A 72,089-nucleotide genomic window follows, 5' to 3' on the forward strand; every position below is an offset into this window, starting at 1 on the left:
ACCACAGTCTTCTGGCCCTCTTAGGCGGCGCCTTGTGCCTTGGTGGACAGAAGAGTGCCGTTCAGCCATCCGGGACAGGCGTGCGGCTCTTCGCCGATTTAGATGCCGCCCAACAGCGGTCAGTCTTACCGCCTTCCGAATCGCGAGAGCCAGGGCACGCCGTGTCATTCAAGAGAGCAAGAAAAGATCATGGCAGGAGTTCATGGACTCCATCAACCGTTCCACTTGTTTCACAAAAGTATGGGAAGACATCCAGAGGATTTCCGGTAAACGCAGCCGTTTACCAATAGCTGCAATCCTGAACAAGGGATGCCTCCAAACAACACCCAGAGCCATTGCTCAGACGCTGGCAGAGCATTTTGCACAAAGTACTGCCACTGCAACCCAGGATCCAGCGTTTCGTCGCTACCGTGCGACTTTCGAAAGAGCGAACTTGGACTTTCGTTCGAACAGTTCTGATGCCTACAACTCCCCTTTCTCCATGTGGGAACTTGAATCGGCACTTACTGCGACTTCTGACACTGCACCAGCTTCCGACCGCATCCGGTACTCCATGCTTCGACATCTTCCAGCGGCGTCAAAGGAAATCCTCCTCGAATGTTTTAATCTCATATGGCAGACAGGAGTGTTCCCCACCTCGTGGAGGGAGGCAATCCTCATACCTCTCCTCAAACCAGGAAAGGACCGCACATGTCCCAGTAGTTATCGTAGTATCGCCTTGACAAGCTGTGTCGGAAAGACCCTGGAACGGATGGTTAACCGTCGTCTGGTCTGGCTGTTAGAGACTAGACAGCTCCTTAGCCGCTTTCAGTGTGGATTCCGAAAATTTCGGTCCACGGTCGACAACCTGACCCTCCTAGAGGCGGCTATTCAGCAGGCTTTCCTCCGTCAGCATCACTGTATTGGTATCTTCTTTGATATCAGTAAGGCGTATGATACTACTTGGAGACACTGTATTCTTGGACAACTGCACCAATGGGGCTTTCGTGGCCGCCTCCCCATTTTCATTCGGCCTTTCCTGTCTCAGCGGTTTTTTCGGACCCGCGTTGGTAACACACTGATCGCTTTGAGCAAGAGAACGGTGTCCCCCAGGGCAGTGTTTTAAGCGTTACCCTCTTTGCCATAGCCATCAACAGTATAACGTCTACAGTGAGGAGCCCAGTACAGTGCTCCTTGTTTGTGGACGACTTCGTTGTTTTCTGTTCCTCCTCCAGTGTTGCAACCGTGAGCCGTCAGTTGCAGCTAACAGTGCGGCGATTAGAGGAGTGGGCTGCAAAGACGGGTTTTCGGTTTTCTGCCGATAAGTGTGTTTGTGTTCATTTTAATCGTTCTCGTCGTCTTTTTACTTTGCCTGCCTTGCATATGGGGGATACTGTCCTACATTTTAGAGACACAGTGCGGTTTCTGGGCCTAATTTTTGACTCCAGGTTGTCATGGCTGCCACACGATAACCCTGAAGGCACTGAACATCCTCAAGTGCCTCAGCCACAGGTCTTGGGGAGCGGACAGGGCGCCTCTCCTTCAGTTTTATCGGGCTTTTGTGCGTTCACGGCTGGACTATGGGTGCACAGTATATGGGTCAGCAAGGCCGTCTTATTTGCGGATCCTTGACGCTGTTCACCATTCTGGGATTCGACTGGCCACGGGTGCTTATCGGACCAGTCCCGTACCCAGCCTCTGTGCTGAGGCTGGCGAACCGCCACTTACCATCCGGCGGCAGCTCCTGCTGGTGCGCCAGGCTTGTCACTTTCTTGCAGCTCCCAGCTCGCCTACTCACCATCTTGTTGCCCACCCACCTCTGGACGGCCTTTTTTCCCGCCGCCCCCGGGCTACGTTGCTATTTGGGATGCGTGTGCAACGTGTGCTAGAGTCGCTTGGTGTGGAGTCTGTACAACCCCAAATCCAGGGTTTTAACCGCCAGCCACCCTGGTTACTGAAGAGGCCCGGAGTGGTTTTAGATTTATTGCAGTACAAGAGAGATTGCACTCCTGCCACCGTTTTTAATGCAGCATTTTCTGCCATTTTATCTGAGCACCACGACTATGTAGCTGTTTTTACGGATGGATCGAAACAAGGGGATACCGTTGGTTGCTCAGTTGTTTTTCCGGATCGTGTCCTCAAGGTCTGACTGCCTCAGACTTTTACTTTGATGCAGAATTGTCTGCGATCTTGCGGGCGCTCTGGAGCAGATGAGACATTCTTCCTCTCCTAAATTTCTTGTCTGTTCCGATTCACTCAGTGTCCTTCACTCATTGCACCATTTGTATCCGGCAGATAAAATAGTCCAGACCATCCAGGATGCCCTCCTCCGACTACAGCGACTGGGGAAGGTTGTAGCTTTCTGCTGGGTTCCGGGGCATGTCGGCATTGCTGGGAATGAAAGGGCAGATCTCGCAGCCAAGGAGGCGTGTCTCGCCCCACAAGTATCTCAGTGTACTATCCCCTTGCACGCACTCACCTCGCTGTTGAGCTCACGAGTCATGCGTCGGTGGGAGGATGAGTGGCTGGAAGTGACTGACAATAAGCTCCGTATAGTCGAGACCACAACGCGTGTGTGGTGTACTTCCTTGCAGCCCTATCGACGGGACGAGGTTCTCCTCACTCGGCTTCGAATAGGCCACAGCCCTATTACGCATGGCTTCCTGTTCTGGCGGGAGGACCCTCCAATGTGTGGTGCTTGTGGCGTTCAGGTCACTGTGCGCCACGTTTTATTGGATTGTGGTTTATTTTCTGACCAGTGGGCCGCGGCTGACTTACCAGCGGACCTGCCATCTCTTTTAGGCAACACTCGGACGAATGTGGTTAAAGTTTTAAAGTTCTGTGCCATGTCAAATGTTTTTACAAAGATCTTAGGGAGAGGATTTTAATTTGCTCACTGTGTGAGAAGCTCGCCCATATTTTATGTAAGTGGCCAGCCAATGACGATTTCCTGTGGCATTCTTGTTGCTATGTTTTCCCTTTCCCTAGGTTTTACTTTCTTGTGTAGCGTTATCCTTCTTTTCCTGCTTTCTTTGAGTGTGTGCTTCAGTTTTATTAGGTCTGTCCACATTCGTTCCTTTTAATGTGTGTCAGGGCGCTGATGACCTCGATGTTGAGCGCCCATAAGCCCCAACACACGCACACACACACACACACGCACACACACACACACACACACCAGAGCCTTCTTTCGATTTGTGTCTTTCAGTACTCCATCAAATCCTGCACGCAATATCACATCTCCAATTTCATCTTTATCTACGTCTTCTTCCATTTCCATATCATTGCCCTCAAGTACATCGCCCTTGTATAGACCCTCAATATACTCCTTCCACCTTTCTGCTTTCCCTCTTTTGCTTAGGACAGGTTTTCCATCTGAGCTCTTGATATTCATATAGGTGGTTCTCTTTTCTCCAAAGGTCTCTTTAATTTTCCTGTAAGCAATATCTATCTTACTCCTAGTGATACATATTTCTACATCCTTACATTTGTCCTCTAGCCATATCTGCTTAGCCATTTTGGACTTCTTGTCGATCTCATTTTTGAGACTTTGTATTCCTTTTCTCCTGGATCATTTACTACATTTTTATATTTTCTCCTTTCATCAGTTAAACCAATATCTGTTCTGTTGCCCAAGGATTTTTGCTAGCCCCCGTCTTTTTACCTACTTGATCCTCTGCTGCCTTCACTATTTCATCTCTCAAAGCTACCCATTCTTCTTCTACTGTATTTCTTTCTCCTGTTCTGGTCAATCGTTCCCTAATACTCTCTCTAAAAGTCTCTACAACTCTTGTTCTTTCAGTTCATCCAGGTCCCATCTCCTTAAATTCCCGCTTTGTTGCAGTTTGTTCAGTTTCAATCTACAGTTCATAACTAATAAAATGTGGTCAGAGTCCACATCTACCCCTGGAAATGTCTTAGAATTTAAAACCTGGTTCCTAAATCTCTGTCTAACAGTTATGTAATCTATCTGAAACCTTCCAGTGTCTCTAGGCCTTTCTCATGTATACAACCTTCTTTCATGATTCTTAAACCAAGTGTTGGGTATGATAAATTTTTTGCTTTGTGCAAAATTTACCACGCGGCTTCCTCTTTCATTCCTTAGTCTTTGTCCAATTCACTTACTACTTTTCCTTCTCTTCCTTTCCGTAATATCAAATTCCAGTCCCCCATGACTATTAAATTTTCGTCTCCCTTAACTATCTGAATAATTTCCTGAATCTCTTCATCATCTGCGGAGCTAGTTGGCATATAAGTTTGTAACACTGTGGTAGGCGTAGATTTCGTGTCTATCTTCGCTGCAATAATGCGTTCACTGTGCTGTCCGTAGTAGCTTATCTTAGTTCCTATTCTCTTATTCATTATTAAACCTACTCCTGAATTACCCCTATTTTATTTTGTATTTATAACCCTGTATTCACCTGATCAGAAGTCTTGTCCCTTCTGCCGCTGGACTTCACTAATTCCCATTATGTCTAACTTTAACCTACCCATTTCTGTTTCCAAATTTTCTAACCTACCTACCCGATTAAGGAATCTGACATACCACGCTCTGATCCATGGTACGCCAGTTTTCTTTCTTCGGATAACGACGTCCTCCTGAGTAGTCCCTGCCTGGAGATCCGAAGGGGGGACTATTTTACCTTCAGAATATTTTGCGCAAGAGGGCGCCTCATTATCTTCATCATAATGATGCGAGCCCTCGGGAAATGTACAGCTGCAGGTTCCCTTTGCTTTCAGCTGTTCGCAGTACCAGAACAGCAAAGCCGCTTTGGCTGATATTACGAGGCCAGTTCAGTCAATCATTCAAATGGTTGCCCTTGGAACTACTGAACAGGCTGCTGTCCGTCATCAGGAACCACATGTTTGTCTAGCCTCTCAACAGATAGCCCTCCGTTCTGGTTGCACCTACGTTACGACTATCTGTATCGCTAAGGCACGCTAGGCGAGGTCGATGGGGCGGGGGAGGGGGGGGGGGGCGAGGGGTGCGGAGGAGGAGCGGGAGAGGATGGGGATCAAAATTGTAATGGAGTTCAGTAATTCGGCCTTTCTTACTCTTCACTTGACTAACAGACGAATATTTTTGTGGCTCATATCTAGCAGCAATTGTGGAATTGCTTTCTCCTGTGCTGGGAATAGTTTTATTACTGTTGACGTTTTTTGTCAAGTCTTTGTGGTTTTCCCTTAAGCAGCAGCTGTGATGGCTTATTTGATAAGTAAAATAATGTAGCTCTTACATTCCATATGGGTTTCCTGCCGTCCACATTCACTGATTTGGCTGAAACCGTAGCGAACAAAACTGGATCGATATACGACGTCTTTTTGTAAAAGACCAGGTCCTCTGGTTTATACTCGCCAGAGTTTTACTGGAGGTAAACGACATTACTCAGGAAATGTCTGTATGTTGCAAGAGAATCGTAAATAAACTGCCCTGTGATGCACCGTTTCGTATCTCCCAGGGCTCTTAGGAAACTAAATAATCATAAATGTGCTGTAATTTTTTAGTTATTGTCGGTTTTTATGATACTAAGTTCACTCTCTATTGCAAAAACTGTGTTAAAAATCAGTATAAATGTTTGCATTCGTACTCATCCCACATCGTATTCAGAAGTATTGCTTGCTGGCCGCTCGAGGCGCTGCTATCGCTGGGGACAACGAAAATGAGACGGAGAGTCGCGACTGTTATGTTAGACTATCGTGACAACCAACAAAGAGCGGTCTTGTTCAGTTTGCAGCACGCGTCCATAGCTGCATTCTTCGTAGAAGACCTTGGTGTTTCCCGCGTAGACGTTTGCAGCCGCACAAAGGAAAGGAAAAAGACAACAGAATCTTTATCATGAGGTATTGTGACACCACACAACCTCTTTCCTTACAAGGTCTGTTGTATCAGCCACGCGTAGCTGGTAACGCCGAAACTTGTTTTCGCTGAGTTAGCGGGAAGTCTGTGCATCAGGTGATTCCCCCACATTCCTCTAACGTGTTCTGGGGGTTGGCGGGTGGGGAGGTGGGACGGTGATATTGCTCCCCTCTCCTCCTCCAGTTAAACGCGTCGGTTGCCAAGAGCCCCATAAAAAGACAGCACGCACTGCCAGTCAGTCAGCGGCTTCCAAACGCGGAGCTGTGTTCCTGTTGGTGTGTGTCTGTGTAAGTACTGACGTTGGGAGATAGTTGTGGTGACACAAATTTGGTGATAAATGTACGGTGTATGCGTGCGCTCTGGCATTGACTGTGTCGTTCCCTCGAAGAATGTGTGTTGTTTGTAGGTCTTCTCGTCAGAATTCTTGTCTGATTTAGTGGGCAAAGAATTGCATGTACATCAAATGGCTATAGTGTAAACCTGAAACTGATTCAACATTTGACTGACACCAACACAAACAAAGAGTTTCAAGTTTCTGTCAAGTACGACTAAATCAGCGCAAGAATCAATGTTTTATAAACCTACTACTAGCAGAAATGACATAGTATGTGAGTTACGAAAGTGAATTAATAACAGTTTGAAGTGTTTCTCCCTCTTTGCAATCAGCAGCGTTTAATTGAAGTCCACAATTCACTGGTTGTGATGGACAAATTGGCAAGAAACCGAATGTGGAATGTATCCATTCCAGGACAATGACTGTAAAAGGTCAATCCAAAGATGAATGGTTTGAGATGTGCTGGGATACAGACACCAATACCCTTAATGTGATTTACCAAATCGTAATACAACGTTGGTAGTTGTTAAAATATTGAACAAATGACGTAACCGCGGCGTTTTTTTTACTTTTCTTGGTCAATGGTTACTGTTGAGTATCCTCAGTTCCTAGGAATCGGAGAGATATAAACCATGGCATAGAACAAATAATGCTGCTTCCAATCCAATACAAGTGTCTGCAGAATGTGACCGAAGTTATAATGGAATTATAAGTACAGTCGCCAGTATCACTTGGCAGCAAATACTAATATAGAAAAAATCTGACTTTCCTTGGATTCAGGTAGATTATATGAAGGCTATCTTAAGCTTGGCGTTACAAATATGCTTCCACATCGTAGGGTGACTGTTTTGTTTCTTTTTTTTAAATTTATGCCGTTTTGAAGCCTTCATCAATCGGCTGCATTGTGATGCTGAACGTCTGCAGTGGTGGAATCCCATTGCTGTAATGAGTTTGTTGTTATGATCAAAGCACGTACTGTTCAACCAGCTTGTGATAGTCTTCCATGACTATACCATAATATATTGAGAAACAATTCTCAGTCACAACTATAATTGCTAAGACATACGGTTTCCGCAGTGACTGTTTTGTTTATCATGTAGAGAAAATTAATTTTTCGTTACGCAGTTGTGTATTAAATCATGTCCCTTCACTCTCTGTTCATGAACCTTGGCTCTCGCCGTTTTAGTATCATACACGGTGGCAAGGCCAAAAACTTTTTCTAAGCACTGAAACGTGTTGGTGTGACTGAAATTTTGTTTCTGTTATATTCGCAGGTCTACGTGTATCAACTTGACCTGCAGAATAGCTTTAATACAGCGCGACCGCTACGGTCGCAGGTTCGAATCCTGCCTCGGGCATGGATGTGTGTAATGTCCTTAAGTTAGTTAGGTTTAAGTAGTTCTAAGTTCTAGGGGACTGATGACCTCAGATGTTAAGTCCCATAGTGCTCAGAGCCATTTGAACCATTTGAATAGCTTTATTTGTGTAACTTTCGGAGTTGAGTGGTGCTGTGTGTATATTTGTACCTAGTTTATATAAGGTGAATCGAAACACTGTATAATGCGAAATATTTGCATCGTCGGCAGAGGCTTATAAATAAGTCAGCTACTTCATTTTCAAGTTGCGCCATAATCTGTCGCCGCGCGGGATTAGCCGAGCGGTCTGAGGCGCTACAGTCATGGACTGTGCGGCTGGTCCCGGCGGAGGTTCGAGTCCTCCCTCGGACATGGGTGTGTGTGTTTGTCCTTAGGATAATTTAGGTTAAGTAGTGTGTAGGATTAGGGACTGATGACCTTAGCAGTTAAGTCCCATAAGATTTCACACACACACACACACACACACACACACACACACACACAATCTGTCTGGCGTCGAATCTACCAGTAATGTTGGTAGAGCGAACGAATAATCTACTAGTAGGAGCCTGGTAGAGTGGCTTAGGGTGGGACTTATTCCATGGGCCACATAAATTGTTGGGCGAGTTTTGACGGCAGTTATCTTTATTGTTGAAAAGTGTGCTCGTTTCTGCTGTCTAACTTGGCAAACATGAACAAAAGGTCTTATTTATTACCCTGCAGATGGGAAATAAAAAAATAGCGAATACAGCACTTTTTTTGGATTCGCTGGACGAAAGGATGCGTGAGAGAAGGCTTGGACTGCAAAGTAAGAGTACAGGGAATGTCATGTAAGGCGTTGCACAGGAAGGATTGCCAGGCAGGCCGGTTCGCTCCAATACGCACTTATTCTCCAGTCATTTTGTCGGACTGTGACAAGTGGAGTACCCTTTTCAACGGAACTGGAGGAGTTAGAAGTGGTCTTGGAAATAATTAGCTCCGTTTAGCACTACAGACTAGTGTGTCAGTAACTTTTGTACATAGAGCTCTGCACAAACTCGAACTGACGTCCTACGAAGTAATGGCAGTGCATCGACAGGCAGTTCAGATTATTTTGCTCGACTTACTGTACTGTAACTGGCTGCTACAGTCTTTGCGTGATATGTTGATTCTAAAATTCTCTTTTTCCTGGTGACTCGCGGCTGCACTCATTGGTATACAAATTTGAAGCTGACTGCAGAACGTTTCTACTGCCACCAACGTACATTTCGCGTGAAGACCACGAAGATAAGACAAGAGAAATCAGGGATAATATGGAGCCAGATAGACAGTGTTTTCTCCCTTACTCTGTCTGCAATTGGAACAGGAAGGGAAATGACTAGTAGTGGCACAAGGTATTCTCCGCCATACACCACATGGTGGCTTGCGAAGTATTTACGTAGGTGTAGATACATGAACTTGCGCAGTAATTGGCACTGGACTTCTGGAAATCTTCACCAGTTATATCAAGGGCGTCTGCATGACGCAAAAACAGGAGTGTATTGAGCAATTTCTGCAACACGAATTACTGGGTCGATCTTTTTGCACCAAGCCTAAACTTCTGATAGGTGTGTCGTAAACATGGCAGTCTTTTCGGAACTATTCCGTAGTGTTCACACAGGTTGGCGAACGCAGTTCATGCCTTCAAATATGCCCACAGACATTGAACTAAATCATTAATAACCCCACTGGCTTCGACGACTTGGTTCACTGATGGCAAAAAGTTGTGGATAGAATTAGACATGCACTGTCAACCACAATCTACACTGGCTCAAAGTGCACTATAGGCTCCATTTGTGGAGGAACAAAGGTGGTTCTCACCCATTGCCTACATTACCTAATAACGTGCCTCTGCAATTGCACAGCTCCAAGATCAGCTTCAGCGTCGCCATACCTGGACTGCTAAAAATTTCTAACTAAAGATAAATGGAAGCATGGCAACCATTTGCAACGTAGCCCCTGAGAAAGATACAATGAAAGTAAATGGCGCATGTTTCGCATGAAACATAGATTAAGTACTTTAACATGCAGCAAGGTACACTTCGAATTTGTGTAAGCTAATGAATTCGTGACGTTCAAATGTATGAAAAGCCAAGTATAATACATGATCAGATATGATATACAAGATAGTCGTTATGGCTATCAACAGATATCAATTCAGAGTATTTTATATCCCTTCTGAACATCCTCTCAGAATATTTGCTAAAAAATAACTTTACAATCTGCTAGAAATAGTGAGAGAAAGAGAGGAAGAAGCTATTTGTAAGAAACACACACACACGTACACACACACACACACACACACACACAGACGGTATGTGCATTATATGTATATGTCTGAGATCTTCTCCCAAACGCGTAAATCTATTTCAACTGAATTTGACACAAAAACAACAGGTCTCATAAGTACCAGCACAGTGGGGTTTATGACCTCCTAACACCAATAGGAGTAGAGGTGTGTGTTTTTTCCAGCTTCTGATGTACTGGCTTTTCTGCATGACAGGCATATTCTGTGGGAACAGTATCAACCTGCCAAATCAACCTACTTTGCAGGGAAGCCTACATGCCAGGTGTAAGAAACGATTTTACAGGTCCCAGCATGTAGGCTGCACTGCATGACAAGCTTCTTGCGCTGCAATAATATGAGCCAGCTTAATCAAACTACTTTACGTGGTGGCCTGTGCATTATGGCCAAATAAATGATCTTCAAAACACTTATGTCCTGCCCACCCTCCATGAAGGCTTGTTGTGGGAGTAGGAGAGGGAGTAGAAGTTATGGGAAGAGTAGTGGGAGTGGCTGAAGTTGAGATGGATAGATGGTGGGGATGGACAGAGCCAGTGCAAGGAGGGAATGGGCAGAGACAGAGGAGGAGAGGTAAGTGCTTGAGGCAAGTGCAAGGTTTAGAGAGGTAGGGACAGGTGAAAAAAGAAGAGAGGGAGGTGGAGATGGAAAGTGAGAGATGGAGGAGAAAATGGTCATAGGCAGTAGGGAGGAAGAAATTATTGGAGAGAGAGGGTGGAGGAAATGGACAAAGAGAGGGAGAGGGGGAGACGAAGATGCAGAGAGACTGGGGAGGAACAGATAGATAAACATGGGAAGGTGAGGTGGACAGACAATGGAAGAGGTAGACACAGAGAGGGGAGGAGCAGGTGTGTTGAATACGCATGTCAAACGCAAACATGGACAAAACTGAAGGGAAAACACTAGTATATATATATATATATACATATATATATATATATATATATATATATATATATATATATATATATATATATATATATATATATATAAGTGATGTAGAAGTGTATCTGTGTATGTTCACCATCTCCTTATAAACCACTGGATCCGTTGCAACAAATTTGGTGCACTTTTTCTTTTTTAACATCAGTCTTCTGACAGGTTTGATGCAGCCAACCACAAATTCGTCTACTGTGTCAAAGTCTCCATCTCAGAGTAGGATTTACAACCTATGTCCTGAATTATTTTCTGGGTATATTCCAATCTCTGTTTTCCTCTACAGTTTTTACCCTCTACAGTTCCTTCAGTACCATGGAACAGATTTTCAGATGTCTTAGCAGATACTATCATCCTGTCCCTTCCTCTTGTCAGTGTCCTCCATATTTTCCTTTCCTCACCAATTCTGTGAAGAACCTCTTCTTTTCTTGCCTGATCAATCCACCTAATTTTCAACATTCTTCTGTAGCGCCCCATCCCAAATACTTTGATTCTATCTGTTCCAGTTTTCCCACAGTCCACGTTTCACTCCCATATAATGCTACGCTCCAAACGCACTTTCTGAGGAATTTCTTCCTTATGTTCAGACATATGTTTTACACTAGCAGACTTCTGTTGGCCAGGAATGCCCTTTATGCCAGTGTTAGTCTGTTTTGTATGCCCTCCTGGCTCAGTCCATGTTGATTTACTTTGCTGCCTAGGTAGCAGAATTCTTCTGCCTCGTCTACTTCGAGAAACGCCATTCTGATGCCAAATTTCTCGCTGTTTTCATTTTCGCTTCTTCTCCGTACTTTCCTCTTTCTTCGATTTACTCTCAACCTATATTCTGTACTCATTGGACTGTGCATTCCGTTCAGCACATCAGGTAATTCTCCCCCTCTTTAAATGAAGGTAGCGATGTCATCAGCGAATCTTATCGGCGATATCTTTTCACTTTGAATTTTAATCCCACTCTTGAATCCTTCTTTTATTTCTGACATTGCTTCTTCAATGCATTAACAGTAGGGGTGAAAGACCACATCCTTGTCTTACTCCCTTTTTAATCTGAGCACTTCATTCTTGGTCTTCTAGTCATATTTTCCCCTCCTGATTCTTGTACATATTGTACATTATTCTTCTTTCCCTTAGCTTACCCTTATTTTTCTTAGAATTTCGAACGTCTTGGGCCATTTGACTTTGACGAAAGCTTTTCCATGTCGACAGATTCTAAGAATGTGTCTTCATTTTACTTCAGTCCAGCTTCCATTATCAACTGGAACGTGAGAATTGCTTGTCTGGTGTGTTTGCCTTTCCGAAAGCCAAACTGCTCGTCATCTAACAGATCCTCAATTTTCTTTTCCATTCTTCTGTATATTACTCTTGTCAGAAACTTGAATGCATGAGCTATTAAGCTAATTGTACGATAATGTCGGCTCTTGCTATCTTTGGAATCATGTGGATGATGTTTTTCCGAAAGTATGATGGTACGTCGTTTGTCTCATACTTTCTACGTACCAGCATGAATAGTCGTTTGGTTTCCACTTCCCTCAATGATTTAAAGTTCTGATGGAAAGTTATCCATCCCTTCTGCCTTATTCTGTCTTAAATCACCCAAAGCTCTTTTAAATTCTGAATAATACAATATCTCCCATCTCGTCCCGGTCGACTCCTACTTTTTCTTCTATCACATCATGATCAGACAATTCCTTCCCCTCACAGACGTCTACAGTTTACTCTTTCGTCCTGTCCGCTCAACCCTCTGCATTTAACAGTAGAAATCCCATTGCAGTCCTAACGTTATCACCCTTCCTTTTAATTTCAACGAAGGTTATATTGAATTTTCAGTATGATGAGTCAGTCGGTCCGACAATCATTGCTGTTTCGATTTCTTCACATTTTTCATTTATCGAATTCTCAGTCTCCTCTGCACTTCCTATTTATTTCTTACCTAAGTGACTTGTATTTCTGTATTCCTGAATTTCCGTGAACTTTTTTGTACCTCCTGCTTTTGTCAGTCTTCTGAAGTATTTCTTCTGTTGCCCATGATTTCTTTGCAGTTGCCTTCCTTGTACCAATTTTTCTTTCTTCCGACTTCTGTGATTGCCCTTTACACAAATGTCCATTCTTTGTCAGCTGGATTGCCTACTGGGCTTTTTGTTAGCGCAGTATCTACAGCCTCAGAGAACTTCAGGTGTATCTCTGCATTCCTTAGTATTTCCATTTCCCACTTCTTTTGCGCATTGATTCTTCATGACTAGCCTCTTAAACTTCAGCCTACTGTTTATCGTCACTAAATTGTAATCTGAGACAATATCTGCTCCTGGGTACACCTTACAATCCAATGTGTGTTTTCGGAATCTCTGCCTGACCTTGATATAATCTAAGTGAAATCTTCCAGTATCTCCCACCCTTTTCCAAGCATACGTCTTTCTCTTGTGATTCTTGAACAGAGTATTCGCTATTACTAGGTGAAATTTGTTACAGAACTGAATTTGTGTTCCTCCTCTCTCATTCCTATGTTCTCTGCTACCCTTTCTTCTACTCCTTCCGTAAAACTACGTTCCAATCTCCCATGTTTATTAGAGTTTCAACTCCCTTTACATTCTGAATTATCATTTCAATATCTTCTTGTACTTTCTCTAGCTCTTCATCATGTGCTTGCGATGTCAGCATGTATACCTGAACTATTTTTTCTGGTGTTTCTTTGCTGCCGATTCTACACATACTATTTACTTTCTGGGAATCAACATTGTGAGGCTGAAACCTCCTAGCTCCTATAGGAGAAGAGATACAGGTGAATAGGGTTTTCAGATTCTCCCATCTAGCCCACACTGGCACGACAGTTGTCAGTATAGGTAGTACCAGAAAGTGTTGCTGGGGCTACATGTTGAGGTAGGCATGGCTGAGCAGAAAGAGGGGTAAGGAGGAAACAGATAGTGAAAGGGGAAGAAGGAGGAGGAGATGGGTGGATGGATGTAGACAGAGGGGGAAAAGGAAATGGAGAAGCAGAGAGAGTATGGTGGAGGACATGGACAGATAGAGGTGGGAGGTTGCTGTAGTCAGAAGGATAGGGGAGGATAAGATGGACAGACAAAGAGTTGTCAGGACTAGTTGGACAGAGAGAGAGGGTGAGGAGGAGGTGGACAGATAGAAAGGGCGTTGAAGAAAATGGACAATGAGAGGGGAAAGGAGGAGTAGGACAGAGAGAGCTGGGACAAAGACAGAGAAATGGAGAAAGAGGAGGAGTTTGACAGGCAGAGACAGGTGGAGGATGAGACAGAAAGTGAAAGGGAGGATGAGGAGGTGGACAGACAGCGATGTGGGAAGATGAGGTGGACAGATAGAGAGGTGGGAGGAGGAGATGGAGAGACAGAAACTGGGAGGAGGAGTAGATGGACACACAGAGAGGTGGGAGGATGAGGAGGACAAAAAGAGAGGGGAAAGAGGAGATGTACTTAAAGAGCAGAGCAGGAAGAGATGGACAGAGACAACGAGGAGGAGAAGGAGAAGGGAAATGAGGAGGAGGAAGAGGAGGATGTTTAGAGATTGAGATGGGAGTATGAAAAGATGAACAGAGAAAGGCGGGAGAAGAAGATGGACAGAGAGGATGATGGAAGGGGAACTGACCTGAGGGACTGTGGAGGAAGATATTGGCACTTACAGTGGCGAGGAGGATATGGAAAGTGAGAGGCGTAAGGTCTGGATGGTCAGAAAGATCCTCCTAGTGTGGGATAACAGTATAATGACTATGGACTCCCGAACATGATATCGAAATCGTCGTTGATGCACTCCCGAACATGATATCGAAATCGTCGTTGTACTACCGAAATTGCTACAATCATTAGAATGCCACGTCACTAACTTTCGAAGATTTTGTCTCGACTCAGGAGGCAGCTTATCGCTTTCTTGCGGTTTAATTGTGGCCACAACATCCCTTTTATTTTTCGGTAGTAAATACCAAAAAAGTTCCACCAAAATGGCGATTATTAGTGGCGCAGGTAATTGCGTTTCCATGTCATCCTAAAACTGATGTCGCAGTATGCAATGATCTTCGACAAGCGAAATAATTAATTTGAATCAACCGTTAATTCAAATTTTAAAGATTGTGTTCAATATGTACATTTTTGGGACTGTTAATCACTATAATTTTCACTGATAGACAATGTCCTGCTCCTATCCTTCAAGAATATGGGAAATATTCAGCGTAAAATCCAAGTAGACTTAACGTTTAAGGACTGCAGATAACCACAGAGTATCACTTTAGAGTTGTAAAGGCCATTTTGTTTTATATCAGTATTATCAGTTCTTCGAAGTATCTTCTGATTAGATAATTTTCAAAAACATCTTGGTTAGGGTAATATCAAACAAATCATTCCAGCAACATATTTATGTTATCTTCAATATATGAAACATATTTATTGCACAGAGCAATTTACATGCTACAGCCATATAATTAATGTAAGTTTATGAGAATGTACAAAAGCAGTCATGGGTAGGTCAGAACTGAACATATTTTGACATATACAGTATTTTATTTTATTTGTTATACTGGCGTAACAGTTGACACAGCAGTTAAATGTAGCTGCAGGCTGCACGGCCGTCGACTCCGGGCAGATTACATTCGGCCATGCGAACAACCCGTGCAGCAGTGAAAACTGCCGTCCTCTCCCACGTACTTGCTTCGTCGCTGATGTAACAAAGAAACAAACACAAATGTTTTATATTTATTTCAGTTTACATTTCTATCAACATTCATTCACAGCAGTATGCTCCATACATCTTATTTTGACACTCGCAAATAATGCGACGCTTAGAATCATCCGAAGAAAGGAATTGGGTGTCTTAAACCGGTAAAGAAATAAGATTTCTTTTGTCTAAGAACTACAGTTGCTAATGATCGATAAAAAAACTAAATACCTATATGTTTATTTCAATACATTAAAGTGTAAAATAACTCAGACAAAATCTTTGTTCCAGGGACGCTTCTCCAGAAATTATGAGTATCTTACTGAAGCTGTGCTTTGTACTGCTGGCGTTGTCAACTGTTGCTAGAGCTGCTGATGAAGAGGTGAGAAAGAAACTTTGTTTCATGCCTAAATTGTTTTCCTTCTGAACAGTATAATTATTTCTTTAACATTGAAATACTGGGGGCCATTAGGCTGTCTCGTACATCTAACCAGTCGTTGTCCGTTACATTTTTTTGTGACAAGCATGTTATAACTAACATCGAACATAGAATCCAACATTTGGAAACTAGTATGTTATGGATAGTGCAGAAAAAAAACAGAGTTGATATCTGTTTACTGCAAGTACAACAATTAAGACAACTTACACGCAAGTAGATTGAAACTATGAATACTAGCAGGAATGGACGAGAGAGAAACTGTAGAAGAAGGACAGAAAGAGAACATGGTAAAGAACGAATCATGTAGGCAGGGGAAAAGAAAGTAGCGTGACTAGTGGAGAACTGGAAAGAGTAACAAACAAACTGGAAGAATATGGGAGTATTTGCCTTAATGTTTGACAAAAGGGAAACCGGTCATGTACGTTAACCGTTGGGGGAGCGTATGAGGCCAACGGAAATAAGTGCTTCACCTGCTTCATAAAAACAACAAGGCACACAACTGTCTGTAGGGTAGCTTTTTCCAGAGCCAGACAGCAGCAACAGAGAAGGAGTTTGCAGAAGTTTTTGTTTTATGGATGTACAAAGGCTCCTTATTAGCTAAGTGAGACCTCGTCTTTCGTTTATGACGAGATGACAGGTAACTGATCCCCGAGGTGAGGTGCTGCAGAGTAAGCACATTGTGCAGCTGACGAAGTGAAGTGTACATGACTGTGGTAGTAGGGAAGTTGACTGGCCACAATTATCCGAACTGGACTTATGAAGCACTGACGTGCGCAATCGGATGTTGCAGTAGTTGTAGTGTCACCGCCAGACACCACACTTGCTAGGTGGTAGCCTTTAAATCGGCCGCGGTCCGTTAGTATACGTCGGACCCGCGTGTCGCCACTGTCAGTGATCGCAGACCGAGCGCCGCCACACGGCAGGTCTAGAGAGACTTCCTAGCGCTCGCCCCAGTTGTACAGCCGACTTTGCTAGCGATACTACACTGACAAATTACACTCTCATTTGCCGAGACGATAGTTAGCATAGCCTTCAGCTACGTCATTTGAACAAGGCGCCATTATCATTTGCTATTTATCTTGTGATGCATGTACCGTCAGACCGATGATCACCAATTATGGATTCAAGTTAAGTATTCCCGAAGCTACGTACTTTTTTTGCTACTATTAATTCCCTTAACTGTTCCATACCTCGCGCCAGCCTGCGTGAGCTTAAGCGCGTGCCTTTCAGCTTCACCTCATAGTGACTTGGCTGTCTTGCCAAGTCAGAACAGTAGTAACGAAGACACGCATTCGTGGGTAGTTCTGACCGACTAGAGGAGAACCAGCCACGGTGTGCCGCATTTCATGCGAGCTGAATAACCTGTCTTGTGTGCTGAACAGATACTATTGGAATAATCGCAGATGGTATGGTTGTGTGTAAGTTGCCATTCCTTCCTTAATTTATTCGTAAAGGGAAACGAAAACATAGTACAATATTTATGTTGCAACGATTTGCGCGCTGTGAGTCCTTTAAATAACGTTAAAGTATTTTTTTTATGTGTTTCATCGTCAGATAGGTGACATTTTATTATGAAACATATTTAATTAGGAATCAGTAGTAAATATCTCTTGTAAGTTGTAATACAGAAAATAATATTTTAATAGCTTATTCCCTCTGCCGATGAATGATTGCTGTAATGTTTTGAAAAGCATTGTTCTCGAAAGAACAGATACCATTGATGACCGTGCAGCTTCTCTAGAATAAATGATAATGTCTAGTAGGAACATTACGTATGTAGATTGTGGACAGTTGGGAATGTGGGTCTCACGGGAAGCGTGCAAGGGATAAGTCCCTGCAGTCGCGCTATTCATCTGTGTCCTTGGTGGCTCAGATGGACAGAGCGTCTGCCATGTAAGCAGGAGATCCCGGGTTTGAGTCCCGGTCGGGGCACACATCTTCGGCTGTCCCCATCGTGTATATCACCATCACCTGTCGGCGGCTGAGGGTTTCAATTAATTATCATTTATTGTGAGGTTGCTATTTGCAAGACTTGAATTTTAGTGAACCTTTAGAGCAAAGAAAATCTGATTTTTTTTTCTCACATCTTGAGTTAAAATGTAACTCATGATTCATAAATTAAATAGTACATTTATTCAGATCTCACGACATATGCACGTCGGTTGGCGGGAATTTTCCATTCATCGTATATGAATACAATTGCATATAGGTTTGTGAATTTAGAACTCCAAAAACGGCGGCGCCCTTGTACCTGACGGTAAATTAGGACATAATATAAAGTTCCAGTCGGTATAATGGTGATTAACAGAGCAGTACAGGCATCTAGGAGGACATGTTGATCTACACTGTGTGTGATCATGTTCACTAACACACCTGGCGCAACATGGTTTACTCCGATCCTGCGTCCATACGTGATAAAACCGGAGGCAGTTATAAAACTAACTGTGGTGTAGAACCCCGCAGCTCAATTAAAATGAGACGTTATATGGATGTCGTCGAGACCTGAATGTCACCTGAAGTCCTACAGTAAATCGATAGATGGATTCACCACTGACCTCTTGTTTTTAAGAGTATGCTTTTAATTTTAACCATATAGGTGATGGCATATTGTGGGGGGTCAACTGAACTTTTAACATGCCCCGGTGGATGCCAGAATGATCGCATTGGTTGGATTGCCCGATAGATGGCATCCCGTAGGCTCATATACTTCAGCAGGTCTGTAGCGCAATAGGTAACTAACAGATAACAATTGGTCCTAGCAAACATCAGACATGATAAATAGGGGGTCATCTACCACCTGGAACACTGATCCACATTAACCCCTATTAATTATAATGTCCCACACTAAAGTACACGCGAACAAGAAATAATCATAGGAGCTACTCGATCTTAAAAAATGCAGAGATCACGAAAACTGACAACTGTTAACATGGAATAGTCATAATCTAGCACTGAAATGAACTGGCAGAGACTAGATTGTTAGGCAAATGGGACAAAACTGGGATCTTACAATTGAGTTATAGAAAAACAAATCCACTATGCACGCAAGGTGATAGCCTGACTGTCTCAAAAGAATGGAAAACTACATCATGCATGTAACACCGATAATAGAGACGTGAGTAAATCTTCAGTTGCTTGGGAACAAGAGATTCGCGGACTCTCCTTTATCCTAACAATGCATCTAAAGACATTCAGTAAGTCTCATACCCTGCTGACCAACGCTACAGTTTTTCACCATATTCTGCATTCAGTAATGTGGAGAGTTGTGAGTGCAATGGTCTGGTGCCGTCTGCTTTACATCAGCTGTCAATTGTGGCAACATCTGTTCTCTTCAGACTCGACAGACAAGGCGCTCTCTTCAGAATCGGCAGCCAAAAGTGTTACCTTCAGAATCCGTCGACCAAGTGCTCTCTTCTGAAACATTCTTCTCTCTACTACTCCCGACAAATCCTGTGTCTCAGTGAGAAAGGCTCTGCAAAATGGTGGCCAATGATATTGTTGTTAGCCAAATAACTAGCTCCCCAGCAATAAAATGTTGCTCAATATTAACCAACTGACTAATTCCAATGTACGCAGTTCTTAAACAATTCTGTGTTGCACCTCAACTATTGAGTTACGTTTTTCTCACTTCAGCCAATACGCTAGTCTCCACGACTGAATTTCTTGAAAAATGGTTCCTGACTTTCTCTTCTCCACAATTCTTTAAGATTAACCAGTGAGGAAACCTCTTACAACTTTTAGAACAATTGGGTGTTCACCCTGGTATAGGAGTCCCAGAAAGTAGGTCCAATGCTTTACAAACATAAAAAAGAATTATTGAACACAAGGAAGTTATGTCACTTCTCACGAAATACAGAGATCAGTGTGTATGGTGAGCTTCCACCAACATAGCATCCCGGGAGGGCGACTCTTTGGTGAAAAACAGTACTTTTAAAGTGTTTTTAGACCAGAAGGCACTGCTGGTAAAAACCAAGATCCTGCATTAGTGCAGATGCTCGTCACAGCACGTTACATAAATTCTTTGAATGGAAACCTGGACCCCATATTACACAGGGCACATTATGAAAAAAACTGCTAGAGTGCGGCTCCCAGGAGCCCGGAACAAACAGATCTTCAGTTGTGACATTGTACCTGGTGCTAATGGACACTTCACTTCAGCCCCGTCGCTTTCTCCTTTGAAAACCGAATCAGAACTGCCAGGGTGTCGAACCAGTCAGCGAGTCACTGCCCTGGCTCTCTCTGCTACCCTGACTCTTCATGGGCCCAACGAAACTACAGAAAATACCACATAGAAAGCTCCCAGCAGGAAAGAGAAATAATCAGTATAAAAGTAGATGGATTAATCTCGGCAGTTATTGCAGTAAATTATTACAAGCGCTGAATATCTGTTAACTGACAAGGGCAGAACTCAGACTGCGACGAATTTAAATCGTTTATGAATTAAACTCGAGATGTACCAATTAAGCAATGAATTGATGCTTATGAATATCAATTACTATGTCGTCATCATTTAAATCCGTATCGATATTGTGGGTAATTCCTTATGTATCATGTGTGTCGATACAGAACATTCTCCTTCAGTGATAATGACATAAGTGAACTAGATTGCTAGATATGAGTTCAACTCTTACCTTATTCCTCTTTGATATCAGCAGTTTGATTATTACATCGTTACTTGCTTTAAACGAGAGTATACCTACATCCATAGGACGAAATGTTCCCACATTTTGCGATTACTCTCAAGGTATATTATACAGGGTGGTCCATTGATCGTGACCGGGCCAAATATGTCACGAAATAAGCGTCAAACGATAAAACTACAAAGAACGAAACTTGGCTAGCTTGAAGAAGGGAACCAGATGGCGCTATGGTTGGCCAGCTAGATGGCGCTGCCATAGGTCAAACGGATATCAACTGCGTTTTTTTTTTAATAGGAACCCCCATTTTTTATTACATTTTCGTGTAGTACTTAAAGAAATATGAATGTTTTAGTAGGACCACTTTTTCGCTTTGTGATGGATGACGCTGTAATAGACACAAACATTTGGCTCACAATTTTAGGCGAGCAGTTGGTAACAGGTAGGTTTTTTAAATTAAAATACAGAACGTAGGTACGTTTGAACATTTTATTTCGGTTGTTCCAATGTGATACATATACCTTTGTGAACTTATCATTTCTGAGAACGCATGCTGTTACAGCGTGGTTACCTGTAAATAGCACATTAATGCAATAAATGCTCAAAATGATGTCCGTCAACCTCAATGCATTTGGCAATACGTGTAACGACATTCCTCTCAACGGCGAGTAGTTCGCCTTCCGTAATGTTCGAACATGCATTAACAATGCGCTGACAAATGTTGTCAGGCGTTGTCGGTGGATCACGATAGCAAATATCCTTCAACTTTCCCACCAGAAATAAATCGGGGGACGTCAGATCCGGTGAACTTGCGGGCCATAGTATGGTGCTTCGACGAACAATCCACCTCTCATGAAATATGCCATTCAATACCGCTTCAACCGCACGCGAGCTATGTGCCGGACATCCATCATATTGGAAGTACACTCCTGGAAATTGAAATAAGAACACCGTGAATTCATTGTCCCAGGAAGGGGAAACTTTATTGACACATTCCTGGGGTCAGATACATCACATGATCACACTGACAGAACCACAGGCACATAGACACAGGCAACAGAGCATGCACAATGTCGGCACTAGTACAGTGTATATCCACCTTTCGCAGCAATGCAGGCTGCTATTCTCCCATGGAGACGATCGTAGAGATGCTGGATGTAGTCCTGTGGAACGGCTTGCCATGCCATTTCCACCTGGCGCCTCAGTTGGACCAGCGTTCGTGCTGGACGTGCAGACCGCGTGAGACGACGCTTCATCCAGTCCCAAACATGCTCAATGGGGGACAGATCCGGAGATCTTGCTGGCCAGGGTAGTTGACTTACACCTTCTAGAGCACGTTGGGTGGCACGGGATACATGCGGACGTGCATTGTCCTGTTGGAACAGCACGTTCCCTTGCCGGTCTAGGAATGGTAGAACGATGGGTTCGATGACGGTTTGGATGTACCGTGCACTATTCAGTGTCCCCTCGACGATCACCAGTGGTGTACGGCCAATGTAGGAGATCGCTCCCCACACCATGATGCCGGGTGTTGGCCCTGTGTGCCTCGGTCGTATGCAGTCCTGATTGTGGTGCTCACCTGCACGGCGCCAAACACGCATACGACCATCATTGGCACCAAGGCAGAAGCGACTCTCATCGCTGAAGACGACACGTCTCCATTCGTCCCTCCATTCACGCCTGTCGCGACACCACTGGAGGCGGGCTGCACGATGTTGGGGCGTGAGCGGAAGACGGCTTAACGGTGTGCGGGACCGTAGCCCAGCTTCATGGAGACGGTTGCGAATGGTCCTCGCCGATACCCCAGGAGCAACAGTGTCCCTAATTTGCTGGGAAGTGGCGGTGCGGTCCCCTACGGCACTGCGTAGGATCCTACGGTCTTGGCGTGCATCCGTGCGTCGCTGCGGTCCGGTCCCAGGTCGACGGGCACGTGCACCTTCCGCCGACCACTGGCGACAACATCGATGTACTGTGGAGACCTCACGCCCCACGTGTTGAGCAATTCGGCGGTACGTCCACCCGGCCTCCCGCATGCCCACTATACGCCCTCGCTCAAAGTCCGTCAACTGCACATACGGTTCACGTCCACGCTGTCGCGGCATGCTACCAGTGTTAAAGACTGCGATGGAGCTCCGTATGCCACGGCAAACTGGCTGACACTGACGGCGGCGGTGCACAAATGCTGCGCAGCTAGCGCCATTCGACGGCCAACACCGCGGTTCCTGGTGTGTCCGCTGTGCCGTGCGTGTGATCATTGCTTGTACAGCCCTCTCGCAGTGTCCGGAGCAAGTATGGTGGGTCTGACACACCGGTGTCAATGTGTTCTTTTTTCTATTTCCAGGAGTGTATATCGCAATTCTTTCATGCAATGAAACCTCTTGTAGTAACATCGGTAGTACATTACGTAGAAAATCAGCATACATTGCAACATTTAGATTACCATCGATAAAACGGGGGCCAATTATCCTTCCTCCCATAACGCCGCACCATACATTAACCCGCCAAGGTCGCTGATGTTCCACTTGTCGCAGCCATCGTGGATATTCCGTTGCCCAATAGTGCACATTATGCCGGTTTACGTTACCGCTGTTGGTGAATGACGCTTCGTCACTAAATAGAACGCGTGCAAAAGATCTGTCATCGTCCCGCATTTTCTATTGTGGTTGAAATGACTCTGAGCACTATGGGACTCAACTGCTGAGGTCATTAGTCCCCTAGAACTTAGAACTAGTTAAACCTAACTAACCTAAGGACATCACACACATCCATGCCCGAGGCAGGATTCGAACCTGCGACCGTAGCGGTCTCGCGGTTCCAGACTGCAGCGCCAGAACCGCGCGGCCACCTCGGCCGGCTTTTCTATTGTGCCCAGTGGTAGAACTGTACACGACGTTCAAAGTCGTCGCCATGCAATTCCTGGTGCATAGAAATATGGTACGGGTGTAATCGATGTTGATGTAGCATTCTCAACACCGACGTTTTTGGGATTGCCGATTCTCGCGCAATTTGTCTGCTATTGATGTGCGGTTTAGCCGCGACAGCAGCTAAAACACCTACTTGGGCGTCATCATTTGTTGCAGGTCGTGACTGACGTTTCACACGGGGCTGAAAAGATCCTGTTTCCTTAAATAACGTAACTATCTGGCGAACGGTCCGGACACTTGGATGATGTCGTCCACGATACCGAGCAGCGTACATAGCACACGCCCGTTGGGTATTTTGATCACAATAGCCATACATCAACACGATATCGACCTTTTTCGCAATTGGTAAACGGTCCATTTTAACACTGGTAATGTATCACGAAGCAAATACCGTCCCCACTTGAGGAATGTTGCGTGATGCCACGTACTTATACGTTTGCGACTATTACAGCGCCATATATGACAAAGCAAAAAAAGTGGTTCAACTAAAACATTCATATTTCTTTACATACTATACGAATATGTAATGAAAATGGGGGTTCCTATTTAAAAGAACGCAGTTGATATCCGTTTGACCTATGGCAGCGCCATGTAGCGGGCCATCTATAGAACCGTCTGGTTTCCTCCTTCAAGCTAGACGAGTTTCGTTCTTTGTAGTTTTTTTCGTTTGATATGTTAAGTCCCATAGTGCTCAGAGCCATTTGAACCATTTTTTCGTTTGATGCTTATTTCGTGAGACATTTGGCCCGGTCACTATCAATGGACCACCTTGTACACGGACCCTTATTATAGTAACCATAACGATTGCTTTTAGCTAGGATCGTTGAAATCCTCTGTTTTGCTAGTCTAGTGCTTCGGGTATAACAGTTGCCGCCACAGTTTGAGTGGAATTGCTCCCATGACTGTCTACATGTATAAACATGCCGCCATTCTGGTCATTTACGGTAAGTCCGAGCTGCGAAGAACAACTGACTGTAGCTGACATGCCAGCACTGTTATCAGTAGTAGGGTGCCGATACTCACACAAACTGTACCGAGCGAGGGAGCTCAGTGGTTGGCACACTGGAGTCGCATTCGGGAGGATGACGGTTCAAACCGGCGTCCAGCCATCCAGATTTAAGTTTTCAGTGATTTCCCTAAATCACTTAAGACAAAACCCGGGAAGGTTCCTTTGAAAGGAGACGCCCGACTTCCTTCTATGCTCTCCCATAATCAGAGCTTGTGCTCCATCTCCTCCCTCCTCACATACACTGCCTCTCTGAGTCCAGAGGAAGTCTCTGGCGCTTTCCTCTATAGATGATGACCTAATTCGAGGCTTCGCCGAACTGACAGCTGTGCATCGCAGGTGTTGCCAGTGGTGTTGTTGACAACCTGCTGTTGCTGTAACTCATCCTGGAGCTGCGTGAGCTGATGAAATTCTGCATGTTGGTGTGGTAGCAGCGCCGGAAGAGTGGCCTGCTGATGCAGTCCTATATCTCTTGGAGCTGTTGTGGTTGGACCTGCGTCTGGCGTAATGATAATTCATGCTGGGCTGTTGATTTGTAAGTTATGGGCAGTCTGCAGTCTGGCATGACACTTTGATTTTTAGGGGTATCTTTTCCGTAATCACCGCTGGTGGGGTCAGCATAACATGCAGTGATCCCACTCGCTTTCAATTGACCTCTATCAACTGGGGTTTCCGCCCACTTTCTTTCGAATGTCCCACTGCTCAACCTATTGGTATGAATACTGTACAGAAGTGGAAATACGGACTGTATGAGTTGACTTGTTTACACTTGGTAACAGCGACTTACTTACAACCGCTGGTTGCGTGCGTCTGAATAATGGACACTGGGCTCCGCTTGCAGATCATCCGGGGATGTTGTACTGTGATCACCACCCGAAAATGTTTACTTAGCTGGTTAGTTCCATGTTCCATGGATTAATTTGCACGTTAAATCGTAATGATGTCATTTTGCATTCGCGTCGCAAATTAATTTGTAAATATGGTTACGTGCTGACATTTATAAGTTTTTTTTTTTTTTTTTTTTTTTTTTAGTATGGAGATGTGAGTTAGTAATTCCTACCCATCACCTTTCAAACATTACGATAATATAAATTTTTCTACGGAATAGAAGGAATTGTCAAGGATAAAATTTTCAGATTGTCTTCAAATTATACTTTGGTACTGACTGTTAGACATCTCATATAACGGTAAGTCATTAAAAATTTTTGTTGCAGCTTCATGCATCTCTTTTTGTGATAACCGGCCGCGGTGACCGAGCGGTTCTAGGTGCTTCAGTCCGGAACCGCGCGACTGCTACGGTAGCAGGTTCGAATCCTACCTCGGGCATGGATGTGTGTGATGTCATTAGTTTAGTTGCGTTTCTACATCTACATCTACATTTATACTCCGCAAGCCACCCAACGGTGTGTGGCGGTGGGCACTTTACGTGCTAGTGTCATTACCTCCCTTTCCTGTTCCAGTTGCGTATGGTTCGCGGGAAGAACGACTGCCGGAAAGCCTCCGTGCGCACTCGAATCTCTCTAATTTTACACTCGTGATCTCCTCGGGAGCTATTAGTAGGGGGAGGCAATATATTCGATACCTCATCCAGAAAAGCACCCTCTCGAAACCTGGACAGCAAGCTACACCGCGATGCAGAGCGCCTCTCTTGAGTATGCTAAACATCTCCATAACGCTATCACGGTTACCAAATAACCCTGTGACGTAACGCGCTGCTCTTCTTTGGATCTTCTCTATCTCCTCCGTCAACCCGACCTGGTACGGATCCCACACTGATGAGCAATACTCAAGTACAGGTCGAACGAGTGTTTTGCAAGCCACCTCCTTTGTTGATGGACTACATTTTCTAAAGACTCTCCCAATGAATCTCAACCTGGCACCTGCCTTACCAACAATTAATTTTATATCATCATTCCACTTCAAATCTTTCCGTACGAATACTCCCAGATATTTTACAGAAGTAACTGCTACCAGTGTTTGTTCCGCTATCATATAATCATACAATAAAGGATCCTTCTTCCTAAGTATTCGCAATACATTACATTTGTCTATGTTAAGGGTCAGTTGCCACTCCCTGCACCAAGTGGCTATCCGCTGCAGATCTTCCTGAATTTCGCTGCAATTTCCTAATGCTGCAACTTCTATGTTTAAGTAGTTCTAAGTTCTAGGGGACTAATGACCTCAGATGTTAAGTCCCACAGTACTTAGAGTCATTTGAACCGTTTTTTTTTTTGTGCTAAAGACGATCTTTATGTGGAATAATGAATGCAAATTTTCCTTCTGGTATTGTAATTGTATACATCGATGTTCCTTTTAGAACTGTTATGGATTATTTGCAACAAACTTCTTAAGTGAATAAATGTACTATGAAGCAATAGTCAGGGCGCCCATCTCCTTCAACAGATTTCCATAAGATGATAGGTGGCGAGCACGACATATTATCCTTACAGCGTGTTTTTGAGCAATGAAGATTTTCTTTCTTAAAGACGACTTACCTCAGAACACTATTCTGTTTGATGTTATTAAATGAAAATATACAAAATGCGTCAGCTTAATGATTTGTCTCTTCCCAAATATTTGCAGTGATTCTACGTGGAAATGTAGCTGAACTAAACTGTTTTAGAAATTTCAAAATGATCTTTGTCCAATTTAAATCATCAACAATATGTAGATCTAAGAATTTTGAAGTTTCCACACTATTTATTTATTTATTTATTCTAACAACCCTTTTGGAGGGTACGTTAAATCAACTTTGGTTTCGCTTCTTTGTCCTTATTTTTCGTTGCTGCCAGACTTTCTTCATCTTTCGTTCCTTTGCTTCCTGGGTCCACTTTCTTCCTTTTTCAGACGTCTTTCTTACGTGAAATCCTGTCTCTTCCTTTTCTTCCTGGGTCCAGTTTCTTCCTTTTTCAGACGTCTTTCTATCGTGAAATCCTGCCTCTTTTGTTACTTCTCTAAAAGTCATTCTGTTATCTATCGTGTCCGGTTTATTTTCTGTGTTTTTCATATCTTTGTCAATTTGGATGAACCATGTGAAATTGGATTTGTAACTGTTTAGTAACTTATTATTCATTCGTTATATGTGTCCATAAAACTGTAGTCTTCTTTTCTTCGTTACATGAATTACCTTTTCCATTTTCAAATACGACTCCCGTTTTATCTTAATTTATATTCAATATTACTGTTACTTCTAGGCCCCAGTATTTTCCTTGTACCTCTTCATTTAGCTTTTTTCAGTTTTTCAAGATCCCCAGATCTTCTTCACCGAAGTGTTTCTTCTCTGCACAGTTTTTCAGGCCTTCTCACTGTTTGATAGCATCTTAGTTTTGTGTTTCAGGACAAAGTTTTTTTGTTATATTCGTTTTTCATCATTTGGAATGCTCTTTCCGCACTATTAATTACTTCCTCGTCATGTGTTACACACGCGCTAGATACGCACAATAGCCTCTTTGTCCTCCCATCGTTCTTCATCTGTAGGAATGACTTTTACTGTGCTGAAAATACTGAAAATAAGCTCGCTAAAGGATGAACTTCTAGTCAACATGTTCCAGAGACATGTAAGTATCACTTTGGTAGCCCTCGGTCAAGGTTTTCGTGATGTAACATCTTTCCATTTCCGTCAGTGTACTTTCGTTTGTGTTATTTGGAACTGAGAATCTGAGTACCAAAAGGTCGGCACAAACTATTCTGAGTGTGTAGTTTTGAGGAACATTTTTGCTCCTTTGCGAGATGCAGGTGACTGAACAAGAGGGAAGACCCCAGAAGTGTCGGAAATATTGCGACAGCTTGGAATTGTGCAATAAATCGAAAAGCCTTCGCCACGTACGACTCTTCGCTCGCGTACCTCAGCACCTTAGAAGCAAAGCTGCGATTACGGGAAGAAAGACAACTTGACTGAAAAGCACAACAATACGGTTCATGCGGTCAGAATGTAAGGGTACCACATGATCTTCATGACTTTCATTGTCGATAAATACAGTCAGAAAGAGGCAATATTAGCCACAAACTGCGATCGTTTACTAGCATGATTAGACGTTTTGTCGCTAACCTTTCAGGGATATTACAATTTACACTCAATAGTGAATGGCTGCATCTTGGAAATTCGTTGTAAAATGACAATTCAATGACCATGGTTACTTATACCACAAAGATTAATTGCAATTCAGGCCTTATTCAGTTATAAACACAGAATTCTGGAAATTGAAATTGCTCCTAAACTGTTCACGTCCGAAGCTCCATTCTCAAAATATCCCACGTCTCTGTTGCAGTGTCCGGATCCCTGCAGGTCGTCGCCCTGCGCCAAAGGAGAGCGCTGCGAGCCAGAACAGGTGGTGTGTGTCAGAGCGCCGTGCTGCGACGTTCCGTCCTGCGTCAAGACTAGCGGTCGCACGCCTGCCTAACCGAATCATTTTTGTAACTCATCTGTGTGTTCAATAAACTGCTATTAATGTTGTATTAACATGTCACGTTTTCCTATGGTTGTTCCCCTCAGTAAGTGTCCGTTTACAAAGGCAAAATAAGCTGTGTTGAATGCACGTTCTGTGACAAAGAAATGAGTTTTGTTTAGTGTCTCGTAAGGTCAGCATATAATACACTACTGGCCATTAAAATTGCTATACCCAGAAGAAATGCAGATGATAAACGGGTATTCATTGGACAAATATATTATGCTAGAACTGACATGTGATTACATTTTCACGCAATTTGGGTGTGTAGATCCTGAGAAATCAGTACCCAGAACAACCACCTCTGGCCGTAATAACGACCTTGATACGCCTGGGCATTGGGTCAAACAGAGCTTGGATGGCGTGTACAGGTACAGCCGCCCATGCAGCTTCAACACGATACCACAGTTCATCAAGAGTAGTGACTGGCGTACTGTGACGAGCCAGTTGCTCGGCCACCATTGACCAGACGTTTTCAATTGGTGAGAGATCCGGAGAATGTGCTGGCCAGGGCAGCAGTCGAACATTTTCTGTATCCATAAAGGTCCGTACAGGACCGGCAACATGCGGTCGTGCATTAGCCTGCTGAAATGTAGGGTTTCGCAGGGATCGAATGAAGGGTAGAGCCACGGGTCGTAACACATCTGAAATGTAACGTCCATTGTTCAAAGTGCCGTCAATGCGAACAACAGGTGACCGAGACGTGTAACCAATGCCACCCCATACCATCACGCCTGGTGATACGCCAGTATGGCGATGACGAATACACTCTTCCAATGTGCGTCACCGCGATGTCGCCAAACACGGATGCGACCATCATGATGCTGTAAACAGAACCTGGTTTAATCCGAAAAAATGTCGTTTTGCCATTCGTGCACCCCGGTTCGTCATTGAGTACACAATCGCAGGCGCTCCTGTCTGTGATGCAGCGTCAAGGGTAACCACAGCCATGGTCTCCGAGCTGATAGTCCATGCTGCTGCAAACGTCGCCGAACTGTTCGTGCAGATGGTTGTTCTCTTGCAAACGTCCCCATCTGTTGACTCAGGGATCGAGACGTGTCTGCACGATCCGTTACAGCCATGTGGATAAGATGCCTGTCATCTCGACTGCTAGTGATACGAGACCGTTGGGATCCAGCACGGCGTTCCGTATTACTCTCCTGAACCCACTGATTCCATATTCTGTTATTGTATCTCGTACAACGCGAGCAGAAATGTCGCGATACGATAAACCGCAATAGCGATAGGCTACAGTCCGACCTTTATCAAAGTCGGAAACGTGATGGTACGCATTTCTCCTCTTTACACGAGGCATCACAATAACGTTTCACCAGGCAACGCCGGTCTACTGCTGTTTGTGTATGAGAATTCGGTTGGAAACTTTCCTCATGTCAGCACGTTATAAGGTTCGCCACCGGCGCTAACCTTGTGTGAATGCTCTGAAAAGCTAATCATTTGCATATCACAGCATCTTCTTCCTGTCGGTTAAATTTCGCGTCTGTAGCTCGTCATCTTCGTGGTGAAGCAGTTTTAATGGCCAGTAGTGTGGATCTTCTTGTTACTTCTAAAAATACCTTCAACGTTAATTACAATGAAGCGCTTCCGGCTGCATTACAGGCTTTATATCGAATTACGTACCACAACAACACACTAAATTACAGTTTAACTGAATTGACTATAGGTGTTAACTTGTACATCAGACCTAAGCAACAGTTCTGCTCGTCTCCACATTCTCAGTTTCTTTCTGGCAGTTTTGTTCAAGCGGATCATTCCTTCCACCACGACAGTATAGTGTCTTCCATTCATTTGGCCAGTAGTACGGCATGGTGCATACAGAAACTGCGATATTACCAACGTACCCTGTCCTGTTTACGGTGATGAAGGTGCATAGTCTCTTGACGTCGTGAGTGTATCACACAGCTAATCCGTTATGCATACTTCAGTTTATAAATATTAAATTATTAGCGTCACATTAAGTTCACTTGTAATCTGTTTGCAGCTAGACGAACAGTGAAAAGGAGCTCGTGAAGCAAATAACAATTCGCTCACACAACTTCCTTAATAAAGGAGATACAGGAATCAAAACTATGTTTTTGAATAAAACAATGCTATTTATACCATCAAATAGTGGATCTCGATGATATAAGTTAAGTGATATAATTTTTTGCAGATGCAACAAGAAATCAGGGATCTGAAATACTTTGAACAGCTACCCGAAAGATGACGTCATTCTGCAAGGAAAATTACGTGGCCGAGGCAGTAGGTGCGTGATGTTTACGCTACTTTTGATAGAAACATGTGCCGTCGAAATAAGAGATACGTTTTCTGTTGTGTATTGTACTTCGGGGGAATGCGGTGGAACCAGTCACTATCTATGTAGATCAGTTTTGTTATGAGGAACGCTGCGGTTCATTTACGGTCTGTTACATACACATAGTTGAATCGTTAGTAATACATTAACCTGTCTTCAGTAGTACAATGGCATTTACTAATGAAGAATTGGTTGACCTAATCTAAATCTATATTGAAAGTCACCAAAATATATCAAGAACATTACCTGTCTGCAGAACGGTTCCTAGCTAAATTATATCCAACTCGTTCCATTTTCATTAACAGCGTAAAAAGACGTCACCTCTTCTGCCGATCACAAAATAATAAATTCACATACCAGCCTCCGTCAGGTACAAAGAGGGCTTAGCATCAGCCAAAGAAACCTTCCGCGTATCTGTCATTGACATAAACATCACATGTTCCATATTTATCTACATGGCAGTTAATTTCAAATTAGTTTTGAATGCTGTAGTGGCTGTGTGCAGTGCACGATGTAGACAAGATTCCCAGGTAGATATAAAACCGCAAACGTTTTATCGTAACTAGCGCAAAAGAAATGATCCACAACTCAGGTCTACAATTTCCACCAGATGCTAGATAACTAGAGCTGTAAAACTACTATACGCTACCGTAGGCTATCATAAATATGTGTAGACTACGATATATTTCCTGGTTTCTTTTTTTCAGTTAAGGTCGTACCTGCATTACCTGTATGTTAGGTTGTTGCATACTTACCGGGCGTTGCCTCATATCCATCGATTTCTTTACTTATGCGATCAATATGTTACTAGATTCCGCTATAAACTGGAAGCAGTGAACCATCTAGAACCTGAGTGAGGATATATAAAGATCTCGGTAACCTATGGAATATTTTTGTTCTACCTAGTTGTCCTGTCTGTTACTTAAAAATAAACAATAAGTGAACAGAAACTTAAATAGTCAATGTTTAATTCATGATTTATTCGAAAACTGTTGATTTCTAACGTGAAATGGAGAGATTTTGTAGTAAAAATAAACAAAACAATACAGATTTATCACATAGCATTAAAAAACGCAATTTTCTCAACAAACAGGTAAAATAAAAAACAAATACAATCCAAAGACGTATAAAATATCGCTTCAATATTTCGTCGAACATATATAAAAAGGATTCCGTTAAGCATGAAGAACTTATGCATTTGTAAATGACAACAGGAAATTATTCTTTCCACCATGATGAAGAAAATTCTGTTGAGTGCAAAATAACAACAGTAATTATGTTTTTTATGTTTGTGCATGCAAACTGTACTTACATCAAAAGTAATTGTTTTGTTTACATATGAACGAATAAGTTATGCTATTAGTTAAGTTTTATTATTTACAAAATGCAATTTATATTATGTGATGATATAAAATACACTATGGATTAATGCTGAATGATGTATGATGTACAGTTCCAAAGATATGCAAAACAAACAACCAAACAAACAAAATAAACAAAGAGAAGGCGTTGGCTCCCAGTTTCTCTCTTACATATTCATTTATGTTGTTCAGCTATCAATGATACCAACACTACCAAAATCGCCGAACAGTAGTTGAGTGTAAATGCTACATTTCTTAGTTCAGTTGGACTACTATGAGGAGGGTTGTCGTTAAACACGATCTCTTTAGTCAATAAACTATGGAGAATGCCCAGTCCTGAAATCCAGAGTCCACAAACAGCAATGTCGGAGAGGCTGAGGTTCGTAGCTGTCTACTGGCTGCTGCTTGTGGTTGCGTAGGCATGACGTCCAGGTTGATATGGTGGCAGCCTCTTTGGCTGCTTGGACGCAGCAATGAGTAGATCATTGTTTGGCTCTGTGAACTGAACTGCTGCATAGCGGCCGGGCGGTGTCCTAAATACGATAGAATGCTATCTATTCAGCACTTGGTCTTCACATCATCCGTGGAGGGGAAGTAGTATCCATGACTGCAGTACTGTTGATGGTAATACTTATGTTGCTGGTGGAGAGGCTATCATGGCACATTGCTGTGGTGACTGGTGGCCTGACGGGAGTTCCTTAGACAACAAACCAGTGTGTTGATGTTGTTCTGCAGAATCTTTATATTCGATCTTTCTGTGGTAGTGCCGCCATCGGGGCAGAGCTGACGGTAGCTGTCGTCCCACAGGATTGCTTGTGCTTCGCCATCTGTCCCTTAACATCTCTACTGCAACATATAGATTCTGTCTCTTAAGAACAGTGTCCATGCTATATTAATACTAATGCTGAAGTGTCTCTTGATCTTACATTCTTAATGACTGATATTTACGTACATATAACAGTATGTGTTTGAATAATCTGTGCCTAACAATCAGTTCATTAGACATACACAACTGGTATGTGGTAAATAACTTCACCTATATATTAGTAGCCTGAACTCGGTCCTTTAGTCAATGTCCAAGTACTACTATTACTGCTTGCACAATATTTTTTTCAGTCTGCATAAAAACTTTGCCTACACATGACTCCAAAATTTCCTACTAACATCACTGGTTAAATCAGTCCCTATATCACAGTTAACAATCAATTTAGTGCAAACATCTCACATAGCATAAACAAGACTAATCATTCATGTAGCTTTCAGTTAAGATCCAGGTGGGCAACAAATCTCTTAATTTTATTAGTTTTAGAATAAGTCATGAGATAAATTTCTTCATGCAGAATACTGATTATTTTATATGGAGCTGTGTATAAAAGCTGCCATTTACAATTTCTTTTTTGAAGGAGCGAAGATTTTGGGTGAGTTTTCAACAGAATACTTTTCTTACCTGATATCTTAGCATTTACCGTTATCTCCTATCATAGCAGATCTTTCTCAAGTGCACTTGTTCAGTGAAAGCAACTAAAAGTTATCTTACCTTTTCTTCCCAGGAACATTCTTCACTCTAAAGACATGGAAGCAAATTTATCCATTCATCCTTCTCTTTTGTCTTGCATATTATTTCAGTTGGTGTTAATTGTGTGGTATACAGTGGCATATTGCTTACATGCTGTTCGAAGAATTCTAATTAGTCTCTCCATTTTGTCTGATGATTGTGTGCGTATGTACGCATGATATGGTTAAGCTCACAAAAGGTGGATACCCTGGGATTGCTTTCTGGATGAAATCGTGGTATTAGTATCTTTTTAATGTCATGTATAAATGTTTCCTAAGCTCAACAAGTGAAATCTGAGATGCTGTTTGACGGCAAGACGTCAGGTTTGTCAACTAATGGTATACAATGGTTTACTATTGTTTTAATGATTGGACCCACTGCATTAGACTTTGTAGTATACTTCAAAATAATTTGTGAAAATATTATATAGCGCTACTACTTACTTAACCCCGGCTCTAGCAGAGGGAAAAGGTCCTTTAATATCAGCTGAAACGGATTTTGGTGGCTTTCTTGGTACAAGTGGATGTAATTCTGTACGTCCACATTTGTTTGTTAGTTTCGCTTTCTGACATACAAGATGTGTCTTAAGGAAGTCTATTTATTTGCTCATGTTAGGAAAATAGCAATACAGATTCATTTTCATTATACACTTGGATGCACCGTAAAGTCCTCACACATGGTGGATGTACCAAATTAAAGTATCCTCACATGTACCTGGAATGCAAACACACCATATGTCAGATCGAGCACCACATCTATAAATAGAATCTCATTATGTGTTTTGAAATGTCGTTTTAATTTTTCTGTAGGGTTTTGTGAGAGCAGTGATTTAATTTCACACCAATGATAGACAGCATTCTGCAAATAAGACATGCTTCTGCAAATATTTGACTATTACTGTCGAAATTTACTCACCTTCATTAGTAATATATGGTAGTCAGTGATTTGTTCTATGATGTCTGTGTATTCTGGTAAATCTTGTGGTAGGTGTGACACAATATCTGCCACTATATTATCTCTTACTCAAATGTGTGACCTCGAAACTGTTCTCTTGTAGAAATAGTGACAAAGATCTCAGTGTGCATATAGTAGCTTGTATGACAAGAAAGCTTAGTGCCTGATTGTTACAGAAAACCTCGATGTTTTTTTTCAATAAATATAGTAACTGAACTCCTTCAAGGCCCAAAGTACTGCTAGAGTTTCCAACTCGGTAGCAGAGTAGGCTCGTTCACATTTTAACAAGGTACAGCTAAAAAAGCTTATAACACAAATATCTTGTTACAATTCAGAAAAAAAGTCTCGGCTGCAACAGATATTTATTTTGGTTGGCACCCAGTGGTCTATAATTTAGGCCATCTTCAGGCCATAAGCCCCATGACGGCTGCTGATGTCACTGGACAGAGCCAAATCCAGAAGGGTATGGAGATGTCAACTGCTCTTACGGATCTTGCTCCATTCACAGCTACCAGCCGCTGTCATGGTGCTTACAGTCCGAAGATGGTCTAAATTATAGACCAAAACCAACCACCAATTAAAATAAACATCTGTCAGCATAGAGACTGATTGACTGAATTTTAACATTCGATACCGATCGCTTTTTATGCTTCATTGATAGAATGCTTTCTAAAATTTTACAAGTATATTGCTTCCCATCATCCTCGTTAATTTGAAATAGTCATCGACCATCAGTTACTGCTAAAAAAATCTCTGTATGATGCAAAATATCAGAATTGACTAAAGAATTTTTATTGGATCAAAATCCATTGTGCAGCCGCTAGGCCACGCAAAATGTGCATTTTTCTTTAATAAATTTAACAGATCTGTGCTGCTTAATAGCATGAATTATGTGGAAAAAAGGAAACAAGCCAAGATGCTACAAATAGCTTTTTGCCACAAGGATAAGGAAAATTCTTTAAACCACTGATTTTGTCTGGGTCGGGAGGTGTTCCTATGGAAGAAATAATGTGGTCTAGAACTTTAATTTTGTCCAATACAAACTTCGACTATTGTAGGTTTGCTGTAACACCTGCTTCAGAATATTTGTGAAATGTTCTTTCCAACAGACCTATGTGCTCTTTCCAGCTAGAGGTGGCTCTTAATAGATCATCAACATATGAAGTAACTCTGTTTAGTAATTCAGGTCTGAAAACTTTATCCAAGGCAATAGTAAACACACTTCAACTTACATACAATCAGAAGGATGGTATACAGAATTGATAACTCCTTCCTCCAAAGATGAAAGCAGTATGTCTTTTGGATTCTTTGGGTTACCTGACCAGCCAGTATCAACACCTCAAATCAGGGTGGTAAGAACTTAGCTCCATGGAACTTCTGCAACTGTTCATCTAAATTTACAGGTCTGGTTCTTCAAGCAAAAATAATTTTATTGATGGCTGTTGCATATAAAAGTAGGTGAATCTTTGCACCATTCTTTGTCACAGCTAGAAGAGAGTTACACTGAGGGTTCTGCTATTCTCCATTCAAGCATTTGCATTATTTCATTAGTGACCACCCCTTTCTTTAGTACATAGGGTGGAGTACGTATTCTGACAGCATATGTCATGGGGGCGACTTTCGGTTTGACGTTTGTATGTGTTAATAATACCAGGCTTATTTCCAGGTACTTGAACATATTTGAATAAAAATTCTTTTAATTCTGACTGTTGCAACGAGTCAATAGTATTAGATCCTACAATCTTGTGTTATTTCATTTCCAGTATTCTCAATCTGACCACTGTAACAGTGTACTAATGGTGCACGTTGTTTCTGCCTAAAGAAACTTTACCTCTAAACCCTGGCAGTATTTTCCATGTTCTATCGTTGCTTTTACTGCATTGTTTACATTTTTTTGGTTGTTGGTGTTTAGAAAGCATTTTCCTGAAGAGAAGTCAATTAATGCTTCCTCCTCTCTTAGGAAATCAGTGCCAAAAATACGTTCTATTGCTAACTCATTTACTATTTGCAGTGGGAATTTTATAACTCATTCCCTACTTCCATCTGCATTTGTATTCTTACATTTCTCGATTTAAAACCAATAGCTGCAATGATCTTAAAATTTTGTGCAGGAAACGTGGGAACTTTTATGAACGCACGAATCTTATGTGTAAAACAGTCGTAGTCAGTATCTTTCTTACAACACACGTATCATGCATTGAACAATACCTTCACTATGACCACGACGTTTGTAGTGGTCATAACCATAGCGCTGTCCCATCCCAAAGTGATGGTAACCACTTTGGTATTCGTTAACTTCGCTCTTTCTCTTAATAAGTCTTGTTTGGCTGAATTCGGCAAGCCGGGCCTTGTGGCATGGCAGTGTCGCCAATTTCATCAGAGGACCGACACGATAGTCTTCTTCTTTTGTACTGCGACTGTAAAATTTCATGGGCAGCGGAGAGAAGGGAACCACACCCATACTGTTAGGAAACTGTTCGTTTTCAACCACATATTCATGTAATAAAGCTGACTGCAAAGAAAGTGCTGCCCGCACTCTGCAGGATACACACTTTGATGATTTGCACCCGCCGGCCGAGGTGGACGAGCGGTTCCAGGCGCTACAGTCTGGTACCGAGCGACCGCTACGGTCGCAGGTTCGAATCCTGCCTCGGGCATGGATGTGTGCGATGTCCTTAGGTTAGTTAGGTTTAAGTAGTTCTAAGTTCTAGGGGACTGATAACCTCAGAAGTTAAGTCCCATAGTGCTCAGAGCCATTTGATTTGCACCCACCTGAAAAACTGCGCTGTTAGTGCACCAGAAACTGTGTTTCCTACAATTCTCAAAGCCACCAAGGCCTCGACTCGTTTCTCTGTGGACATTTCTGCCCGATATTCCGGCTGAAAAATGCGTAGAAACACGCACCATGTACATCATTGCATAAGCTGAGGTTCAGATGTGGTATTATACACTCTGACACTACAAGAACGATCGCCAGTTCTATGCCTGAGACACCTACCACCAATCGATTAAAGTAAAAGGGAATTGGAATATTCCGCTGAATGGACTGGAGACATAACGTCCTGGTGAGGCTTCACCATTCGCACTATGAGAGTGTTAACGAAGACGAAATATGTCTGCTCACTCCAACGAAATTTGTCGCCAATAATCGCCAATAATCACAATAGACTGCTCGAAGCAGAACGAAATAATTAAATCAAGAGCAATATATGTCAGAATGTAATTCGAATCTTCAGTTTCCTGCCTAACACTTCAACTTATGCTTTAGTAATACACGACAGTGTCACTGATTATTCATCACTCACAGCGAGATGTTTAAGTGAACGAGTTTTGTGTGATATCGAAAGCATTTCATGATGATACCTCGAAGTGTGAACATTGTTACAGACGCCTAAATCGTCCATGACGAATGCAGAAAATTTGTTTTTAATAATATTGCATTTATTCCATTCGCCACCAGAGGACATTCAATAACCACACGCTCTGCAAACGTTGCTTGGCCAAATCCTTTCGAGGAGGTGAAACATGCCAAAACAGGATGAGTTCCGTTGTTGTTAACACATTTTCACCGTTAAGTATGATGTGATGATCTGCACATATGTTATCAGATATAATGATATTCCTTCAAATATTTGACCACAAAGATGTTGTTAAAGATGATGAGTAGATCACATGGATGCGCGGGATCTACAAGAAAGCAGCAATCTTGCATCTCAGATCGTATGGGTGTCCTTCCCTCTGACAGATGAAGAAGAAATATGACGAAGAAAATCGTTTTACGTCTGCTTCATAAAATATAAAGTTACCCTAAGTTCAGTGACAAATATATGATTTCTGATGAAAATAGATGTATTATTATGTATTTATCCTCCACATCCTGCTCTTCCCCCTCCTCCTCCTCCTCCAGAGGTTTGATCAAGACGAACTGGTAACTATTTATTAATAGTATGCATTCAGTTCTGTTCGGATATGCTATCTATGAAATTCGTCAAGAATAGTTGAGAGAATATTACTCAGTTTGTCAGTGCTCCATCGAAATCGACACGGACTGACTCCAACCTCTTCCCCAGGCCCCACACATGCTGACTGATAAGAGGAACTCCAGGCAATCATCACGTTAATCTAATTACAGTATATTCCGTCTTAATCCACAAGTCCTGTCTCTGCACTCGTGTTGATGAAGGGCTGGCGTAGTTTAATAGTTTGATGTTTTATAATAAACAGATATAGACTCAGATCACAATATAGTAGTGATGAAGAGTAGGCTGAAGTTCAAGAGATTAGTCAGGAAGAATCAATACGCAAAGAAGTGGGATACGGAAGTACTAAGGAATGACGAGATACGTTTGAAGTTCTCTAACGCTATAGATACAGCAATAAGGAATAGCGCAGTAGGCAGTACAGTTGAAGAGGAATGGACATCTCTAAAAACGGCCATCACAGAAGTTGGGAAGGAAAACATAGGTACAAAGAAGGTAGCTGCGAAGAATCCATGGATAACGGAACAAATACTTCAGTTGATTGATGAAAGGAGGAAATACAAACATGTTCCGGGAAAATCAGGAATACAGAAATGAAATAATACAGGAATGAAATAAATAGGAAGTGCAGGGAAGCTAAGACGAAATGGCTGCAGGAAAAATGTGAAGACATCGAAAAAGATATGATTGTCGGAAGGACAGACTCAGCATACAGGAAAGTCAAAACAACCTTTGGTGACATTAAAAGCAACGGTGGTAACATTAAGAGTGCAACGGGAATTACACTGTTAAATGCAGAGGAGAGAGCAGATACGTGGAAAGAATACATTGAAAGCCTCTATGAGGCTGAAGAGTTGTCTGATGTGATAGAAGAAGAAACTGGAGTCGATTTAGAAGAGATAGGGGATCCAGTATTAGAATCAGAATTTAAAAGAGCTTTGGAGGACTTACGGTCAAATGAGGCAGAAGGGATAGATATCGTTCCATCAGAATTTCTAAAATCATTGGGGGAAGTGGCAACAAAACGACTATTCACGTTGGTGTGTAGAATATATGAGTCTGGCGACATACCATCTGACTTTCGGAAAAGCATTATCCACACAATTCCAAAGACGGAAAGAGCTGACAAGTGCGAGAATTATCGCACAATCAGCTTAACAGCTCATGCATCGAAGCTGCTTACAAGAATAATATACAGAAGAATGGAAAAGAAAATTGAGAATGCGCTAGGTGACGATCAGTTTAGCTTTAGGAAAAGTAAAGGGACGAGAGAGGCAATTCTGACGTTACGGCTAATAATGGAAGCAAGGCTAAAGAAAAATCAGGACACTTTCATAGGATTTATCGACCTGGAAAAAGCGTTCGACAATATAAAATGGAGCAAGCTGTTCGAGATTCTGAAAAAAGTAGGGGTAAGCTGTAGGGAGAGACGGGTCATATACAATATGTACAACAACCAAGAGGGAATAATAAGAGTGACCGATCAAGAACGAAGTGCTCCTATTAAGAAGGGTGTAAGACAAGGCTGTAGCCTTTCACCCCTACTTTTCAATCTGTACATCGAGGAAGCAATGATGGAAATAAAAGAAAGATTCAGGAGTGGAATAAAAATACAAGGTGAAAGGATATCAATGATACGATTCGCTGATGACATTGCTATCCTGAGTGAAAGTGAAGAAGAATTAAATGATCTGCTGAACGGAATGAACAGTTTAATGAGTACACAGTATGGTTTGAAAGTAAATCGGAGAAAGACGAAGGTAATGAGAAGTTGTAGAAATGAGAACAGCGAGAAACTTAACATCAGGATTGATGGTCACGAAGTCAATGAAGTTAAGGAATTCTGCTACCTAGGCAGTAAAATAACCAATGACGGACGGAGCAAGGAGGACATCAAAAGCAGAGTAGCTACGGAAAAAAAGGCATTTCTGGCCAAGAGAAGTCTACTAATATCAAATACCGGTCTTAATTTGAGGAAGAAATTTCTGAGGATGTACGTCTGGAGTACAGCATTGTATGGTAGTGAAACATGGACTGTGGGAAAACCGGAACAGAGGAGAATCGAAGCATTTGAGATGTGGTGCTATAGAGGAATGTTGAAAATTAGGTGGACTGATAAGGTAAGGAATGGGGAGGTTCTACGCAGAATCGGAGAGGAAAGGAATATGTGGAAAACACTGATAAGGAGAAGGGACAGGATGATAGGACAGCTGCTAAGACATGAGGGAATGACTTCCATGGTACTAGAGGGAGCTGTAGAGGGCAAAAACTGTAGAGGAAGACAGAGATTGGAATACGTCAAGCAAATAATTGAGGACGTAGGTTGCAAGTGCTACTCTGAGATGAAGAGGCTAGCACGGGAAAGGAATTCGTGGCGGGCCGCATCAAACCAGTCAGTAGACTGATGACCAAAAATAAATAAATAAATAAATAAACATACGAAAATTAGTGTGTGAAAAAATGTACTATTATAGCTGTTTTATTGACATGAGTTAATCAGCAGCGGCTCTATTACGCAGGGGCCGCTACTACCAACTTGCGATCAGGTTACTTTACCTGAGTCCAGGCGCACGAGCGGTGGCAGGTAATCACAGTGGCCATGCTCTCTTGGATGCCACACCACTGCTCGGTCTCTCTCCCTGCATTGGTGGCCGTGACCTCTGGTGGTGGGAGACAACTCCAACACGTCCCAGCTTGGTCGACAACATGGCCACCACCCAGATGAGTATATCTCGTAGCTGCAGCTGTAGCTTAATGAGAGATAAGTGTCAGCAGACGCACATTTTGTCTATTAAGGCGTGCATAACAGATAAAAGTCTCCCACAGCATTCTCCTTGTGCAACTCGCTTGTTCTCAACAAGGAATAAGAATACAGTGCACTGAGATGTACGTTTCCGGATATCATTTTTAAATGGTACAGTCATTCATCTAACCCAAAGAAATTGTAAACCACACTGCAACGTCGCCTTAGAAAAGTTATGAATTACTGTGCTGGTAATCCTCTTACGTTATTTGATATAAAGACAGCTGAGTAAAACTGAACGTACTCAGACAGTTCTCTCTTGACTTAATCTGACCATCACGAAACCGACACACAATATTTTATTTTTTAGCGCAAAGCAGTCTGGCTTTCAATAATCCCTACAAAAGAATGGCCCTCAGTAACAATAAACTATACCTTTCATGAATCACTTACTTTACAAAAATCTTCGTTATTCGAACTACTGGAATAAAGCGAGCGCCAATACTGCCAGCTAAATAAAAGATAGTAACTACTGAAGGCACTAACTACTGATAGGCATAGTTAGCAGATGAAAGATTTTGATAAAGAACAAACAATGTATTTACCTTAACAGCGTTCAAAAGTCATCATATACATCCATCTTTACAAATTTCCTTTCACTGGCGGACACACGTCCAGATCGTCCGCTCAAAACTCTGCCATCTCTCCCCCCACATCCACCACTGCTGGCGGCTCACCTCCAATTGCCCAACGCTACGCACTGTTCACATCCAACTGCCCAACACTACACAAGAGAATATTCCAACAATGAGTCCAAACAGCCAAAGACCGCACACAGCACAGTCAGTGAATTTTCATACAGAGCGCTCCGTGGCGTTACCAACATAAAAAGCTAAACAGCCTACTTACAACACTATCGGCACATAGATTCTTTCAGATGGATAGAAGAAGAATTATTGCCCAATTACCAAAAAAAACACTGCGAATGACTTCACCCTGATGGCCTGCTGCTGTATGAGCTTCCAGAAATCTGTATCACTTCACCCTGTGAGTATCAACGCGCAGAATCCAACACAGAAATCTTCCCCTTTCACTTCAGTGACCTACATACACTGAAGCGCCAAAGAAACTGGTACAGGCATGCGTATTCAAATACAGAGATATGAAAACCGGCAAAATACGGTGCTGTGGTCGGCAACGCCTATCTAAGACAACAAGTGTCTGGCGCAGTTCATGATCGGTTACTGATGCTACAATGGCAGGTTAGCAGGATTTAAGCAAGTTTGAACGTGGTGTTATAGTCGGCGCACGAGCAATGGGACACAGCATCTCCGACGTAGCGATGAAGTGGGGATTTTCCCATACCACCATTTCAGCAGTGTACCGTGAATATCAGGGATCCGATAAAACATCAAATCTCCGACATTGCTGCGGCCGGAAAAAGATCCTGCAAGAACGGGACCAACGGTGACTTTAGGCACCCTGTAAGAGACGAGTGGGCAGGACCCCACATTTGTTGAAGTACTTCTTGTACTACCTTTTCAAAACACTACCCAACCTGTTCAACCGTTCTTCCAAGACTAATTCGAGGCTTTACTGTGAAAAAATTGTAAGAAATTTAGAATTCATAGTGTTGACCGTCGCTAGCCACTACTTCCTTGCATTTTTCGGGCAGCACACGAATCCCACGGCGCATGAACAGGGAGTCTTTTTGAAGAAACCAATCAATCGATCCAGTTTTAAACTTATTCTCTTATCCTTGTCACACGCAGTGCTTGTCATCCAAGCGAAAAAGGTGGTACTATAGCGGGCAGTGTCTTGATAAAACGGCAGGTGGTGTTAGGACATCCCATTTCAACGTTTCAAAGTATGTTTTGAAGGGTTTTTCGGAATAGGATATGTCACTGTCATTCCGCAAATATTTCGTTTTCATGTTATCGCCGTATTCTGAGAGTCTGTCTTTGAGTGTGCTTCTCAAACGCATTAATTGCTTTCGCTAACGATCTCCTGTGACTGTTTCCCTCGGTTGCAGTTACTCCGAAAGCCAACTTTCTTCCTTCGCCATGCCTGTATTCGGCGTCAAAATCAGCTTCCTTGAAGTATTGAACCCATTCTCTGCACATTCTTTTACTAATAGGTGCCTCATCATAAATCATATGAGCCGCATCCACAGACTGCTTCATGTTAAAGCAGTAAATTAAAACTTCCAGCAAATGACGAGAACTGGGTCCCTAAATTGACCTGTTCAGTCGAGGACAACTTAATGGCCGGCCGGAGTGGCCGAGCGGTTCTAGGCGCTACTGTCTGGAACCGTGCGACCGCATCGGTGGCAGGTTCGAATCCTGCCTTGGGCACGCACGTATGTGATGTCCTTAGGTTAGGTTCAAGTAGTTCTAAGTTCTACGGAACTGATGACCTCTGATATTAAGTCCCATAGTGCTCAGAGCCTTTTGAACAACTTAATGACAGCATCACAAATCGACTAAGATTTTGGTGGCGTTATGTTTACAAATGTCTAAGCTTACTGTATGACACTTATGACCTATGACGTGCACCACCACTGCTAGTGCCGTCTATTGCAAAACGGCGGAAGTAATGTTGTAGCCCTAATACAATGTCATCGGCAATCTTCAATGTTTTTATATGTTCTCCCTGATTTAATGCCTTTTCCAAATGTCTGCTTGGTTTCCTACACAGCTTGATAAACGTACAGGCTGATTAACATTGGGGACAGATTATAACCAAGTCTCACTCCATTCTCAACTGCAGCCTAATTTAGATCCCCTTCGACTCTTATAACCGCAGTCTGGTTGCAATACAAGCTACGCACAAATTTTCGCTCCCGGTATTTTATACTTGCTGCCCTCATAATTTAAAAGAGTGTGTTCCCGTCAACGTCGTCAAAAGCTTTCCCTGAATCTACAAATGCTATAAACAAAGAGCCGGCCGGCGTGGTCGAGCGGTTCTACGCGCTACAGTCTGGAATCCCGTGAACGCTACGGTCGCAGGTTCGAATCCTGCCTCTGGCATGTATGTGTGTGATGTCCTTAGGTTAGTTAGGTTTATGTAGTTGTAAGTTCTAGGGGACTGATGACCTTAGAAGTTAAGTCCCATAGTGCTCAGAGGCATCTGAACCATTTTTTTTAATAAACAAAGAATTTTCTTAGCTCAATTTCTCGCTTAATGTAAGTCATAAGGCGAGTATTGCGTCGTGTGTTCCTAAATTTCTCCGGATCACGATCTGATATTCGCCGAGGTGGCCTACTGCCAGTGTTTTCATTCCACTGTAAATAATTCGTGTCAGTATTTCGCATCCATATCTTATTCAAGTGATTGTTTGGTAATAGTCACACACCGTCTGCATTTCCCTCCTGCGGAATAGGAATTACTGTATTACATTATTCTAGAAGAATGAAGGTATTCTGCCAGTCTCATATGTCTTAGCACAGCAGCTGAAACAGATTCGTCAAGGCTGGCTCTTCCTAGGATCTCAATAATACTGACTTAGGTCTGTCGTAGTTCTGCCAAATTTTTCTCTTACTATCATATTTCTCATATCACCTTCATCTATTCCCTCTTGTATCGTCTTTCTCCCCCCCCCCCCACCCCCACGCCACCCCCGGAAATTCCCTCTTGCCTTTCCCATTTTTCTACGCGGTCAGCACCTTTATACCAGGCTAGGAAGTCTTAGTGGCATTTGGCGGCGAGAGCCCCTTCCTGACGCCACCACTTTCCCCAGAAAGGAGTCTGTGTACCTCATCTGTCCCCGTCCAGTTTATGTTTCATGTTCAAGTGTGAAAACGTGTGTTTGTGCAGTGTGAATCTGAGAGGAACTTGGGTACCAGCGATAACCGCCTAAAAGCTACATCCAGGCTGGGCGACTCACCAAGCCTCGTCGTTAATCCGCGAGGCGAACTCGGCCAGAGGTTGGCTCGGCTACCCGTATCCCAGAAGCGAGTAATTTAGCGCTCTCGGGTACCCGGGACGGTTCTGATTCCTTTGTATAGCCCTTCTGCATATTAGTTCCTCTTTCAACTTTCTTTTCTTTACCTATTTCTGCCCTGCACTCTGACTGATACCGTATTCTGCACCAAACATATCGTAACCCCTTCACATCTTCTCCTGCCATCCGAAAGCTAGTAATGGTTACACTGCAACGTTCTGTGTCATAAGGCACCACTGGTCACAGTCTAGCAACAGCAGACGAAATAACGAATTACCATCTCACACCCAGGCTTCCGTTAACACCACATCACAAACGCCGTGATGCTGCCGTGACTGGGAAGCATGGACGGTTGATGAATGGCGCGGCATTGTGTTTACAGACGAATCAGAGTTCTACGCTGCCACGGATGATCATATTCGTCGAGTACGGTGGCAACCTGGGAAGAGGTCCTAACCTTCCAATATTCTGGACAGGCTCAGTTATGGTTGCCTACTTCTCGCTTCGTGCTGTTGGGAAGCCATCAGACATGCCTTCAGGTCACGGCTGCTAATGACAAAGGTAACTTTGATGGTAGAATGATACGTCACGAACGTCCTGCATCCTTATGTATTAGCTCTCAGTGACAATATCGTGGTGCCATTTTTCAACAGGACAATGCTGTACGATGCTGAGGTACTCATGTGGCCAACATGATCCCCTGATCCGTTCTAGATTAAGTATGTGTCGGACCAGCTCGGATATCAACTCGGTCCAAGTGCCAGTATCCAGGATATTAATGGCCAGTTACAACAACTATGGGCCATCTTAGTACGAGTACATGCACGCAAGCCAGAAGCGGTGTAACGTCATACTGATAACTTGGCTGATACAGCCAAGTTCTTTGTAAATTTGACTCGATCTCATAATCACTGAAATAATCTCACACACCCTCTCAACCTGTGAAGTGTCATTTAGTTTTCGCTTCTCCTTCCGGATCCTCAGTTCTGTTAATCAAGAGTTAGAATAATAAAGAAGTTGGAAAGGAAATACCTTTAACGCTCTTGAAAGTAATCATCATTAGCTACCACACACCTCTGATATCGGTTGGAAAGGTGTTGGCAACTGTCAAAAACGCTACTTGTGGAATAGCTCGAAGCAACTTGTTCACGCGTTGGTGGTTATCCGCAGCTCCACGGGAGATGAAACCTGGTGTTACCAATACCATCCAGAAACAACGCGACAGTCAGTGACACGATGTTCATTGTTTTCCCCGGCTCCTAAAGAAATTCAGCTGACAAAATCCAAGATCAAGACAATGTTTATTACCTGTTTCGACAGCAAGGTCTTGCTCCAATACGAACATCTTCCTGAGGTGAAGACGATGGGCACTATACCACTGACTTTCGCTTGGTGACTGGATCGTACTGATCTCATCTATTGTAGTGGTGAGGATATTATATTCACGGTTCTTCGAGAAATTGCACAAGAAGCTTTATAACCAGTATCAGAACTGTTCGGAGACTAGCTGCAACCGGACTAGGGAATTACTGTCCCATGCATGCAGGATTAGGGAATTACTGTCCCACGCGTTCCCCGCCGTTAACACCACAACACAAACGGCTGCGTTTGGAATGGTGCCGCGGCAGCGAAGCTTGAACTGCTGGTGAATGACGTCTCATTGCGATCAGAGGTGAATCAAGTTTCTGCACTGCTTCGGATGACCAACGTCGGCACGTATGGCGTCGACATGGGGAGGGGGCCGAGTCTTGTAATCTTTTGGAGAGTCATAGCTGTGATACCCGCGGCATCATGGTATAGGATATGACTCCATGTCCTGGCTGCTGGTGAACACTGGTGGCCGAGCGTCCTCGTGTTTTCTCTCTCGGGAGAGAGCATCGTGGTGCCAGTTTTCAAGAAGACAATGCTTGTCGATACACGGCAAGTGTGTCTATGAACCGTCTGCGTGACGTTGAGTTACTTCCGTGGCCCGGAAGCCCAACCGCAATGTGCATACATCCAGGCGAGACAGAGGGCAACGCCATACGGATATGTGGCACAAACAGCAGAGAACTTACAATATTTAGAAATAAGGATTTATCTGTTTTGAATTTGAAAGCGCAGCTGTTTTATGCAGAAGTTCACCATTTTATACCCATATAAAGGAAATTTGTCAACTCGGGTAAGGAAGAGACCGTGGCTTACGATAAATACAGGCCTGACTGCACGTCTGTGTGACGTCAACAACGTAGTGCTAACAGCTGGCAGACACAAATGCATGCTTTGTCAAAGATTCCGTAAAATGTCTTTGATCAAATTACTTCACTGGAGCTTCTGCTCGATCGTAAAATTTTTTGTCGTAGTTGTTCCGGAATGGTTGTCAAACACATAACAACAGCATTTTTAGCAGTAGGCGAGAGCTATTCCAGCTTTCAGTACAGTACTGGAATCCTACAGTGTACCATTTTATGTATTATTGCATGAACGTGAACCAATATAAAAAAGGTTAGTTTGGGTTATTTGCCAACGACGTTGCCAGAGGCTCCTGTCTCGTGAGCTGACATACTGCCGGGAGAGCGGTGTGCTGACCACGTGACCCTTCACATCCGCATCTAGTGATGCCTACGGGCTGAGGGTGACACAGGAGCCGGTCGAAACCGTTGGGCCTTCGTAGTCCGTTCAAGCAGAGTCTTTTCAGTTTTAAGTTGGGTTATTTAGAGTGAAAACAAATCCATTAATTTGACTTATGTGCATTCTGAAGACACTTTGGTTTTCATATTCCCACCTCCTTTCACAACCCTCATTTTTATATGTAAGTTTAACACCATCAACAGTGCATCAACTTCGAATGCAGCTGACTGCTATTTCTTTGTAAGATTCAAGCCGCTTTTACAGTATTTGTAGGTAGCGTGTTTTGGGTATGAAGAATTTCGTATTCTTCACACTTTACAATGATGGGTATGGTGGTAGCCCCACACAAAATATACTTCGTCATTTTTAGCTTAAATGCACTAAAGGTAGCGAAGCGACATATAAACAGGGGCCCTCGCTATTTTATCAAAGACCTTTGCTATAAGCCTCGCTACTACACTGTCAGAGAGTTGGCAAATGGGCTTTCATAATATTTATCATTGTCCATGAACACTACACTGCTTACACAGACGTGCGTTCGGGCCTGTATTTATCTTTGGTCATGGAAACAAACAGTGTTACAACCAGTATAAAAGAGGCACAGAGGGAATGTAACTTTCATTCTGTCTGTATCATTTACGTGTCTTGACTGCTGGATACTTTAGAAATAATAATTATCCTGCACACACAAAGAGAGACTCGATACGCTACTTCATTATGGAGAATGCACAAGCAACGTGAATAGGATAGAGGACTTGTATGTACAAAGGTATCGTAACAGATAGTATCCAACAACAACAATAATTCAGCGATTGTGCAAAAAATTGCTAAAGGCAGGCCACTGAAACACTACGCAGAGGTTAGCTCCAGAGGAACTGCGAGTGCCTATGGAATGTGTCAGCCTAGCGTTGTTTGAGTTTTGCGCGCAAACAGTTTCCACTTGGATCATGTGTCACTTCATTAGTAGTTTCACCAACGGGATTCCAAAAGATGCAAAAAAATTCTGTTGCTCTGTTCTGATCCGAAATCAGGCAATAGGACCTTTCTTCAAAAAAAGTCTCTTTGTCGATGAAACTAGCTTTGAAAACCGTGGGATGAGAATGTAAGAAATACACTCTAAGACAAAAAGAAAGAAAGAAAAAGGAAACGACGCACCATGAGGGAATTATCCCAATTGAATGCAAATCGGTGGATGTGATGTACATACAAACAAATGGTTACAATTTCAGGAAAACTGGATGCTTCATTGAAGAGACAGAGCTCTACAAACTGAGCAAGTCAACAACGCATTGTCCGCACCCTTATGTAAGTAGTTGCTCAGCTTGGTATTGATTGGCAGCGTTATTGAATATCCTCATGATGGATATCGTGCCAAATTCTGTCCCATTGGCGCGTTAGAACGTCAAAATTTCGAGCTGGTTGGAGGACCCTGTCCATAACGCTCTAAACGTTCTCAGTTGAGGACACATATGAAACGTAAGCCCAGAATAGTTTGCTTCGCAGTGCAAAAAGACGGAAAATAGAATATCGTCGACGTAGATTTGTATTGTAAGGGTGCCGCCGATGACAACCAAATGGCTCCTGCTACGAAAAGAAATGGCGCCCCAGACCATCACTCCTGGTTGACGCCCCGTATGGTAGGCAACAGTCTCGTTGGTATCCCATTGCTGTCTGGGGCGCCTCCAGACACGTCTTCGCTGGTAACTGATGTTCAGTTCGAAGCAGAACTCATCACTGAACACACTTCAGCTCCAGTCAATGAGGCACCATGTCGAAGACATGTCTAGAGACGCTAGGATACCAGCCTGATTGTCGCCTGTCATACCGCCCGAAAACCAGGGGTGATGCTATGGGGTTCCATTTCCTTCCATAGTAGGATCCCTTAGGTTGTCATCCACGCTGCCCTTACAGAACAGCACTACGTCGACAATATTCTACGCTCCGTTTTGTTGCCGTTCGTGGTAAGCCATCTCGGGCTTACATTTCAGCAAGATAGTGCCCACTGGCCAACGACTAAAGTTTCCACTGCTTGTATTCGTGATTGGCAAACCCTGCTTAGGCCAGCAAGGTTGCCAAATCTCTCCCCAACTGAGAACGTTTGGAGCATTATGGGCAGGGCCCCATAACCAACTCGGTATTTTGACGATCTAAAGAGCCAATTGGACAGAATTAGGCACAAAATCCCCCAGGAGGATATCCAATAACTCTGTCAATCAACGCCAAGCCGATTAATTGCTTGCATAAGGACCAGAGGAGAATCAACTCGTTATTGACTTGCTCAATTTGCAAAACTCTTTCTCTTCAGTAAATGATCCAATTTTTTTGAAATTTTGATCATTTGTTTCTCGATATACGAGGTGTGGCTAGAAAAAAACCGGACTAGTACTGGTGAAACAATAAAACGAATGCAATAAGGTTGAAAGTCACGTGGCCTGTCACGTGACTCTCGCTCCGCCTACTGCTCGAGTTTCATCTGTCTCCTGCACTCAGTCTGCCCGTGGCGTCTGTTTTAAGTAGTTGATGTTTTGTCTGTGCGTCGGAAAATGTTGAGTGTACAGAAAGAACAGCGTGTTAACATCAAATTTTGTTTCAAACTAGGAAAATCTGCAAGTGAAACGTTTGTAATGTTACAGCAAGTGTACGGCGATGACTGTTTATCGCGAACACAAGTGTTTGAGTGGTTTAAACGATTTAAAGATGGCCGCGAAGACACCAGTGATGACACTCGCACTGGCAGACCATTGTCAGCAAAAACTGATGCAAACATTGAAAAAATCGGTAAACTTGTTCGACAAGATCACCGTTTAGCAATCAGAGCAGTGTCTGAGTTAACATGAGTTGAAAAGGATTACCGATTTACCGATCGGTAAACTTGTTCGCCATATCACCGTTTAGCAATCAGAGCAGTGTCTGAGTTAACATGAGTTGACAAGGATTACCGATTTACCGATTTTTTCAATGTTTGCATCAGTTTTTGCTGACAATGGTCTGCCAGTGCGAGTGTCATCACTGGTGTCTTCGCGGCCATCTTTAAATCGTTTAAACCACTCAAACACTTGTGTTCGCGATAAACAGTCATCGCCGTACACTTGTTGTAACATTACAAACGTTTCACTTGCAGATTTTCCTAGTTTGAAACAAAATTTGATGTTAACACGCTGTTCTTTCTGTACACTCAACATTTTCCGACGCACAGACAAAACGTCAACTACTTAAAACAGACGCCACGGGCAGACTGAGTGCAGGAGACAGATGAAACTCGAGCAGTAGGCGGAGCGAGAGCCACGTGACAGGCCACGCGACTTTCAGCCTTATTGCATTCGTTTTATTGTTTCACACCAGTACTAGTCCGGTTTTTTTCTAGCCACACCTCGTATGTACATCACATATACCGATTTACGTCCCACTCAGATAATTTCTTTGTCGTATGTCTTTTTTTTGTCTTGGATTGTTTTGTATTACTCGGCAGCCGTGAATCCGACTTTGTTCAGGCAGGATGAACATTAGAGGCAGTGAAGATTGAAAGTTTGGTAGCTGCATTACTGGAGACTATGTGATCAGACCTTGCTTCATTGAAGAAACGTTAACGGATAAAAGATGCGCACAATTTCACACCGAAATGCTTATTGCTCTTCTGGAGAGAGTATCCCACGTATACATTGTGGTATCAGCACGATGTACGCTTGTGGTTAAGCCCTCAGCCAGCGCTGGAAAACACGTGGACAATTCCAACGCTTGACGCTGTAAGTGAAAATTAAGTATTTATGACCATATCCTTTTATGATCCATTTTTGTTGCTGTTGCTGACGTAAGTTTTCAATGTGTTTGTTTATCTTGACATCAGCCTTTCTTTCAAGGATCTTGCAGAAACAAGAGTAGAATCATAATCGTATTTAACTGGTCGCCGGCACGGTAGCTCAGCGTGTTCGGTCAAAGGGCCGATTGGCCTCTGTAATAAAAGGAACTGAGTAAAGCAATCAAAGATCAACTTGGAACGGATGTCATGTGACGTCCACCCAGACCAAACGAAACGAACAATACCGAACAAAATTAAAAATGAAATTAAAACTGGTCTAAAGCTAGCGTCTTCCATTAGTAATTAAAACATCATCGATCCCCCATTCGAAACCGGTCACTGCCTAAAATTTGATTAATAATCAGGAAGACTTCCGGCATTAGAAGTCACCTTTATTCTGCCAATGGTCTTGTCAGAGAGGGAGGAGGGGCGGACAGTGGTCTCTTGTCGTTGGAGTGGGAAAATGCCCCTAAAGGCGGAAGAATCAAAAATGACCAACGGCATCAGCATTCAGAAGGCAATGGAAACCACTACATTAAGACACATAACGTGTATCTACAGAACATGTGGCCTGTAACTGAAAAAGTGTCATAATGGTCTCTCCACTTGCAAAAAATTCCGGATTTGTCCCCCATTCGGATCTCTCGGAGGGGATTGCCAAGGGAGAAAAAAATTTTGAATAATCAAAGAAAGGATAACGTCCTATGAGTCGTGACGTGGAATGTCAGAAGCTTGAACGTGCTAGGGAAACTAGAAAATCTGAAAAGGGGAATGCAGAGGCTCAATCTATATGTAGAAGGGGTCAATGAGGTGAAACGGAAAGAAGACAAGGAATTATGGTCATATGAGTTTAGGGTAATATGAACTGCAGCAGAAAATGGTATAACGGGAGTAGGATACGTTATGAATAGGAATGTAGGACAGAGAGTGAATTACTGTGAACAGTTCAGTGATAAGGTGGTTCTTATCATAATCGACAGTAAACCAACACCAACAACGATAGTTCAGGTATACATGCCGACGTTGCAGGCGTAAGATGAAGAGACAGATAAAGTATACGTGGGTATTGGAAGGGTAATACAGTACGTAAAGCGAGATGAAAATCTGATAGTCATAGGGGCCTGGAATGCAGTTGTAGGGGAAGGAGCAGAAGAAAAGGTTACAGGAGAATCTGAAAGAGGAGATAGACTAACTGAGTTCTGTAATAACTTTCATATGGTATTAGCGAATACCCTGTTCAAGAATAACAGGAGGAGGAGGTACACTAGGAAAAGGATGGGTCGTAGGGGAAGATTTCAGTTAGATTACATCATCGTCAGACAGAGATTCCGAAATCAGATACTGGATTGTAAGGGGTACCCAGGAGGAGATATAGTCTCAGATCACAATATAGTAGTGATGAAGAGTAGACTGTAGTTTAAGAGATTAGTCAGGAAGAATCAATATACAAAGAAGTGAGATACAAAAGTACTAAGGAATAACGAGATATGCGTGAAGTTCTCTAAGATTATACATACAGCAATAAGGAATAGCCCAGCGGGCAATGCAGTTGAAGAGGAATGAAAATATCTAAAAAGGCAATCGCAGAATTTGGAACGAGAAACATAGGTACAAAGATGGTAACTGAAAAGCAACCATGGGTACCGGAAGAAATACTTCAGTTTATCGTAGAAAGGAGAAAATACAAAAATGATCAGAGACATTGAGGAATACAGAAATAAAAGTCGCTGAGGACTGAAATAAATAGAAAGTGCAGGGAATGACTTCCATGGTGCTAGAGGAAGGTATAGTGGGCAAAATCTGTAGAGGAAGACAGAGATTGGAATACGGCCAGCAAATAATTGAAGACGCAAATTGCAAGTGCTACTCTGAAATGAAGAGGTTGGCACAGGATAGGAATTCGTGGCTGGCTGCATCAAACCAGTGAGAAGACTTAGACTAGAAAGAAAAAACTGGTGAATCATCTTCTTGTGATTGAGGCCCACTGTTTCTTTGTGTTTGCTTCCTACTAAACAGGATGGTTCAGCTGCACTTACCAATGGGTTTTATGCAACCCGCAATGCCTTGAAAAACTATGTGGGAGATTTTCATATTCTCCCACTCACTGCATGCCAGCTATTAGTCCTCCAGAAAAAAATGAACAACTTTTGTAAGAAATTTAAGGTGGTTAAATGTTGCTCTGAGATAAGTTTCTGCTTGAGGCAACGGTTTTCTGGTTATTCAAGAAAAACGCATTTGTAGGTCACTTTTGTACGTTTCGCTTAAATAATTGCAAAACTTTGGTCTCTAGCAAAAACGTATCCCAATACAAAATTAACAACGTTAAACTTCCCACATAGAGGTCTTGGTCATTTTTTATATAGTACTAATGGTTTGCACATAGCGCGCGAGAGAATACAAAAAGCTTGATGCGTGGCGTTTGAAATCGACGCAGGTTGCATAAAACTCACAAGTAGGTACAGCTGGATCACCCTGTATAATTATGTTGATTCATCCTTAGGTGTCACGTTCCTTTTATTTTTAGCTGGTGTGCGTGTCTAGTCACATGTAGCCAAGTGTGATTAGTGTCAGTTGTAACGGAATTTTTTTCTCCACTGTTTCGTTTTTTGTGAGTACATATTCATTTAACTATGTAAAGCTGAGGCGCACCATGTACTTGATGAGACAGTTTCGCATATGACAACGGTCGCTTCTAAATACTGTTGATTACTCCGAAATTACTAATCGGATCAGAAAGAGTGAAACACCGTTGGAGTTTTTCTCTTTTAGAACAGAAATTATTGTAGTTCAGTTGCAAAATAACTTGAGTGAAAAAAAATACGATTCTTAAACGATTCAGGAAACTGCTTAGGAGAACGGCTTAGCTGATCACCGTATATTTTGGGGTATAATGTGGAAACGAGTCCCTTGAGCCACAGCAAAAAGTTCGGAAGAACTCTAAAAACTGTCACTGCTGTATTAAGCGGTAAATGTTATGGACTAGGGTTTACCCAAGTACGAGGGTTGGAACTTAAATAGTGGCAACTATTTATTCACAACCGATACAAAAGAGTTACATGTTTTCACCTGTTACTGTCCTTCCAAGCAGTCACCAGCGTTGTGTAGAACCAGTTGCCAGCGATATGTAAGGCGTAGTATACCGTTAGCAGAGCCTGTTCTGTTGATGGTGCGAATGTAGCCTGCCGAATCTCTGGAACAGTTCTGAAGCGAATACCACAAAGTGGTTCCTTCACCTTTGGAATCAAACCAAAGACACAAGGACTTAAGTCCGCGGAGTATGGTGGAAGGTACAGTACTTCCCAGTTCCATCAACCGAACAGAGCACTCACAGCTTGCGCTGTATGCGCCATCGCATTGTCGTGGAAAATAATGGGTGGGTTGCGCAGAAAGTGTCGCCGCTTCTTTCGCAAAGCTGGTCGCAGGTGATGCTCCAAAAACAGGCAATAGTACTGTGCACTGACGGTCTGCCGTGGAGGAACGTAATGCGTTAGGATAACACCATCACAGTCGTACACGAGAATCACCCTACCTTTCACCATACTTGACGCACTTTCGACTTTCGTGGCGATCCATAATGACGTCATTGGTTGGGTTGGCGTTTCAGTTTTGGCTCGTACGATGTGGCCCATGTCTCATCCAGTGTTACGGTACGGCGTAAGAAAGCCTCTCCTTCACGCTCATAGCGCTCCAAGTGTGTCTGAGCAGCGTCGTAACGCATCCATTTCTGCATTTCCGTCAAGTTATGAGGAACCCATCGTGATGCATTTTTACGCATGCTGAGGAGTTCCTTCAGGTTGCGAAGTCGTATGCGCTAATCCGGTTTCGTGGGCGAGCTCACGAATCGAATGGCATCGATCACTGTCCACTAACGCGGCAACAGCATGCACTTCTTCTTCAGAGACGCTAGGACGACCTGCCCGAGGCATATCTGTCACAGTCTGACGACCTCCGTTGAAGGCTTTCACCCAACGTGCCACTGTTCTGTAAAGCAATGCCGATTCTCCGCACGCACTGTCGTGCTGTACGACCTCTGGCACATTCAATCTTGGCCCAACTCCGTTGTTCCTGTTTCGAAAAAAAGTGACACCGTCACGTTATACCGCTCGCTCACAAGTGACTGTGTTTCCCTCGATTGTGCACACGCCAGTGACGTGGGACGGGTGAGTCCATTTGCTCGGAGGTAAGGTAGATATGTAGGTAAGGTAGGTATGTCAACAACGTGTGCTATCAGCGACAATAGTAGATTCCATTGCAGAGTGTCTCCACAGCAGTGTTGCCAATATTTAGATTCCAACCTAGATACTAATGCGAGATCTGGTAACTGTACCCAAATTAAAATCTTAATTTATGCTGATGATAACTTGCTATAAAACATAAAACAGACTAATAATTGCCATATACTGGGTTATTACAAATGATTGAAGCGATTTCACAGCTCTACAATAACTTTATTATTTGAGATATTTTCACAATGCTTTGCACACACATACAAAACCTCAAAAAGTTTTTTTAGGCATTCACAAATGTTCGATATGTGTCCCTTTAGTGATTCGGCAGACATCAAGCCGATAATCAAGTTCCTCCCACACTCGGCGCAGCATGTCCCCATCAATGAGTTCGAAAGCATCGTTGATGCGAGCTCGCAGTTCTGGCACGTTTCTTGGTAGAGGATGTTTAAACACTGAATCTTTCACATAACCCCACAGAAAGAAATCGCATGGGGTTAAGTCGGGAGAGCGTGGAGGCCATGACATGAATTTCTGATCGTGATCTCCACCACGACCGATCCATCGGTTTTCCAATCTCCTGTTTAAGAAATGCCGAACATCATGATGGAAGTGCGGTGGAGCACCATCCTGTTGAAAGATGAAGTCGGCGCTGTCGGTGTCCAGTTGTGGCATGAGCCAATTTTCCAGCATGTCCAGATACACGTGTCCTGTAACGTTTTTTTCGCAGAAGAAAAAGGGGCCGTAAACTTTAAACCGTGAGATTGCACAAAACTTGTTAACTTTTGATGAATTGCGAATTTGCTGCACGAATGTGTGAGGATTCTCTACCGCCCAGATTCGTACATTGTGTCTGTTCACTTCAACATTAAGAAAAAATGTTGCTTCATCACTGAAAACAAGTTTTACACTGAACGCATCCTCTTCCATGAGCTGTTGCAACCGCGCCGAAAATTCAATGCGTTTGACTTTGTCATCGGGTGTCAGGGCTTGTAGCAATTGTAAACGGTAAGGCTTCTGCTTTAGCCTTTTCCGTAAGATTTTCCAAACGGTCGGCTGTGGTACGTTTAGCTCCCTGCTTGCTTTATTCGTCGACTTCCGCGGGCTACGCGTGAAACTTGCCCGCACGCGTTAACCGTTTCTTCGCTCACTGCAGGCCGACCCGTTGATTTCCCCTTACAGAGGCATCCAGAAGCTTTAAACTGCGCATACCATCGCCGAATGGAGTTAGCAGTTGGTGGATCTTTGTTGAACTTCGTCCTGAAGTGTCGTTGCACTGTTATGACTGACTGATGTGAGTGCATTTCAAGCATGACATACGCTTTCTCGGCCCCTGTTGCCATTTTGTCTCACTGCGCTCTCGAGCGCTCTGGCGGCAGAAACCTGAAGTGCGGCTTCAGCCGAACAAAACTTTATGAGTTTTTCTACGTATCTGTAGTGTGTCGTGACCATATGTCAATGAATGGAGCTACAGTGAATTTATGAAATCGCTTCAATCATTTGTAATAGCCCTGTAGATAACAGACTGGTTTACTTCCTATTTTCCAAACCTCTTGGAAGGTATCGTCCATACTTTGCAACTTCGGTTTAACATCACTACCAGGAAATGAAGAAAATCTGTCCGTCTAAATATTGTGAAGCTACTGCTATACCATCCGACTTTTTATCTAAGGCCTGCAGAAATATTTACAGTGTTGTGAAACCCATGAACAGAATAAATGTCGTTCTTCGCGATTTAACAGACTGTGTGTTTTGAATCAGACTAAATGAGAAGTCAGCGCTACATTTACTTAGATAGGTGTGGGAATTCAACCTAAAACCACTCTCAGTTTGGCTGGTGTATCAGATCAAGAGCAATTAATACTGCTTGCAGATTAGAGTAGCGTAGTAGAGTGTTAGTATCGACGATCTATTAATGTTCTACCAGTCATGATTGCTGCTACATGGAAAGAAAAAGACATATCTAAATACATTTAGGATAGTTCACTTAATTTGGTGATCACACTGCTTTGTACACTCCGCCAATATGTGACAGTTATGAAGATGTATATACAGTTTTCTTGTGTTGATGACTAACTTCTGTTGATGTCAGTGGTGAAAGGGTAGAAAAAATAAGACACATCAGATTGTAGCAATTTAATAAGTATTTATCAGTACATTCAATACACAAACTTAAGTTATAATGTATAGCTAACCATAAGAAGCTGGCTTGCATTCAGATATGGGGCAGCATGGTGGTACGAAACACTGCACTTGGACTGAGGTGCACCTCTCTCCGCCCTTGCATGGATTATTCGCGCATGGCTCCTCGCACTGAAACAGATAGAGAGCGTATATAGAAGTTTCTTGAAAGCACTACGTCAACACATCACTTTGTTGTGTGGATACTGTTCAGTTACATTACTATTAACACATATTAAGTAATCGGTTTTATTATTGGTTCTGTTGCTGTCTTCAGTTTCATCATATTTTGTGCTAATATTTTCAACTCTACATTTGTGACAGATGCAAACAGTTGTGAATTTTCTAGAGTTCGTCTTCAGCTACAGTTATCACCTTCAATACCACGTTACTCAATCCTTGGTGCCACAGTTGGTGATGTACCAAGATGTACCTTCTCCTCAGGGTAGGAATTTTTAATAACTACCCATCGTCGACTACTTTAACTACTATTTTTCCATTTTATACTGTATCAGTTTCACTTAGTTTTCATTATCTTCTGTACCAACAAAACAAACAATGGTCCTGCCTGTGCAAGAGTAATTTAATGCAGAATGTGTAGCACTTCCGACATTTTCGCCCCTCCCCCCCCCCCCCCCACCCAAGCAGTAAAACTGTCGCATCAAGCATTGCGTTTTGATTTATTATTTATTTACTACATACTCCAATCGGAATACATTTCATAGACAGTATCCATGTATACCGCTGGCTGTAACTGAAAAATTATACCATTGTATGACATAAAGTTCACGATATACAATGCCAAAGAGGGCGGAGGAGCGAACATAGGTTTATGGCACTCTCTTGCCCTTGGGGTGGGAAACTGCCCCTAAAGGCGGAAGAATCAGCAATGATCAACGGCATCAGCATGCAGAAGGCAATGCAAACCACTACATTAAGACACGTAATGGGTAACTACAGGACATGTGGCCTGTAATTGAAAATGTGTCATGATGGTCTCTCCACTGGCAAAAGATTCCGGATTTGTCTCCCATTCGTATCTCTGGGAGGGGATTCGCAAGGGAGAAAAATACTGAATAACCAAAGAAAGGAAAACGTCCTACGAGTCGCGACGTGGAATGTCAGAAGCTTGAACTTGGTAGGGAAACTAGAAAATCTGAAGAGGGAAATGCAAAGGCTCAATCTATGTATAGTAGGGGTCAGTGAAGTGAAATGGAAAGAAGACAAGGATTTTTGGTCAAATGAGTATAGGGTAATATCAACAGCAGCAGAAAATGGTGTAACGGTAGTAGGATCCGCTGTGAATTGGAAGGTAAAGCAGAGAGTTCGTTACTGTGAACAATTCAGTGATAGGGTTGTTCTTATCAGAATCAACAGTAAACCAACACCAACAACAATAGTTCAGGTATACACGCCGACGTCGCAAGCTGAAAATTAAGACACAGAGATAGTATATGAAGATATTGAAAGGGTAATACAGTACGTAAAGGCAGATGAATATCTAATAGTCATGGGGAACGGGAATGCAGTTGTAGGGGAAGGAGCAGGAGAATATGGGCTTGGGGAATAGACTGAAGTTAAGAGCCTAGTCAGGAAGAATCAGTGCACAAAGAAGTGAGATACGGAAGTACTAAGGAATGAAGAGTTTCGTTTGAAGTTCTCTGAGGCTACAAATACTGCGATAAAGAATAGCTCAGTAGGCAGTTTGGTTGAAGAGGGCAATCACAGAATTTGGAAATAAAAACATAGGTACAAAGAAGGTAACTGCCAAGAAACCATGTGTAAAAGAAGAAATACTTCAGTTCATCGCTGAGAGAAGGAAGTACAAGAATGTTCAGGGAAATTCAGGAATGCAGAAATACAAGTCACTTAGGAATGATATTAACACGAAGCGCAGGGAAGCTAAGACAAAATGGTTGTATGAAAAATGTGAAGAAATCTAAAAAGAAACGACTGTCGGAAGGACTGACCTAGCATATAGAAAAGTGAAAACAGCCTTCGGTGACATTAAAAGCAAGAGTGGTAACACTGAGAGTGCAATGGGAGACCCACTGTTACATGCAGGGGAGAGAGCGGATAGATGGAAAGAATACATTGAAAGTCTCTATGAGGTGGAAGATTTTTCTGATGTAATAGTAGAAGAAACAGGATTCGATGTAGATCCAGTATTATAATCAGAATTTAAAAGAGCTTTGGAAGACGTAAGATCAAATAAGATAGAAGGAATAGATAACATTCCATCAGAATTTCAATAATCGCTTTGGGAAGTGGCAACAAAACGACTATTCACATTGGCGAGTAGAATGTATGTGTTTTTGGCGATATACAATCTGACTTTCGGGAAAATATCATCCACACAATTTCAGAGATTGCAAGAGTTGACAAGTGGGAGAATTATCGCACAGTCAGCTTAACAGTTCATGCATCCAAACTGCTGACAAGAATAATACAATAATGCGTTGGGGAGGGTGGGTGATAACGCAGATAGAGAAGTGGGAGAAGGAGGTAGAGAGAGAAAGAGAAGGAGGTGATTGACACAAAGAGGGGCAAGAGGAAGTGGACCCTAAGAGAGGAGGGAGAAATTGACCAAGGGAAGAAGAAGAGTTGGGCAGAGAGAGGAGGGAGAAAGAGATGGACAGAGAAAGGAAAGGGGATGGGGATGGAGGAGACGTTTAAGGAGAGGAAAAGAAGGAAATGGCCAGACAAAGGGAGGAGAAGGAGATGGACAGGTAGAGAAGATAAGAGATGGACAGATGGTGAGCAGGAATGATAGGGAGAATGCGAGGAGAAGATGGACAGAGGGAGGGGGATGAGAATATTGACAGAGTGAGGGGGATGAGGATATGACAGGGATGGGGAAGGAGGCGATGGACAGAGAGTGTTGGTTGGAGGACGTGGATAGAGAGAGAGGGGGTGAAGAGGAGAGGGAGAAGGAGGAAGAGGAGATGGGCAGAGGGGGAGGATTGTAATGGCAGAGAGAGATGGGGGAAAAGTAGGTGGAGTTAGAGGAGGTGAGGAGGAGATCGACTTAGAGGGGAAGATGAGATGGACACAGTGGGAGGGAATAGATGGACATAGGGGATTGGGAGGAGGGGGAGCACTAGATGATATGAGAGAAGGGGAGGAGCAGATGGAATGTGAGAGGGGGGAGATATGGGTGTAAAGAGGGCATGAAGACATGGACAGAGAATGGGGGGCTGTAGGAGATGGACACAGAGAAGGGGAGGAGCATTTGGACTAAGAGAGGGGGTGAGGAGATAGAGAGAGGAAGAAGGTGGAGATGGACTAATAGAAGGCTGGAATAAATGCATACTCTGGCAACGCTGAGTACTCAGCACACTATGTGATAAAAAGTATCCGGACACCCCCAAGAACATACGTTTTTCATATTAGGTGCATTGTGCTGGCACCTTCTGCCAGGTACTCCACATCAGCTACCTCAGTAGTCATTAGATACCGTGAGAGAGTAGAATGGGGCATCCTGCGTAACTCAGGTGATTGGGTGTCACTTTTGTCATACGTCTGTATGCGAGATTTCCACATTCCTAAACATCTACATCTACATCTACATGACTACTCTGCAATTCACATGTAAGTGCTTGGCAGAGGGTTCGTCGAACCACAATCATACTATCTCTCTACCATTTCACTTCCGAACAGCGCGCGGGAAAAACGAACACCTAAACCTTTCTGTTCGAGCTCTGATTTCTCTTATTTTATTTTGATGATCATTCCTACCTATGTAGGTTGGGCTCAACAAAATATTTTCGCATTCGGAAGAGAAAGTTGGTGACTGAAATTTCGTAAATAGATCTCGCCGCGACGAAAAGCGTCTTTGCTGTAATGACTTCCATTCCAATTCGTGTATCATATCTGCCACACTCTCTCCACTACTACGTGATAACACAAAACGAGCTGCCCTTTTTTGCACCCTTTCGATGTCCTCCGTCAATCCCACCTGGTAAGGATCCCACACCGCGCAGCAATATTCTAACAGAGGACGAACGAGTGTAGTGTAAGCTGTCTCTTTAGTGGACTTGTTGCATCTTCTAAGTGTCCTGCCAATGAAACGCAACCTTCGGCTCGCCTTCCCCACAATATTATCTATGTGGTCTTTCCAACTGAAGTTGTTCGTAATTTTAACACCCAGGTACTTAGTTGAATTGACAGCATTGAGAATTGTACTATTTATCGAGTAATCGAATTCCAACGGATTTCTTTTGGAACTCATGTGGATCACCTCACACTTTTTGTTACTTAGCGTCAACTGCCACCTGCCACACCATACAGCAATCTTTTCTAAATCGCTTTGCAACTGATACTGGTCTTCGGATGACCTTACTAGACGGTAAATTACAGCATCATCTGCGAACAACCTAAGAGAACTGCTCAGATTGTCACCCAGGTCATTTATATAGATCAGCAACAGCAGAGGTCCCAGGACGCTTCCCTTGGGAACACCTGATATCACTTCAGGTCCACTGTTTCCGATGTGATGGTGAAGTGGAAACGTGAAGGGACATGTACACCATAAAAGCGTACAGGCCGACCTCGTCTCTTGACTGACAGAGACCGCCGACAGTTTAAGAGGGGCGTAATGTGTAACAGGCAGACATCTATCCAGACCATCACACAGGAATTCCAGACTGCATCAGGATCCACTGCAAGTGCTACGACAGTTACACGAGAGGTGAGAAAACTTGGATGTCAGGGTCGAGCAGCTGCTCATAAGCCACACATCACGCCGGTAAATGCCGAACGACGTCTTGCTTGGTGTAAGAAGCGTAAACATTGGACGATTGAACAGTGGAAAAACGTTGTGTGGAGTGACGAATCACGGCACACAATGTGGCGATCCGATGGCAGGGTGTGGGTATGGCCAATGCCCGGTGAGCGTCACCTCCAGCGTGTGTAGTGACAGCAGTAAAATTCGGAGGCGGTGGTGTTATGGTGTGCTCGTGTTTTTCATGGAGGGGACTAGCACTCCTTGTTGTTTTGCGTGGCACTATCACAGCACAGGCCTACATTGATGTTTTAAGCAACTTCTTGCTTCCCACTGTTGAAATGCAATTCGGGATAGCGATTGCATCTTTCAACACGTTCGAGCAACTGCTCATAATGCACGGCCTGTGGCGGAGTGGTTACCCGACAATAACTTCCCCGTAATGGACTGGCCTGTACAGAGACCTGACCTAAATGCTATAGAACACCTTTGGGATGTTTTGGAAAGCCGACTTCGTGCCAGGCCTCACCGACCGGCTTCGATACCTCTCCGCAGTGCAGCACTCCGTGAAGAATGGGCTACCATTCCCCAAGAAACCTTCCAGCACCAGATTGAACGTACGCCTGCGAGAGTGGAAGCTGTCATCAAGGCTAAGGGTGGGCCTACATCATACTGATTTCCAGCATTACCGATGGAGGGCACCACGAACTTGTAAGTTATTTTCAGCCAGTTGTCCGGATACTTTTGATCACATAGTGTATTAAATGAAACCCATTCCCCAGATCGTCATGCTGAAGTCTCAATATTAATTTCCTTTTCGCTTTTCATATAGTTCATTGGGTCAAATATAAGTAACCTTAAATATAGTCCACACATGACACTGCAAAAGATGAAACTGGGATGCAGTAACGTTCTCCCTACTATTAATAACAATCGTAGTGGTTTCTAAAAGTCCATGGCGTACAGCGTAAAGTGTGATTCGAAAAATACGAAATCAGATGTGAATAAGTATAATACGCAGGAGCAGATGGGTTTTAAACGGGTTACAGGCACCTTTTACGATATACGCACTTCCATTTCTTCAGTATATGTACTTCGCAACAATTCGTGGCCCGATATCTCATGTTTCTATTTCACATTACTAACAATTTCTGTCTCATGATTGTCTAGACACTGTAGCATGTTTTAACAGGCATGTAGTAATGAGCCTAGTGTCCAGCTCATTGAATTAATTGAAACTTTATAAACTTAAAGTAACCCTATGAAAATTAATTATTGTATGAAACCCACTCCAAATCTTATTTTATTTAATCAAAGTATATTTAACTCTACATCGACTTCTGCATTTACATTCACTCTCCGCAAACCGCCATATGGTGCGTGGTGGACCGTACCTTGTATGAGTAATTCCTGTTCCTCTTTCACTCGCGAATGGAGCGAGGGAGAAACGACTGTCCAAGCGACTCCGCACGAACAACAATTTTCTACTCTTTTCTTCGACGCCCTTGTGCGAAATGTACATTGACGGCAGTAGAATTGTCCTGCAGTCAGCTTTAAATGCAGGTTCTCTAAATTTTCTCAGTATTGTCTCGCGAAAATTGTGTCTTCTCCTCCAGGGATTCGCATTTGAGTCCAAGACACATCTCCGTAACACTCGATCGTTGATCTAACCGAACGGTAGCAAATCTAGCAGCCTACCTCTGAACTGTTTCTATGTCTTCTTTTTATCAGAACTGGTGGGTATCTCATACATTCTAACAGTTTTGAAGAATAGGGCGCACAATTATCTACATGCGATCTCCTTTATAAATGCGATATTGCAGTGCATGCGATGTTCAGAATAACGATGCAACGTTCCTTAGAACATCTTCTGATTTACGCTGCAACGTTCCTTCGGACATGCAAGCATGTTACAGTCATTTCGTAGGCGTCCGCAGCCAGAGTCAGTCAACATAAAAGTTTCCTGGGTGTGGCACCGCTCATATTGTATAAAACTACTGCTGGAGAAACAAGCGTTTCAGCCACGGTTGCAGCGCCCTTCTTCTGGGTCTACTGGTCCTTTCTAGCTGTACAGTAGTCCTTATATTTTGTTATTACTGTTCACTGCGCATGCCATTATGTCATAATTTTAAAAGCTAGTTCATTTCATAGGTCACTTAAGGAAGAAGGAGAGGGAAAAAAGTTATGACGTAATGGCATGCGCAGTGAGCAGTAATAACAAAATATAAGAGACACTGTATAGCTTGAACGCACCAGTAGACCTAGAAGAAGGCCGCTGCAACCATGGCCGAAACGTTGGTTTTCTCCAGCAATAGTTTTATACAATAGGACGCGGTACCATACACAGAAAACTTTTATGTCGAATGTTACAGTCGTCTTTGTCGATCGTTGTGGAACTAAACTGATGTTCCTTCATTGTCTAAGTATGATGGTAAAAACTGATTGTCTACTCTTCCCAATATACACTGAAGCACCAAGGAAACTAGCTGTTACAGGCATGAGTATTCAAATACAGAGAGTTGTTAGATCGATGACTGCTGCTACAGTGGCAGGTTATGAGGACCTGAGCCAGTTTGAACGTGGTGTTATAGTCGGCGCACGAACGATGGGACACAGCATGCCACAGGTAGCGATGAAGTGGGGATTTTCCCGTACGACCATTTCACGAGTGCATCTTGAATATCAGAAACATCAAATCTCCGAAATCGCTAAGGCCGGAAAAAGATCCTGAAAGAACGGGACCAACGACGACTGAAGAGAATAGTTCAGCGTGACAGAAGTGCAACCCTTCCGCAGATTGTTGCAGATTTCAGTGCTGGGCCAACAACAAGTGTCAGCGTGAGAGCCATTCAACGAAATATCATCGATATGGGCTTTCGGAGGCGAAGGCCCACTCGTCTATCCATGATGACTTCGCGATACGAAGCTTTACGCCTCCCCTGGGCTCGTCAACACCGACATTGGATTGCTGATCACTGGAAAGATGTTGCCTTTTCGGACGAGTCTCGTTTCAAATTGCATCGAGCGTATGGACGTCTACGGGTATGGAGACAACCTCATGGATCCATGGACCCTGCATGTCAGCAGGGGACTGTTCAACCTTGTGGAAGCTCTGTAATGGTGTTGTTCGTGTGCAATTGGAGTGATATGGAACCCCTGGTACTTCTAGATACGACTCAGACAGGTGACACTTACATAAGCATCCTATCTGATCACCCGCATCCATTCATATCCATTGCGCATTCCGACAGCCTTGGGAAATTTCAGCAGGACAATGCGACACCCATATGTCAAGAATTGCTACAGACTGGCTCCAGAAACACTCTTCTGAGTTTAAACACTTCCACTGGCCACCAAACTCCACAGGCATCAACATTATTGAGCATATCTGGGATGCCTTGCAACGTGCTGTTCGTAAGAGATCTACACCCCCACGTAATCTTACCGATATATGGGCAGCCCTGCAGGATTCATGGTGTCAGTTCGCTCCAGCACTACTTCAGACATTAGCCGACTCCATGCCACGTCATATTGCGGCACCTCTACGTACTCGCGGGGCCCTACACGATATTAGGCTCTTCCATGTGAATATGTCCTAGTTTTCTTGAGGGATTTATTGACTTTAGTAATTTCTGGCAGACATGGATGCTATCGATAAGATCAGCTCTCTATGTGGCTACAACGTCAAAAATATAGCCACTGCGTGTGGGCTGTCGAGCTAGCTGCTCAAGACAGTTTTCGGTAAAAGTGCTCAGAACTTCTCCACAAGATTGTCTGTCGATACCACCTGCAGTGAATCCATAGACATTCCAGTATACACTCGATAGATTAAAGTCACCTCCAATTAATAGTGAATGTAAGGAGAGCAATGAGAGAAGCGTTCAAGGACTCTGAATGGACTAGTTGTCAACCAATCTGAGTAGAACCCTAAGAGGTTTTCGTCCTATGTAAAGTCAGTAAGCGTTTCGAAATCCTATATTTTTTACTCAATGAGCATGCTGACACCAAAAGCGAATATCGCAAAGAGAATGCCGAAATTTCTGAATTAGATCTTGTGGAAGTTCGTAACACGTTCCCTCCTGTCAGACTGCAGAGTAGAAAAGCAAATATATGGCTTGATAGTGGACAGGCATAAGGGCGACGTATCTGTGAGACTGTACAAAGATTATGCGAAAAAACTTGTTCCCCTTCCAGCAGCAGTTTATCGTAGGCCGTCAGAGCAACGAAGGGTGTTTGGCGACTGGAAAAAAGGGCAGGTCATTGCAGTTCGCAATTATACGACATTTTACGCTACGCGCTCAGTTACCGGCAGTTCTATTGAGATATTGGCAACGGCCTTGCCGCAGCGGATACACCGGTTCCCGTCAGATCACCGAAGTTAAGCGCTGTCGGGCGTGGCCGGCACTTGGATGGGTAACCCTCCGGGCCGCCACGCGATGTTGCCATTTTTCGGGGTGCACTCAGCATCGTGATGCCAACTGAGAAGCTACTCGACCGAACAGTACCGACTCTGGTCAAAGAAAACCATCATAACGACCGGGAGTGCGGTGTGTTGACCACACGCCCTTCCTATCCGCGGAGGATGACACGGCGGTCGGATGGTCCCTATGGGCCACTTGTGGCCTGAAGACGGAGTGTGTGCTATTGAGATGTTAGGAATGTTTTATACTGAACAGCGCTCAGAGATTTTGAAAGGCGAATTGTTAAAGTTTTGTTTCCGAGAGTAGAGTGTTATTATTTCCGCAAACGGGTTTGCAGGCCTTGACGTTCAGATCCTGAAAGTGTGGAAATATTCGAAGTGGACCAGTCAGTAAGGGCCCCTCCTAAGGGTTGTACTGGAAATGCATAAAAGTCTGGAGCCATTTCGTCCTGCATTATGCAAATCACCTTAGCTCTTGTAGAAGGCCTACCACCACAAACTGCAGCTGGGTTGAGAGCTTCTTTATCTCTCTGTCCGTGTGCCCTCAAATCACATGTAACCGGGGAGTGCACGCCTCTCGTCCGATACTGTACTAGCCGGCCACTGACACGTCGGAATTTCCCGATAAGTTCTCTCGTACCGCTAGCCCACGCTTTTCAGGCTGGACTCTGTGATCGTTCTCCTCTAACTTTTCTTTGCACCGAAGTCTTTCATATCCGTGTCTTTGTTCTTCACATATGTCCGAAATAACAGGAGTTTTTTGATTTGCTTTATAACAAATACGTGATTAAAGTTTTGCAAGTGATTCATACGAGGGGAAACAAAATGCATAACAAGAGAAGGGGGATGAGGCTTCTAAGATGACCAACGATGTAATAGAACAGGCAGAATCAGACTTACTGATATCAAAAACAGACTAAAACTAGAAAGCGTAAACGGAAAGTTGAAAGAAAATATGAAAAGATGTAGTGATAACCTACGAAGAATAGCTTTCGTATGGCCTTCATTTTAGGAGGAGGTCTCTGGGACGACGACCGTTTACTATCGTGACAAAAAAATAGAAGCACCTACAGCCGTCGTTATTATTTTAATTCATTTTGTCGCTACCAGTTGGCAGTTGATGGTTGGAGTGCTGACATAGTATCTGCGTATCCAGTAATGCTGTTAACTGATGCGTTATGCATGGGGATCGTATCAACCTGTACAGCATCAAAGACAGCCTGAAGATGACGCAATGAAGCGTTGAAACTGCTAGCGACAAAATAAAATTATAAGGATGGCTATAGGTGTTTCTATTTTCAGTTACCAAGGATAGTTCCCAAAAAACTGCTAGTATAAATAAATACAAACAAAATGGAAAAAGGGATCCAGGAAGACAGAGGAAAAGATAGGATCTGCAACAGACCGTAAACGACCTAAAACAGGAAATGAAGAAGAGGAAGAAAATGATAAATCAGTTCTTGATAACTCTAGTAGAACAGAATCCACATGCTTCATCCTTCCATGACATTCGGAGGACTCGTCGATGAATATGCTTTACCAGATCTTCTTTTTCATGTTTTGTTTTATTTATTTATTTTTGTTTTCGCGACAATCCATGTGTGAAGCAACAAATCTGTCTAATTCTAAAGTATCTTGATCAGCTTCGCATTCACTTAAGACGCAGTACTTGTTTCCGTCAGGATTAAGCATAACATTAAATACAGGGTGACGAAGAAGATAAAATGTCGGACGAGCGTGGCAATTTTGAGAAAGAGGATTCAAGACAAGCGCCACGGGTTAGATGTGGTAACAAGGAAATAGACTCCTTAGCAGGTGAAGAATGCGACAGGGTAGCCATTGCCACTTGGTCCCTAAGGGCGTGCGCGAAGAAGAATACCTCAGTGTGCCAGTCTGTGAAGTTCGACTGCGTGAGTGAGAAAGCACAGCTGATAGATTGCACTCAGACTGTAATTAACCTGAGTGGCAAGCATTTTGATAGCACCACTTTGAAACTACTCAGCAGTGTTTCAGCTTCGCAATGACTCCTAGAAAGCTGACCATTTCAGGTTTCATCATTGCACTGGAGCAAGTAACCAACAGACTTCCACCCAGTGTGGCAGAAGAAATTCGCTGGGAGACCTGCAGAGCGCTCACCAAAACAAGCTCTCCAAAATGGAAAATCTCAAGTGATGAGAGGCTGCACTAAAGGGGCTCTGGAAAGACTACCGCATTGTGGTGTTGCCAGCAGACGAAAGGAGCTCCACAGTCGTTTTGCAGCAGACTAAAATTAAGAAGTGTGTTAATTTCTGAAGGAACCTGCATACAGATTCTGAAATGTGACCCTATGGACAACGTGGAAAAGAAGGCCAAGGCTCTCTTGAAGGATGTCAATATGCCACACAAGTTCATCAGACAATTACGACCTAGTACACCAGCTGCTCTTGGACTATACAGGCTGTCAAAAGCACGTAAAGAGGGTGTGAAATTGCGAGCAGCTGTCAGCAACACTGGTGAATCAACGCAGCCAGCAGCCAAGTGCTTGAAGAAACTGCTGTTCCAACATGTAGGGAAGTGTGTCCACCACATACGCAACTCGGAGGATTTCTTCCAACGTCTCAAGGAACTAATTATTACAGAATCTGAATAATGGTTAGTTTAGATATGGTATCCCTGTTCACCAGGGTGGCATTGGAAGACTCATTGGTACTGACTGCAGAGGAATTTCACATGCTCTGTTGGACCTGTTCAGGTATGTAGGTATGCACCGACCTCAACTTATTTTCTGCATGGAGACCAGTATTACAAGCAGAGATGGTCTGTCCTCTGTCTCCAGTGGTTGACAATATTTTCGTGGAAAGATCTGAAGAGGAGTCATTAGAGACAGATACAAACCCATTTGCTTCTTCAGGCACAGGGGTGATGCCTTTGTTATATGGCTTCATGGTAGGCAGGGGATCAAGAGTTTTTGGAATACCTTAACTCAGTCCATCAGAGTATTCATTCACCATCGAGCTGGAAAAGGATGACCAGCTGTCATTTTTGGATGTGCTTGTCAAAATAAGAGCAGATGGCTCATTTGGCTGCAGTATGTACCGTAAACCTATACACACTGAACTGTAGCTGCAATCCATCGCAGACAATCGGTGATCTACAGAGCATACAACTAGTCACATCGAGATAGCGTGACAATACATTGCCAAACAAATTCAGAATGCCCTTCAGCCAGCCACTCCACCACATGGTCTACAAAAAGAGCAAGATGGTGCAAAGATTGCAGCGTACATGTCCTTCTGCCAAAGTCAGCGGGATTCGCAGGAAGCATAACATCGAATGTATGTTTTGTCCATCCACCAAAATAAGAGCATGAAGGGAGCTGTGAAAGATGATCTGACATTACAAAAAACACGAATTTATAATATATCTTGCCAATGTCGCATGTCACACATTGCCAAACGATTAGGTCAGTGGATACCAGAATGAAAGAACATCAGAGGCACACCCATCTAACACAGGCCACTATATCAGCTATTGCTGACCACTGTCCGGAACTCAGTCATTCCACAACTATGGTGAAACGAAGGTTTTGGCAGAGATTCCCAGACACTGGGACAGAGTTACAAGAGAGTCTGTAGAGATAAAGATGACGAAAACCTCATGGATCGTGAAACCCGGCACTAACTCAATAGAGCCTTGTTTCCTGCCCTGGAGTTGCTGAAAACGTAACGGGGGCAGCAGTAGAACTCCGCAGAAAGAACAACTGAGAATTTGGGCGTGGGGAATGAACCCGAGACAGAACACCAGGCGCACTGGAACAAAAAAAAAGGTTGTTGCAGGGCGATTCTAGCGGGAGTGGGCCGCAGAAGGAACACGTAGAACCGTACCGGATTAAAAACAGAGCGCCAGCGCTCGGAGAAGGACAATGGACTGAAGACGAAACACCAGCGCTCGGCCTGGCCCACCACACCGAAGAGGGAACGTCTGAGACACAGCTAGTGGGAGCTGAGTGCTGACGGTACGCTTGGAACCGACTGTGGAGGGGGAAGGCCGTAGGTATAAATATTGGACTCGTTCCACTCTTTGAGCGTGTGGATTCAGTTGGCCATCTACGGAAGCATGCTGGCGACCATCCAGGAGAGGTCCAAATACGTGGACAGTCTGAATGGACGGCGAGACAGCATATCCTACATCCAAAATGTGCAAACATCAACAGTTCTGGCCAGTTTTTTTCGGAGATTTCCCCACAGCTGTAAGTCAAATGACAGAACTGCCCCTTGCAGTTCCTCCTCATTCCCAATTGGGAGACAGTAGTAAACATTCCCTCCTCCAAATAACCCTTCCAAGCATCACTGCAATCATAATAAAGACGCAAAAAAGAATAAACGGTTGCTTAAAACATTGGCCGATGAC

The 72,089-nt window shown here is 43.3% G+C and overlaps 1 long non-coding RNA gene and 1 pseudogene across 1 annotated transcript; both read left to right on the forward strand.

Moving 5' to 3' along the window:
• The first annotated feature begins 6,054 nt into the window (after positions 1-6,054).
• Positions 6,055-28,911, forward strand: LOC124799253. Its single transcript, XR_007016996.1, has 3 exons — positions 6,055-6,123; positions 15,738-15,828; positions 28,721-28,911. It is a non-coding gene; the product is annotated as an uncharacterized LOC124799253 (long non-coding RNA).
• Positions 28,912-67,607: 38,696 nt separating this feature from the next.
• On the forward strand, positions 67,608-67,725 carry LOC124799447 (annotated as a pseudogene).
• The last annotated feature ends 4,364 nt before the right edge of the window (positions 67,726-72,089 follow it).

Source organism: Schistocerca piceifrons, chromosome 5 (assembly GCF_021461385.2).
Source record: "Schistocerca piceifrons isolate TAMUIC-IGC-003096 chromosome 5, iqSchPice1.1, whole genome shotgun sequence".
In the NCBI taxonomy this organism is placed as follows: Eukaryota; Metazoa; Arthropoda; class Insecta; order Orthoptera; family Acrididae; genus Schistocerca; species Schistocerca piceifrons.